Below are 72089 nucleotides of genomic sequence, written 5' to 3'. Positions count from 1 at the left end.
CCTGACTTTAAATAATCCTGTTGCCTGCTGTGACTCACGGGTAGTCCTGGCTTGGGGTTAGGGATAGTTTGCGAGTGCAGGTTACATCCTTCTTTTTTGTTTTGAGTTACAGTGTGTATTTTTCTGCAGGCATTGAAGATAGAAGCTGATGTTCTGGGTTATTGTGTAGAATTTAATGGAGATAAATGCAGAAGAATGAATTCTTAGAATCATAAAAAGGAGGAAGTCCTAGAATACAATGACTACCTAAAGCCTTGAGAACACTAAGCAGTAAAAGCCCGTAAGGTGTCAGCACTTCACAGAAGGAACAGGATATTGGCATGAATCCCAGATGCCTAAAAATAAAATTAAAGGAATTACAAGGTACCAGTTAGATTTCTGCAAGAGTCTTGCATTCACTAATAGCTGTGCAAGAAAAGCTATAATTGCTCATGGAGGATGAAAGCTATCTAACCAGTATGGGGGTTTTGGCTCAAAGACTTAAACTGAGTGGTATAGAAGTTGGTATTTTCCTTGGAAGTAATGGGGGTGGGGAAAGCCTTGGAATTCGTCCACTTAACTGGAGTTTAAAAAACGATCGGTGCCATTCCAGTAAAATTTACCCAAGCAAACTCTTTGTATTTGTAAGAAGTGAGTAAGACAAGATACAAAACTACATGCATTCAGACACACATAATTTTTTTTTAAAAAAATCCTTCACCCACAAAGAAGCAAAAGTGTTGTGGAATCGGTTAATCCGAATATATCAGTTGCACCTGTATGCTGTGGAATTCTGCTCCCTTACCAAGGGCCTCAAATGCTGGCAGTGAGATGCTGAAATCTGTTTGAGAATCTGGGCTTCCATGCTTCAGACTCATAGGAATTAATGGTCTATAATAAAATCGACATTTTCAGGTGGGTGATGTTTAAAGGCATACGTTTCCACCAACTGCAGTGAGAGTATCCAATCTGGGTCTAAGTCAGCTTGTGAAATACAGCAATGCTTCATTCTGGAAGAGGAAGCTTAATGCCTCCTCTTGGGATATCTGCTCAGAATCTGAATGAAGGCAGGTGGCTGGTCTGCATGGGGGGGATATGCTGCTGGGACTACGCTGTATGCAGTAAATGGAGCAGTGGATTAAGCTGGTCCTGGAGTTTTACTTGAAGAGTTGCCTTCACCCTGATATGCTAACTTTTTCCTTTTTTAAAAAAAGTGAGATATGGGAGCACGTGGACTACCTCTAAATACTAAAAGTATGAAAGCCCAAGGATCAATTCCTCGCTGTCAAGCTTTGTAGCATAAAACTGGGTCGTGTCTTCACTATTCAGTGTTGGTTTCTTCTAGGCTGTGTATACACTGTGTAGCACTTGGTTTTTTTTTAATGTCCTTGGGATCTAGACCATTCTAAGGCAGTTGCTTTTATTGTCTTTGCAGTTCAAAGTCTGTGAAATAGAGGACTGTGCTGCAGCACAAGGTGTATTTAGGGCCTAATCCCAAGGCTGGGTTAAATGCTGTGGGGTATGCCACTAGGGCATCTAAGCACGTGTTGGAAAAACCTTACACAGATCAACAAAGGGAAGCACAAAGTTCTCCACCTGGGGAGGAGATAACCCCTTGCCACCAGTACAAGTTGGGGGCTGGCCAACTGGAAAGCATCTTTGCAGAGAAGGAAGGTTAACTATCCTGGACTTTGTTAGGAGGAATGCTGCTAGCAAGTTGAGGGAGGTGTTCCTCCTCTTCTACCTAGCACTGGTGGGACCACAGCTGGAGTGCTGTGTCTAGATCTGGTCTCAACTACAGAGTTGCAAGAAAGGTGGAGCTACTGGAGAGAGTCCACACGCAAAGAAAGCTAAAGAGATTTTCCTTGGGTGATATGACCAATAAGGCCATTAGTGGCTTATGCCACTAGTAGAAGCAATACACAGTGAAAACAACAGTCTTTGAGAAAAATATGTCCATGAATATCCAGCAAAGTGTGGAAGGCTGCTCTGAAGGTGGAATTGCTATGTGTAAAAACCAGGCTGCCAGCCAGGACTGATGCCTCAACCATCTGGAGCAATTTCCTGCTCTCCTGGGTTCATAGTACTGGTTACAAGGCGTCTGGAGACATGTATTGCTGCCATCTCCTATACTGAGCTAGCTTAGTAAATAATCATAGATTTTTGTCACTGAGTGGTGTGATTCTGTCCTGGCAGCTATCTCAGCTCAAAATTCCCACATGACAGATAACATGTTGACAGAGAAGTAACTCAAGACTAAACATTGTCATACTGTGTATACAATGTTTGTACTGAGGTCACTTGGAAATTCAATTGTATAGGACAAGAAAATAATTTCTTATCTAGCTCTATGGAGTCTGTTCACATTAAGGTTTAGCCATGAAATATGACTATGACAATTAAGTTATTCTTAAAGCATTTTAGAAGTATATTGTTGTGTTTAGCAGAGCACTTAACACAAAACTTAATTTTTTTTATTTTGAATTTGTTTTTTTAAGGACATCACTGACAGCTTTAAAAACCTACTACAGCAAGAGTAAGTCTATTATCTGTCGTATGAACATATTTAAGCTTTCCTTCTTTGTGCCATTTCTCTATCTGTAAATATGTTATGCATTATAGAATAGATCAGGATCAACAGATCTCAGTTGATTCCAGCAAGTCATCTTTATCATATATGTTATGGTTATAACAGCAAATGCTTTTTTGTAAAGAACATTCACATTCCAAGAAGAAAGGGGTGGAAAAGTAGTTCTAGGTACTTTTTCAGTTGCCAAACTGACCAATTAACAGATAGATAACAACTTTAAATCCATTAATTTAGAACTTGCTGGATACTTCATAGCAAGCAATATGTACTAAGCATTATTCTCATTTTCTATTTATGAAACTTACATATGTAAGCCTTTTCAGCTTCCTTTGAAGTACTCACATTTCTTTTAAGATTAATTTTTAACAGTTATCTTTTCCTCTTTATTTGTAAGCTGCTCACTATAAAAGACAACTAGTCATATCCATTGCTGGTATCATGGGATATTGATCTGGCTTCTGGAGTGGCTTACTCAGGTTTTTTTCAATACTAGAAAAATTATTAATATTTTAATTTTTTTTAGACTTGAATGATTTAAAATAACAAGAACCAGAAAAGCCAAATCTGTTACTCTCAACATCACTAAAGTCCATGGTATCAAGAGTATGGACAATAAGAAATTACTTGTGCTTGTGGACAGCGGCAAGGTCTACTAGTGTCTTCTGATTGCCTTCTGGTTTAATCAAACTTCACTTGGAACAAATACCATGGGAAGATAAAAGCCATCATTACAGTTGACCTTTGTGTAATTTCATTTCATGGTGACTTTTTATTCCTTCAGTTCTAACTATGCAATTAATAGTAAAAGAGATAAAGGGCAATCGGTTTCCTGCCAATAACCTGGGGGTCAGAATTTGAGACAAATTAGATAATGAACAAAGTCCAAAAGCAGACCCACAGCGGAAATGGAATTTAAGAACTAATAAAAGACATTAATAAAAATATGCACAGGAACTGGAAGTACTTTGGAAAAAAACAGCAGTCTTTCAAATAAAGTTACTGACACTATTAGAAGACATAAATGATAATGTAAGCACGTCTTCTGGGCAACAGTCTGCAGCCTGTTTTTCAAACGTTCATTCTGACTTCAGATGTTCCAGTTTTGGATTATAGTTTTTAGAATCACAATCAAACACCAAGAAAGGAGCATTTCTGTAACAAACCACAGTTAATGTGGTCTTCTATAAAATTGGTAGCTGGATATTACCAAGGTCTATGGCTTGCAGCTACAAGCCCTGTGAGCTTGAGAGTTTCCTTATGTAGGGTAAGCAGAGATAAATACAATTGTTAACTGGAGTGCTAGGAAATAATGACCTCAGTTTTAACTTATACAATGTGGTAATGGAAGAATGTTGGGAAAATACAACCATTTTGGTATTGGGGGGTGTTTTGGAGGGGGCTCTGTGTGTGTTTATTTTTCAGAATATATTCTCTTTTGTGCATTTACCATGATTTACAGTGCAAGGAATAGCTGGTAGCAAACATAGGTGTGTCACTTATTGAGTAAAAATAAACTGACAGATGACAAGGTATATAGGCAAATGTGTTTATATGGCCGTGACAAAATAATCTTAATGGTCAAGTTCTTGGCAACAATGAGCAGCTCCGTTGCCTTCAACGAAAATATATGAGTTTGTTTGACTTGATTTTTGTAACTCTAAAATATGACCACATGTGTGTAAGTTGGGTTTTAGTGGCTTCAGGAAACCTGAATGTACAAAAAGACTAATACTTTTTTTGCATAGCTATCAATTATTCTGTTTGTTACAGCAAACGTAATGGGTCAGAGTAGCATTTGTTTGCAGAGTGATAGGCTATCTGGTCTATTAAATTACCTAGGGCAAGCTGGCGTAAGTCTATTCAGTTCTGCTCTTTTACCAGCAAAGGAGATAGCAGTGGAAAGTACAGTTTTGTCATAATTATGTGACACGGCATTGCTATAAGATAAAGTTCAAACACACCACCAGGGATGAGTCTGATTATCCAAGCCCTAAATCATTTCATTTAGATTCAGTTCAGAGTAAGTCATGTTATCAGATTTCTAACAAATGATAGGATGGGAAGTTTCTCTCCAGTATCTGACACGTGAAGGTCAGCTGTTGTCTTTCTGTTTTATACGTCTATGAAATATTTTAGAGTATGCTGCCATAATCCCGAGTGAAGAGAAGTTGTGCCTGGGCCTAAACCCAGGTCCCTTTTCCTACTGTGAAAAAGGGACAACGTAGAAGGGAGAAGAGACATCTCCGTGCTGTCCTAAGACCTGGCAATCAAGTTTTATTTTGTCTGTATTCTTCACCCACTGCTCATCGATGTCTGCACTAACACTTGCATTTACTGCCCAAGCTGAATGCCACGCACCCTGGGAAACTCAGAACTTAATCAGCAATCAAGCTGTATACCAACTATGTGGAAAGCAATTACATTGTAATAATGCAATATAATAAATTAAGGTGATATTGACTACAATGAATTTGAATAATTTAATAGCACTGAAAACCAGTATCAGCACACACCTATTGAAACATTCATTACAATAAATTGTTTCGGCTATGCACAAAGCCTATCGTTTGGTATGAATGTTAACAGCCTCTATTTCCCAGACAGTTAGACAATGATTAGAAGTGATGATTTCGTATGTAATATGGAAATGATGTTCTTAATGGCAGTGAAGTTTTTACTGCAGTGAAGATGTAGAAAACAGATTTATACTGGCAATTATGAATTACAGTAAAGTATAATGTACAAGACAGTTTCTTTCTAAGTTAATATTGTTAACAAAATTGAATTCAATATTTTTTTGAGGAGTAGCAGTGGTTTTTATAGCCTGTTTCTGTTTGTTTTGCTTTGAAAGTGAATAAATAAATAAAAGCCCCACAGTTGGCTCTAAGACAAAACCAAGCAAAACAGTGATAGTGTGGTTAATTACCTAAACAGAGAGGTTTGTATTCACCTGAGGTCTTTGATAAAAGTTTTGTATTTCTAAGGGTCTTACTGTGTTTGGCTTCAGGCCCTCATCTGTAAAAAGGGAACGGTACAATTTGTTTCCTGTAATTTTTTTTGGATATGAGCTTGTCCTTGTGCAGTACAGCTATGGTGGACTGATGTCAGCTGTTACACTCTAATAAAAAATGTAATAGTGTTTCTTCAAATTTCTTTAAACTTTAGATACAAGCAAAGAAAATGTGTTGTTTTTTTAAAATATTCTAGAAAGGACAAGTCATATTTCCTGGAATGACCTTGTTGTGTCATGACACTTCTGTGAAGTTATTGACACAGAGTTGTACTGGATCATTTTTATATGGTGCTTTCAAGAATTTCTGGTGATATGTGGACAACAGTAGATATTTCCTTCATTAAGCACTTCAGAAAGTTTATCAGAATACTTAATTCCTTGATTTCTTTGTCACTCTTAATGGCCTCATAATTGCAGGTACTATAATGGTCAAAAGGTTGCCCTTTGTTATCCCAGAAGTAGATAAATCTTTAATATTGGTTCAACTCCAACTAGAGTTAAATGAGAAAATCATTATAGCTTCAAACCTAGGCATTGATCCTTGGGCATTTGGGTGATTTATAAGGTTTCCTAGATATGGCTTAGTAAGGCATAGTATCAGACAAATATGTTGTGTATATAAATTTCACTTCTGATATTGACTTATGGAAACCAGCATAATGAAATGCAGTTCAAGATGTGAATCTTAGTTACTTTTTACAGCTGCATGACATGCAGTGCAGAGTTATCAGAACCATTATAAGCTGTGAGTTCCATACGTACCCCAATGAGTGAAAATGGGCACAGCTGATGTTTCTGAAATCCACAGAGAATCTGAGAGTATACAAAAAGAATACTACTTCCGTTATTTTTTAAAAAAGCAAAGCAATTAGTACAATGTGTCTGTCTTGCTGCCTTAGCACTTAGATTATGTTTATAGTTGAACTATGTAGAGATCAGTCTTCACATTCATTTTAAGCACAACTGACAAACTTTTTTATTCCTGTTGTGCTTTGGTATTGTTCAGGATGCAGATGTATAAAGTACAAGCCAAATCTCAAACAGCATAACAGTCTAAATATGTAAGAAAATATTTCAAAAATTAAATTAATGCATAGAAAAATTAGCTGACTTGACATATTTGAACCCTAACCGTCTGGACTCCAGCCTACACTTAAACACAGCACTCTTGTCCTCAGAGCCTTTTTTGGAGGCATTACCATCTGATGATGGTTATGGTATGTTCAGACAAGGCAAGTTAATGCAAGTATGATATGGGGACCTTATGATCCCAAAGTATAAGTTTGCTTCTGGTGTATGTCCCCTGTAACATTCAGAGGTATCTTGGGGAAGATTTATTCATTTCAGACTACATTCTGAACTACAGTATGGAGTACTTCCCACATTTTTATTTTTAATTCTTCAGTTTATTGCTCTTAAGTATTGCAGTGTGTAAATTGACTTTGGAGCTTTGCTATAATGCCAGTACAATAACTAGAAGTTAACAGTATATTAAAAAAAGTATTTAAAATTTTGACGTTGATCTAGACAGTGTGAGATCTGGAGGGTTTTTTTCTGTGTTTTCTGGATTCTAAGGTTTTTGAGGGATGGAAACTATCATTTAAAGCAGAGATTTTGACTTATGTTTAAAAAAGCAGATGTTACTTAAGTGGAGATTCTAAAACATTCCCATGTCAGGGTCTAGAAATGTAAATATGGCAAATGACATAGCTCAAACTAATGCTACACTGATACTACCGTTTGCAGGAGAGGAAGAATGCAAGAATGTCAAAGTGGATCAAAGAGCATCCCACTGTAAAGGAACATTCTTTCAGAAGGATTTGCTGAAGCAAGACAATTAGAAAGATTCTCAGCCTTGTTATGTTGTCTTTTTTGTATCGCAATCGGCCAGTTTCACCTCTCTTTTACTCAATTTTCTGTAGGGACAACCCTTTGGGGAGCAGCACAGGCTGGTGTTACTCTGCAGGGGAAAGTGATTCGATAACAGATCGTGGAGCCGGGCAGAGCAGTGCCCTCACTGACAAGTACGAAGTCCCACAGTGTTGCCTGAGTGAGGCAAATAGCAGACCTGGGCAGAGTAGACAGGTACAGGCAAGATTTCAGAGATCACCAGACAAGTCTCTGGTGACAAGGCAACTCTGAGTTTAAGCCTGGAAGTAGTCCATAGGTAAGGATCAACATGGTATGTAGCACAAGGTCCCAGGTAGCCAAAAGCCAAACCTTCAGGAAGTGGAAGATGCCCTGACACTAAATGATACAGAGTGACACCTGTATGCTGTGTGTGTTTAGTCACTATGTAATAAAAAAGGTTTTTTTTTTCTTGTATTTTAAGAACTCATGTGCAATACTGGTAAAACAGCATTTTTATTAGCAAGTTCACAGCCCTGTTAGCTAGCTAACCTACTATTTCCTTATACCTGACTGCCTAACAAATCTTACTTTTGTATTGCTCTCTCTCTTTTTTTTTTTTCCCTTTGTAATTAATCTTGTAATAGCTGAAGATGACTGAACTGTTGAGAATAACAATTATTGGCAGTGTCAGCCAATATGACATTGCTGTGAAAGAGTAAATGTGTTTGTGCATCATCAAACTGTCATTTTGACAAGGTGATTTGGTCCCCCCTCCCCCCCCAAGAGACACTTAAATGTCATGGTAAGAAAATATACAAAATGTACCTTAAGTAGCTCTGCATGATGGAATTTTCAAATGGAGCCACTTAGAAGACCTACCAAAACTTATAAAAACACTGTAAACTCTTTTCAGGAACCTTGAACTTCCACAATGTTTTTCTATGTAGAAAACATACATATACACATGTACATGTGTCTACATATATATCTACACATACATGTATTAAAAACAACTCAAATAGAGGACACACAGACCTGAAGACAATTTGTTTCCTACTTTAGAGTTTTTTAGATCTCTCTATCACTGAATGATTCCATTATCTTTGTCACCCTTTCAGTCTTCATCTCACTTGTAATTATTTTCATTTTACTAACAATATTTTCATATTTCTGTACTAGAAATTTTATTGCTATAACAATCTCCACTAGTTTTTATGGTGGAAATAACACATGACTCCCATTCCCTTTTTAATTATGTAGTTCTTAAGTATTTTTAAAAAATCTTGCCACAGTAAGAATTATATACAAGTCCATTATTTTGTGTAGCCATTTAAAAAATAGTTTGGTATACATTACACTTTTTTCCTTTTTTATTCCTTTTTTTTTTTTTTCATTAAAAGCAGGGTAAAAGGTACACCTATTAGACGACTTCGGGTAAAGGCAAGAAACAAAAATAAAGTTATGTCCTAGGTAGTAAAAAGCAATCACCTTCTCTGGATTTTTTTAACTTTCCTGTTAGAAAAGTTTTACTTGTCAAAGAAAAATAACTGCACTATGTGCTGATCTCTTTAATATATGTAAGAGGGTTTGGGCTGATCCAGCAATAGCAGGAGTTACTTAAATGAAGAAATAGTATGTTTAATTTTTCATCTGATCTTATAAAATTTTGAGGTCCCTACCAATGCTGACAGTCTGAGTAAAAGGTACTTCAGGACTGGAAGGAAATTGTCAGACAGCACTGTCATCTATCGCTTACTGTAACAGCTGTAGTAGAGAACCTTCCCAAAACCTAGGACGCATTTTTTGTATTATCAGCTATAATTTGACAGAAGTCACAGACATTCTTTGCAGATATGCATGAAATTTTAATCCTGTTGCATTAGAAGTACTCTTTTACCACTTTCAAATTCTCCTGTTTAACAAGATGTGGTGAGTGACATGTATTGGTGCATCAGACTTGCTTCTTGAGTATGTATCTGTGTTACAATATTTAGAACAGACATTAATTTGGATGCCATTTACAATTATTAGAATTCTAGTTATTTTCCTTGGGTTTTTGCATGCCACTGTGCTAGATACAAACCCCAGATACCCAGAAGTTGTAGAATAGCAAACAAGGGCAAACAAGATGTTTTGTCGAGTTGTGTGGGCTAGGAATATACAACAAACAACAGCCGCTATCCTTGTAGCCTAAAGTAGGAAAAAAGTAAGAGCAAACAAACTGAAAGTCATTTGGTCAATGCCACGTAGTTATTAGGTACAAATGAAGTGAGCTGGGGAATTCTGTAGCTGTGTGTCATTCACTCTCTGATATGCAAAATTTGGTGATTAAATGTGGGGGTTTTCAGTGTACATTAGGATAAAACTGAATGGGTATATTTATTAATAACATCCCTATTTTATCAGTTAGAAAATTATTTTGGAAAATTCTGATGTTTTCAGTTCACAGAACAAAGTATTTCACAAATATTCTTTAATACCTGAACCACTCTTTTTATTAAGCATTTACATTGTTTTAGGAATCTGCTCAGTGTTTTAAAACGTACCTGAAAGTGCTCCCCAATAAAAATGTCAGTCAGAACAAGTTATTATTTTCCATTCTGATCTTCTGAATTATGTAGATCATCACAGGTGGTACTGGCATGTGATCTAATAGGTTGTGCTGAAATAGTAGATTTATTGTCTTAAAAGGGGCAGCTATCTCAGAAAGGAAATGAACTTGTTACTCTTCATGCAAGAACCTGATACTCTTGATACAAAAGGCTCACGTTTTAATTTTAGCTAACAAGGTCTGTTTAAAGGTTACTTAAAGCTCTTGTGTAAATATGTTGCTTTATACTGTGGTGACATACTTATGCAATTATAACTGAGCTCAATGGAGGGCTAAATTTGCTGTATTATAGGAGTCATATAAATGGTAAAAGGAACAACATATTGTGCTTTGTTTTTCTGGAATATATCTTGGGGTTTTCAAACAAAAATAAAGATGTCCACAAAAAAGGCAATTTCATATTGAAACTTACTTCAGTAAAACAAGACTCCTCAAGTACAAATAAAGTTAAATAAAGTTAAACTTAGATGTAATTTGATTAACAACTGTCAGATAGGGACAGGAAAAGAAAAGAAAAATTTCTTCATTTGCAGGAAGTACTAAACATATGGACAAAAAGACAATTCCAGTAAATTAGCAGCCTGGTTAATTCGTTAAGAAGTCCTCTCTTGGGTAATTGTTGAAACTGAAAATGTTGACAGCCTATCATTGAAATCTCCATAGGATGCTAATGTGGAGTTGAGGGATTTTTTTTGTTAAGCTGAATGACTCCCTATAGTCAGAGGAAAGAAGAATGTTGGCTGCCACCCTGTAGTTTGCCAGGGAAGTGTTCTTTACCATTATGTTATAAGAATATTAGGATGAAATTTAATTTATAAAAGTCTGTGTTGACATCAGCCTGAGATCTAAGTTTCTGAGCAATGGGATGCTAGAAATCTATAAAGCTTTGTCTTTCAAAAGTAAAATTGGATTCTGTGTCTACTGCCAGCAATAATCACATATATTTTTAGTTTCGTGGGGTTTTTTTTAATGTGTTTGTGAGATAACTACATGATAACAAATGCTGGGATTGTGCAAAATGGGCATGTCTGCAAAGGAGAGATCAGTAATGTGAAATCCAGCTATACTCTCAATACAGCTAATCCAGTTTCTAATTATTGTCATCTATATTAAGCAGCATCTAGCAGCCAAAGACAATGTGGTAGATACTGTGCAACCAAAAAAATGCTACAGGGTTTTTTTTAATATTGCATTATTGATAACTGTCATTGCTGCATACTTCAGGTTTTTGTTCATCTGATTCTTTATATTGTTTCTTATATTATCTTTTGCATTGTAAGTCTGACAGTAAACCACAATGTAGGAGCCAGCTACTTAATTGGAGTCCATTTGAATTTGGAATTGGAGTTGAATTTAAATTTTCAAATCCGTAAGTAGAGTAATTGTCAAAGTTTGATATTTTTCTATAAACAATGCAGCTCCATCTCATAGTGTAATCTTCCATATTATTGATTTTTAATGATCAACTGTTTCCATATTTCTCTTAACTGTAGGTCTACTCAGAAAAAATAACAGTATCCAGTATTGTTGTGCCCCCTCCTTTTTTAACACCTATTAAATGCCTTCAATACCTAGGAAGACACTGTGGATTAAAAACACCCAAACAAATCAGTAAATTTGAATTAAAAATGTATGATTACGTATCATTTAACGTTGCAATTTGAATAGAATTTTTTTGTGTACCTGCATTTACAGGATGATAACGTTTAAAAGACTCTAAAAAACATATTAAGACTTAGTGCTAGGGCTTGGGTGTTTTTTTCCCTGAAGTTATTCAACCCAATGAAAAGCAATCTCCCCAAGAAATCAATACTTCCCTCTGTGCTGATTGAGTTAGCCTCCCAAACATAAAGAGAAGGAAATGAAAACCGCAGACAGCTTACAAATCCAGCTAGGCCCTAAATGAGTCAACGTGTCCATTAAGATGCATTGACTTTCTATCTATTTACATTTATAGGTAAGTACAGATTACAAACAGGAAACCATTTAAACAGATGACACTAATTATGCACCACACTACCATACAGTAAGCTTTTTTTGCATACTACTTCCTGAGACTTCATTTTCGGTATTCTTACTGTGAAACAAATGTAATTGTATCTTAGATGATGTTTGACAAAACTAGTGTGTTACCAGGAAGAGTGCTATTAGTAAACTGAATGTATAATTCAGAGTATAAACTTCAAAAGATTGTATATCCGTATTTCTCTCTATAAGCATGATTATGCAAGCTTTTCCCATCTGTAACTGCTACTAGCTCATGGTTTTAAAACCTGTATACATGGAAAAATCTTAGGGATCTAACTAACTATGTGGAAATTATTTCACAATTTCAATGATAACGTTTTGAAAAAATCTGTGGTCTTTCCTATTCAGTGTGTAGGAGGGCCTTCATTTTACAGCGGTACGCTGGGGACATGGCAGTCCATCTAGTCAGGACTGGTATTCACTATACTTGTCATGCTGCGTCCAAAAACTGAGTCATATGTGTGTCACGTGACGCTAACAAATAGATACATTGCTCTCAGAAGGCCGTGACAGGAGAAGGAAAAAACATCTTAAACAGTTCTGAGCCTCAGCTCTTGACCACGTGCTGGTATTTCTGGTGTCTCTGTACCACTCTCGTACAGATGATTAGGAGAACTGTTTAGTTTTCTTCTCCTGTTACAGCCCTGAGTCATTCTGAACTATAACCAGAACACAGGGGTTTGTTGCCTGACCTGACACAGCTGACATACAGCATTCCCAAACTTAGTGTCAGTCTTAACGCCTGATGTAGGAACTGAGTCTCGTCACATAGCCTGAAGCAGGGTGTGTCCCCTTCTTTTTTAATGAAAGCTGGCTATCCTAGCTGAATGGATAGCAATTAATTGTTACATTCCATGAACTAACCAGTGAAGTGATTTTAAATGGCTTAATTTGAATGGTAAATTATTTAACTGCTAGGAAAAGGAGTAATGAATTGGCAGTCTATATATGCCCAGTTACCATCCAAAATTCAGAATAGCATCTTGTTAATGATTTCCTCATCTCCTTGCTATTTGCATTTAGTAAAGCAGTGAAACACAAGCTGTAATCTAAAATGAGTAGCACATACCCAAGCTGCATGTGCTCTCCTGCCCATTGCTGCACTGAGTCTACTCTGATGTGAAGGAAAGGAAAGAAAACAGGGTGGGAAAAGGCATGCATCTGAGCTGACGTACATGAATAATGTAATGATTTCCCAAGAAAATAACAGAAATAGCAACATTATCTAGTAAATATTGCTAACATGCTAACAAAATACAGTTCTTATTTTGCCTTATAGCTCCTAATATTCTAATCCAATATGTTTTGGATCACTACATGGAATTCATCACAGGAGTAACTTTCATGGATTGCACTTACGTGTTTTGAACTTGAATATCAGGATGTTGCTTTATGGTTCAGAATTCAGTGGTTTAAGTATAGATACATTTTCTCGAAATAATACATCCTAATTTTTATGGGCAAGAAACATTAAGAATTAACAATTGTGATAAAGCCTTAAGAGGGTCAAATCTCTCCTGCATAAAAATTTTACTGAAATATGCTGAGCTTAAAAAACTAAATAGCGGGGGGGGGTGGGGGGTGGGGGGGGTTGGGGGGGGAGGGGGAAGTACCACTTCCTTGAAAGACAAATACAATTTAAACTACATGCCTTGTGTTAGAAATCTTGAACCTATATCATACTTCTACTGAAAAATGTTTTCCGATAACAACTTATACGTTACTGGCTTTGCTATGAGTAGAAACACTATATGAACACCCATAAGCTACTAGCAAACAATCCACCTAAGTCATGCATATAAAAATATTCGAATGATAAAAGCAGCACAGAATTTAAATGGGAGGCAATGTAATGCTCCCTTAACTGCACGCTCTGGATTATCCATTACAGAATGTCCTGTTGGGCAAGGCTGTCAATCAGTACTTAAATGGGGACATTAATTAGCTCAGAATAGCTGCTCATTTTTGGTTGATTATTGTTCCAAATGTTTTATCTTTAGATAAATTATTCATGAATTATTATTGTCATGCTTTTTTTGGTTCTAAGGAATGAGTAATATCTGACAAGTGACCAATCTTATGAGTTTTCTTCATTGATCGTTGAGTGGTGTTTTGTATTCCACCAGCTCATTTCACCTTTTCTTGAAGGAGATGCTGACATATCAGGGCAGGTCATTGTAAATAATCATTACACAGTAAATGCTTTACACTTGACAGCATCAGCTTGAATACCTTACAGGATCACTGTCATCTCACCATGAAATGTGAGGGAAAGGAGATACATTTCTTCTAAAGTACACCTTAAGTGATATATTTTCTTGGATTTCTACTATTACACCTGAAGATCTCTTCTAAAGGGACATTTTGACCTTCCTACTTAAGAAGGGAAAAACATGTTGCAGTTATATACTTAGATCAGTGTGGAACAGGCATGTAATTTCCTTACCTGGTTCACTGGCCAGAAGCAACACGAAGCTTTTGTAACACAGACACAGGTTTTGAATACAACATAGACTAGTATAGTGTCATGGGAACATAGGGAAAGAATGTAAGCAGATCCTGCTTTTAAAAAGTAGTTCTGTTTGGTACACTAGTTAATGCACTAGCATGTGTTAATTAAAGAGATTTTACATTCCCTCATTTAACTAAGTAAAAAAACCCCAAACCACAAAATTCCTCAGAGCTTAGTTTGCTCTAAGCATCTGTACGTGCCATGTGCTCTGGTTAGCTACCTGTCCGTTATGTCTCGGATCATATCCTGCCTTCTAAATGAGCTGTAAACACTTGATTTGTATTCCTTCTTCAGTCCAGAAGCAGCTCACTCTGACCATTACTAAGAACTGGTAATTCTTTGTATGTATACTAATACAAATGGGTTTCCTGTACCAATGTGAAGAGAACGTAAAAATTGTCTTGCTACTGTTTTCTATAAATATGTTTATAAACACATACAGATGGTGATAGATACAAATTGATATAACAAAAGAACCTGGCAGGGAAAATATATTTTCTACATGCTAAACAGCAAATAAAGCTTTCTCGTTAATAATTTGCTCGTAAAGCAAATTAAAAAAAAGGTCTTCCTAGGTATCTTGCAGATTACAATCAAGAACACACGTATGCTGCTCAGAAAAATGTAAGGCAGTATCTTGTTTTTATACACCTTTTCTCCTGAGGTTATTTCTACCAGCTATCTCACTGTATATACATGGGGTAGGAGGCACAGGTAATGATCCTTAGACCATAACAACACACATATAGTACAACTAGGGTTTTGCATGCCTAGTCAATTAGGAACATTAATCCATTAAATTCTCTTCCAAGTAAAGAAATTAAATAAGTACATAATTCCCTTAAGCCAGTCTCACTATGAGGTAATTTTGTCTTCTCTGGAACTGAATAGGGAAATGCAGTAAATACTTGCACAGAGTTAGAAGGTGAGCTGATCAAAAATAATTACTACACATGTGACTTCAATATTTCCTGGCTGTAGGGTACATAGTGAATTATCTGCTTTTCCATAACACTGTGTTCCAAAAACTTAGGTTTAATTTTCTTCCAGCCCATTTGGTTCTAGAATACATGTTTCTAGGCTGGATGGCTATTTTTTTTTTTTTTCAGAAATTCTTCAATATATTTTAGAGCATCCTTTATGGATAAACTTGAACTCATTTTGGAAGCATGCTGCTGTGCTAATGTTACTTTAGCATAATAGTGTGCTAACGTGACTACTATTTATGGATTAGAACTCACTTTTTTTCTGATCAGCTTTGTTGACAGGTGGTAAAGTACTGACCTATTCACTTCCATTCATGTCCTTACTCAAAACATGATTTGCAGAAATTTGTTCAGTGAGAAAACACTAGTTTAGGGATAGGGTTGACTAGAAAATAAGGCTTCCTTTCAAGGAACCTTTCAAGGAAAACTTTGGTGCTCTGATATTTATCTTTTATTAGAACGAAAATGAGTGTTTGACTGTCTTGCTGGGCATAAGGCGCACAGGGTAATTAAGGGTACTCTGTAGACAATAGGAAGATTGCCAGTTAAGGTTTGTGCTCTAGTTGATTCAGCGCGGGACCCTCCATTGGTATCTCAGGTGTAAAGATTTACTAACTGAGAAGTTTTATTTCTTACAAAGTGACTTATTCCAGCTGAACAGAAAGCTTTAGGTGACCAGTTCTAGTGAGTCCGAGAGCAGAAAGGTTTTTAAATTACCACTTTAGCCCCAAGAGCAACTTGTCTCCTTGGCTAGTTTAAAATTGAGAACAACGTGTTTTTCTCCATCAGCCCTGAGCTCACAGCAGAAGAGGTCTGACCTGCATTTATCCCAGTAATACCAAAATGGCCTTTTTTGCTGAAGCTCTTGGCACACAGAGGAATACAATGACTGTCCTTTTGAGGCAGCTTACTTTTAAATAGTGAAAGCTTCTCTTTTTCTCTTTTGCCTTTTATTACCATTTTCTGCATTTTGAAGGGCAAAGCCTCATCTAGGAACGGTTAGACAGGAAAGTGAACTTTCTATCACAATGCAAGTAGTCAAATTCAACAGTTTCCTAGTGTGCCCAGGCATTTCCCCCGTGAAACAATATTTAGAATAGGCCGAGTTTCTTCCAAAATTACTAATAAATGTTATACTTCGGTTGTTTGTTTGGGGTGTTTTTTCAGACAGCTTTCAATAGCAGTAAACAAGTGTTCGTAGAATTAAACATTTCTTTCATGGATGCTGGGCTGTAAATCTCTCTGCAGTCTGTCAGAAAAAACTTCATCAACTGGAAGGTTATATTAACATGTCTTTTTAATCTAGTTTCTCGCCTAGGTACCACTTAATGTTCTGAAGTCTTACTTGGAATTTTTGTAAATAGCCCTGATGCTGGTCTGTTCTTTAGCGTATTCACATTGTGTTCCAAATAGTCTTGTCCAGACGGATTTGAGAAAACCACTAAGGATTCCCTGCATGTAATGCACAGATACACATTATGCAGATTAAGTGGCTGTTACCACCTGGAGGACTTCTTTATTTGAATTTCTGCCTGTTGCAAATGCTTGTGTGATGATGCTATTATTTTTATATTCCTGTAATTTGTATTGGAGCATGTATCTTCCACTCCCAAGTGCCCCCAAATCAAAATTGACGGGAAACCTGAGTTACAAATAGTGGTGGTTTAATGAGTTTCTAGAATAAAGTAGAACAATTCTGGTTTATTGAAGTTCATAGTAGGCAGTACTTACTGGATGATGTAGGCCTATGTGAGCTTGGTTGATTGCCAGTACACAGAAAATGAATTGTGAGATGGAGAACAGGAAGAGGTCAAGTCTGCATGCGAAATTAGTTACTTTAGCTTGTGTTATTCCTTTAAAGTTACCTAAGGAAAGTGAAGCATGGGTCTTCTCTAGTTTCAATGCAGTGTTTGCATCCGTAATGTTAAAGCTTGCTTAAATATAAAGGTCTGGTGTGAATCTCTAACTGTGTCATTCCACACATACTTCAACCAGGGAGTGACAGTTCAGCCTCCAGGGAGGAAAAACTTAGTGACTGCTCTGTGGTTTGAGATGATCAGAGCATCATGATCTGTTAGATAAGTGATGATGGCCTAAGAGAATATGAGAAAGAAACTTGTGAAATTAGGAAAAGGCTGGGCATGAGAAATCAGGTAGGCAAAGCCTGAGAAAGGACTGGATAGGTGACTGACGAATTTCCATCGCTGGGCGTCTGGAGACTCTACGAGCTGAACACACACTTGTAAAAGCTGCACTTGTTTTTGTACATGAACCTGCTCTTACCTTGCTGTTCCTGGTTTGGGAGAAAGAAGGCATATGTAACTTCTTTGCACCACCAGGAATGAAATGTAGCTTGGGGCAGTGAAGGAATGGCTTGACTCCCAAAAGAAAGAAGTGTGCTATAGACAAGCAATAACCTTAAATTAGAGAACTATGTATTTTTTTTATTATTATTTTATTAATAAAGTATTTTTGACCAGGTATGCGTTGCTAGGTGACATGGAACAAATATATTGCCCTGCTTGAACAGGGTAGATACACTTCAGTGGAACGTCAATTCATAAACATCTAGCCTAATATCAGAAAGATGCACAGCATTCTCATCTAGGTCAAGAAACCAAATGAGTTTTTGATTCAGTGGGATGGGATTTCAAATCTGTGTTTTTTTTACATTTACAGGACAGGTGCACTTCTTGAACAAAAACAAGCAGTCACTTGGAACAATCTTGCATTTAGGTCACTGGCAAAGAGGTTGTTCTACACTCAGTTCTAGAAGCAGGTTGCATGTTGTTTTGTGGATAATGCTGCTGCCAGAAACACCAACCCTTATGCTACATTGCCAGAAGTGCTAATTGACTATGAGTATATTTTTCCCCGGATGTAGTGCTAACTTCTGTTACTTACACTTCAGGGAGGTTTTTCGAAAAGTCTTCTCAACATGACCACCTGCTGGTAGTCTATTTAGAATAGTGGAAGTGTCACCTACTTTCAGTCAAGTCCAGCTTTGATGAGGGTAAACAAAATACATGGCAGGAACAGTAAGGTACTGTCAGACTGACATTAAAACTGCAGCGTATTAGCTTTTGTATGGAAATCTTGATGTAATTTCTATTCGAACAATGGATTTGTTTCCCCCAGGAAATGGTATATCCAAAATGTCTTTCATGGACCTTTGCACAGAAGATGAAGTCATATTATGTGCTTTAAAAGCAACCAGCACATTTGCAATTATTTCAAACAGAAAACATTTGGAGAGCCTGCTAAAATACAACTTTTTGTCCTTTGGGATTTAATTTGCTTAGAAACAAAACATTCCTTTGAAGATAAATAGCAAGAGGCACTGATTCTATTAACTGAAACAGCACTTCCAAATTAATTGAAAATTATTTTCTAAAACCACTGTAACACTTGTACCAATTAGAAATATGTCCTGATTGGAAAGTTTCGTGCTTAAGAGTTATAGTTGTATCACACTGACAACTTACTAAATTAACTTTTAATTAAGCTGTTTTATATCAGACTATTTTATATCAAACACAAACGTAGCATTACTTCAAAGAGTTCATGCTGAACGTGAAAATTGTTAACATTTAAATAAAGATGTGCCATATGGTTTGGCAGAAACTGAAATACTCTCAGACATGGGGGCCTTCTGCTTGCAGCTTCAGAATTTGGAGTCCATTATAGTCTGGAAGGAAAAAAAGCTTAAATCTTCAAAGAACATAGAAATTGTCAAATTGATACATTTTGGTTTAATTCATTGAGTAATCCAGTTCTAAGTAACTCTAAGGTACTTCAAATGTTAAAAATAGAGGTGTGAGCGGAGGGGCAGTTGGGTTTGATTATTTATTGTTAACCATGTTTGTCAATAGACCATGAAAGTACAAAATCTGAAAACTTTAGACACAGTTTCTTTATTTTAGAAATGAAGAGGGGGATAAGATGTGTTCTCTGAGAACAGACCATGGTCCATGAGACAATTCTACACACTGGCTTCTGTACTTCTGAATTCCAGCACATTCTTAGGTACTAGTGCAATGATCAATAGCAAAAAGGTGTTCATACAGTTGTGGGCTGGGACTTGAATTTCCCAAATTCAGAGAATTTTAGTCTGTGATTAGAAGATACAAAGTGCTTGACTTCTCAAATGGAGCAATACAGACTATATCTCAGAATCCCTTTAAATCCTTGTGAAATGTACATTAACAGGATGTGCTAGGCCAACTTCCAGGTGACACAAAGTTCTATTTAAAGAGAAAGAAATAATCATGTACATTGAAAACCATCTAAATATGAATGGTGGACATTCAGCATGTGTACTAGATGCTGAAAAGTGTTGCAAGTGCAGTACAAATGTCATAAGCAAACCAGTTTCCTCTGCTTTCTCAAGTCAGATCTCAAGATGCCTCATGCAAGTTAGTAAGCATGGATTTCTCTGGTTTTGTTATAAACAGCCATTTGCTCCCAGGAGGTGCCAGACTGGTTACTTGTGATGGTTGAAACTGTATGTTAGGGATTTCATTCTGCTGCTACTCAAGAGCGTGGTAGAAAATGCAGTGTGGCTCAGTTTGCTAAACTGCCTTCCTACACAAGTATGATATACATACATATATGTGGCTGGGTGTGCTTTGCTTTCATGTGACAGATGGATTGTATAGTCATATTGACAGACACATCTCTGTGCAGCAGTCATGCAAGTGTTATTTTCACTTCCAGATGACTGAAATACAAGTCAGTAAACAAAAACCTTTTTGGTTTTTAAAACAGAAGGTGCTTCCTAATAACTTAGAGTGACTGCATTTTCCAAAAAAAGTTAATGATAAAGTATTTTCATACTAATAGTAAGTTTAATACTAATAGGAAAAGCAGTACTAAAAGTAAGTGTGTTTTCCACAGAATACGTACAGAAGAGGAGAAACGACTTTAAGGAATGTTAGAGACCAACCCCCTGGAGAGCTGGACGTAGGAATCTCAGGGGGGAGTGCTACCATGCATAAACCAAGATCCTCATGTGGCAGACTAGAGGAAGACATATGCAGTCCTTGTTTTGTTTAGTCAAACTTTATTTGGCCACTTGTAATAAATGCAATGCAATCAAACAAATGTAGTTCACGGTCATTTTTATTTTGACCATCTGTCAGTTGTGCTGCTAGGTTTTCTGGGAGTGAAAAGGTGGTTTAATAATTCTCAAAAAAAAGTTGTGTTACAAGTCTGCACTTTACTGTTATTTCTTGTTCTTCTAACGAATTGGTTCAAGTGAGTAGAGCTGTATTTGAATTCTTTGCATTTAAAGATTTTGTTAAATACAGCCACAGTCACGTAACTGTAAGCCTGTCTTCTCAAAATGGGATATAGCAGTGGTGATGATCATGCACACTTAATATCCAGTTCTTCAGAGAGTAACCTATCCTCACAAATGGAGACTTGAGAGGAAACAATGTATTAATTTTTATTTAAATCTTAATAGTGACTAGATTCTTCTAGAAATTGATCCTATAATGTTAAGGACTTTTAATCAGATGTTTCAATATAAAACTATTATAACAGGATCAGTTTCCTGTTTTAAAACTGCTTTCCAGTTTTCCTGTAGCAGAAATGATAAAACTGAAATTAATTATTCTAAGGAAATTTACAATGATTTTTTTTTCCTTTTCTTCTCAAGTATTGTTTTAAGAGCAATTTTGTGTGGTTTTTTTCCCATGCCAGAGCTTAAATTTTTTGGAGCGCATAATTTCCTGCTACAATAAAGAAATAATTTAAAGTCTACAAAACTACAAAAATAAACCACAAGGAGATGCAGAAGCAGGTTATGTGATTAAAAGCATTTAACTTCTGGCAAGTAATATGGCAGACCTGTGACTGACAATAGGGTGGCAGTTGAGGGCTCCCAAAAAGGTGATACTAGTCCTCAAAAATCAAATAACTGTTTAAGGTACAGACTTTTTTTTTTTTTTTTTTTTTTTTTTTAACTTGTGCATGGCTTTGCATTTGCAGGTCTTAGCTGGAGTCTGCAGAGACAGAATTGCCAACATACAAAGATTAAAACCAATTTTCTTGGTGTTTTTGAACTGTCTGGAATTTGGAAGATCTGTAGATCTTATGAGACTCGCTGGTCTTGGGAAGTATGGGCAATTCAGATAAGCTTTGCATAAGCATCAAACATTTTGCTGCACAATGCATATCTTCAGTTTCAAACTCAGATTTTTTTTGAGGCTTCTCTGTCACAACCAAAAGGGAAAGGAGGCAAAGTGCTACTATGGTCAAAAATCTGTACAATCACCAATTACAAGCAGTTTCTCAATGCTCCTAAATAATTCCTGGTAATTGCATCCTGAGGCTACCAAATGAAAGTAGAGAGAAGCTTGGTCTGTATTAATTTAACAAAAGCATCTAAAAATTACCAGCTCTTACCTCTGTGAGTCAGTGGGAGGAAAAGGTAAGATTTTAATTAACTAGATGTGGAATATTGGTCCACTGTGTTTTCTTCCTTGTTTTTGATTGCTTCCTATTTTTAGGATAGTTAAACATACTTAATAATAGTTATTTGAGTATTAATCAATTATTTTGAACATTTTTCCTGACAGCTCTGCTTTGACATTTTGTAATAAGGGGATCTGGTCAAGTTGATGCTTTGTCAGAAGCAAGTGTTGTAATACTTAGTTCTCAGGTAAGCTGCAGTGATGTTATTTTCATTATGCTTTTTTCTTATACAGGCTAAATTCCTGTTAAGCCAAATTATGAAACATTTTCTTTAATTTTTGGTGTGCCTCTCAATTGTAGAGAATGTGCTTAAAAAAACAACAAACAGTATCACAATCTGTTCAGAGTTATTTATCAGCTTAAAAAAAGCAATTTAGAGTTCGGTGATAGTTACGGTAAGATTCTGTAGTGGTTGGGGGTTTTGTTTTCTTTTTACAAAAAGTTTTACTAAATAATACATCAGGTATTTGAACCTCAGGTTGTTTATTGGTACTGAATGCTTTTCCATGAGTCTACTTACTGATGCTATTGCTTCCTTCACAACAGTTTCACTGATGATAATTATGGTGGAATCAAACTGATCAGTAATTTGTCGGCATGTTTTTAGTATTCATTATTCTAAATCATTTTAGACCATACTTCCACGATGGCTGTTTTCCCGTGTGTGCTGTAGAATCACAGTTATGAATGGATAACTCGGGATATAATGCTAGAGGTAAGGTTTTTTTTTCAAAGAGGTCCATACTTAAAGATCATCTGAAATGATATTGAAGCAGATCCCTTTGTTTTATGATGTCCTTATACATATGTCTGTTGTCAAGTTTCACTACATGAAGAGCACACAGCACTTGTTACTTACTTTCATGTTACATGGCTTCAGTAGTTCAAATTTCCATTTAATTTTAACAGAATTTCTTCTGAATTGCTTTTATTTTTTCTAAAGCTGTCACTGTTGCCCTGAGCCTTATTCTTTCTTTGACACTTTGCCTCATATTTTACATACTAGCTTAAACTCATGAAATCCAGGTCAGAAATTAGACTATGGAGTCACAAAGAATCTCTGTCAACAAAAACTTTTATTATTCTGGAACATATTTTGGAGAAAAAGGTCCGATATCTAATCTTCATAGAGTTTATAATTTCTACAGTTCTTTTCTCTGGTTTCTGCATCTCTGAAATTACAAGTGTTAAAGTTGATTTTATTTCTGTAAGATTTTGAAACAAGGATCCAAGGTATTTTTTAATAAGAAGGAACAAACCTTATGCCTTTTGATGTTCTTAAATGCAAATTTACAGTAATTTTCCAGACATTTTACACTGTAATTTTTTCTGTGCAGATTAATTAATGTGTTTCACTAATCTAAATAAAACCTGTTTATCCATGAAAGCAGGCAGTAATATGTGATATATGTATTTATATATAAATATATACATGAAGAACTCATCTGTATGCAACAAGTGTTGTACTGAATATAAGTTCAGTTTTGTTTATAGATATAAGTTTATTATAAAAAAGGAATATTTTGCTTACACTTGCTGTGTGAGAGTAGTTTAAATCTCCACCATACAAACTGCAGTAATGTATGTATTACTTACCATATCAGAGGAGTTACAGCAAAGAGTCAATGTATGAACTGCAGTACTAGTATTAATCCCTTCCTCCCTCTTGCCCTATAAAAAAGGAGAAAACCAAAATGTTTAGATGTGAACTTTAAATAACATAAAGTAAGAACTTTTGGAAGTTGAATTCCTTCACCTTTTTATTCTCCATATCATTATTTATACATTATTATTACGTTAGTCTTTCATCTTTTCTCGAGTAAAATAAATCACCAAAATGCTTCAGTCTTACAAATTTTCAAAATCTTCAATGACCTTTACAGTTGAACCCTTCAAATTTTTGCAACTTTTTCTTCACTGTGAACTTCGGGCACTACTGCAATAGCAATTTACATCATGTTAAGTAAAGGCTCAAGTTAGCTGTTTTATCTCTTAAATATGCAACAAAAGCTTACACTTAGTACCTCCTGCTGCATTGTCGTGTTGTGAACTTAGGCTGATGATTCCCAGGGCTCTTTTTGGTGTTACTTCTTCCCAGTACATTTTCCTATCCCTACAGTTTTCTATCATTATTATTATTATTACTACTACTATTATTATTACTACTACTACTACTGTTATTATTTTTATAATAATTATTATTATTTATAATCATTAATGTTATTATTATTGTTATTGTTGTTATTATTATTTAAAAAGTATACATTTAGCCATTAAGAAAGATTAAGAGATTTTCATTTGTGCCTGGTTTACCAGATAATAAAGATTGTTTTTCGTGATGGTTTTTCCACTGCATTGATCTCTGTCTCAGTCTTTATGTATCTGCAACTATGGTAAGTAATTCTTTCATTTCTTTCTAGTGAGAAAGTCACTGGTCAGAGTATTAGTTTGGCTATAATCAAGATCCAAACTTCAGGAACTTGCTAATTGACATCTGATTAAAAGTAATATTAAAGTCTTTAGGGACCTTAAGGGACTCACGATATCCTGAAGCAAATGTTTTGCTTGAGGTACTTTTCTGTCTCAGTTTGTTTGCTGTATATATTGAGATACCATACCAAGAGACTGGTGTTTACAGTATGACAATGTTAGTGATAGGGGTGTCATTGAGAAAGTTCTATTATAATATAAAAGACAACTGTCAAAGACTGTGCAGCTACTCACTATTGCAGGTTTATTTCATAACCGAATCCCCTTAAATTTAAATGTTTGTATCTACTGTGGGGGTTTTTTTCTGTACATGGTTCTTGCAGATGAAATTTGTAGCAACTGGCTGATATAGGTTACTTATTCCTCTCTAGAAAGTAATCAAAGCTGTTCAGGCTTTGTGGAACACTTTAATAACATTGGAGAAAAAGGCTAACAAATCACATGAAGACTTAATATGCAGCAGTAATAACTGATAAAACACAAGTTATAAAATATTTTGCAAATTCAAAGTTAGTGACTCCTACATTAAGTTACAATAAATATTAAACAGAATTGATTTATTTGAGTTACATTTTCTCATTATTTAATTCTTCTGGAACTGATTTCATCCTATTTCCAGCGTTTCATGAAAATGTGATTATAAATACTGCATATTTATAACCTTTCAGTTAAAATATAATTAAGCTTGAGGAAAAAAACCTCCCCTGCATAGCAAAGAGAGGAACATTAGCAGTGGTAGGAGGAATGTAAAGTATTAGGCAGGTAGCTGTATTCCAGGATCTGAAGGATCATTATGACTGACCTATATTATTTACATCAAGGAGATTTCACCTTAACTCCATTACTTCCTGTTTGGTTAGAGAATTACTTTCTGTTAAACATGAAGTCTACACTCAAATGGTACAAATTATGAACAATATACCACAGCTGTAGTGTTACTCTACCCCGATTTTGTCAGGTTATTATTAGAGTGTTTTTTAAAAGTGCCTTCTTTTGTAAATTCAGTTAGCCTCATGTGCTAACAGTTTAATCAATGTAAAGCTTTTTTTTGGTAGATTAAATAAATTCTACTGAAATAAATCCTTCTCATTTTCTCTTTGTAGGTGATCTCAGATCTCTGTTTTGTCCTCTGAAGGTAGTAATCTATTTACCCTAGCTACAAGCCCTGTCAGAACCTGCTTTACTTAGAACTTAATTGTTCTAAGGACTACTTGAAAAAACTTGAAGGGCCCTGGTAAAAGGTATCTTCAAGAGCTCCTCTATATGTTCATTCCTTTTTTTATCTAACTTTGGCAGCAGATAGCTGTGAGTATGCTGACATTTTTGGAGACGAGTGCAGAGCTTTAAGGTCTACTAGCACAGTTTTCAAGCCAGGATAAATACCTGTAGTAGGGAGAAGTAGTATAGTTATCTTTCCTTCCCATTCTGCTGTGTCATACGGCTGTTCAGGGCTATTCATGTACACAGAGCAGAGCTTTGTATATAATAAAAATGAAAGGTAGGCTGAATAAATAAGGATTGGGGCATCCTAATGATTTATTAATGACACCTTGTTAACTGTCTGTCAGTGAGCCAGTCATTCAGGATAGCTACAGTAGTGTGCACGAAATGTTAATGAAGACATAAAATTTTCTAAACCTTTTGTGACTACTCCTCAAATGTTCTCGTCACACACTCACTAGTAGGTGCACGCTCCCCCTCTTGCAGGCCATGTGAGTTGCAAGCAGCCCCCTCCACTTCTGGAGGTTCCCCTATTTATGCGTATCTTCTGTTGGAGCTTTGTGTACCCCAGCCCCACGTGCACCCCTGCTGCTCCCTGCCAGTCCACATGCTGGTGAGAAAGGCACCACAGTCACATGTGCACACCCAGGTTTGGGTCCCTTGCGCCGCACCCTGCGTTGTCACTCCTCTAGCTGGATGTAGGCTGCTTATGGGTTTCAAGGGGGAGGATGCTCTGCCTGCCCTAATCAGAGCTTGCAGTACTGGTGGGGCGACTTCTGCCAGTGCTAGACCAGGTTCAGATGGCTGCTCTGTTATCCCTTTCTCACTCTAAGATCCCTCCTGACTACTGCAGATTGTTGTGCTTCTAAGTCCATTTTATTGAGTCAAGTCAAGCCGAGGAGAGAAATCACAGGGTTTAAGTTTGCAACTAAGCATGGTTTAATTGCTGAGATAAGAATCTGTATTCTCCTCACTGAGAGCAATTTCATTTGTAAACTATCTGTAGGATGTTAAGCTCTCAAAATCATGTGTCACTAAAACCTTTCACAGCAGAGAGAGCTGCAGTAGCCCTATAGGTGTTTGCCTTAGAAAGTTCAGTTTTACTCACTGTGTGAAAAATTTAAGGAATTAATAGTAGCTGGACATATCAAAGTGTGACTCCATTCCAGAAAATGGCAATAAACCAAGCCACTGGGCTGTAACTGAGCATGGCTTCCAGGGTGCTTCTTTGTAAGGGGGTTGGGGGAGGATGGGAATGGGCTGACTGAAGAATCAGAAAGCATTAGAAATGTTACATGGAATTAAACAAGGAAGGAAGTACTTGCTAAATCACAGTGTCATTACTCAATGGTACTTAATGTCACCCTGGGAAGCAATCTTCCTGCTTTCTTCCCTGGTGTACTAGTAAACAAGACTTGACGATTCCTGAAATTAATTGTTCTTTAGAATGATGACTTGTGCTTATATATATAGCTTTTTGGTCTCTGCCATCCTGTAGCATTGATAATGTGGGGCTGAACCCACAATGTTTCAATAACTGGCTGCATTCTGCTAAATATGTCCTGCCATCTGTATGTTCTGAAAATTGAAGACATCCAGTGAAATAGGAAGTTATAAAAAAAATTATTTCTTCCACTTAAAAAAAGAAATCCAGAAACTTGCACCAGATAATTTCTTTTCCAAAGAATGTAGTCTCATGCCTCAGATGTAGAATGAGAGGTAGAAAGACTCCAAAGGGCATCCTTTGGGCTTAACAGTCTATGCATATAATCAGTTGCAAGATTTTAGGTAATTTAATTAAATGAGAGATGTAACAGGTTAAGTGAAATACCAGGAGAATAGAGAAAGACAACTGTAATGTAAATACATTTCATTTCCAGTAAAAAGTTTAAGAATATTCTAAATGTCACAATTGTATATTCCTTAGAATAAAGACGTAAATACTCATGAGTAGCAAATATTTGTCCAAGGATGTGTTGCTGCAGCAGGTAATTACTGTTAAGTCTTAGCTTAATCTATAGCCATGATGGTTTTGATTGGCAAGCCTCTAAAACATTCCCAATAGAGAGGACTGTCAATCCACTGACATGTCTTGTACTTTTCTTACTCTTTGCAACTCTTTCAGAAGTAATATGAAGCGACTAGAAAATGTGTACGTGTATACTGGAACATGTTCTGTTTGTCACTTTTTCTCTACTATATAACAAGCATTTGAAAAAGGTTATTAATTTTTTGGGGACTGACATGCTTTTTTTTGTCTCTGAAACTATTCCTTTTAACCTGAGAAGACAGAATGGTTTTAGCAGCTTCCTAAAAAATGTCATAACTATTATACTCTCCAGAATGCGATAAATCTAACCAATTTTTTCCTTTTGTGAGAAAACTATGTCTGCCTATGTCTGTTCTTTCTTCTGCAAATCTTGCCGTTTCTCATTTGCCTTTCATTGCTGATGTTACAAAATTGCTTATTAAATTTTTTTCAGAAATAGTTCTGTGTAATAAAAATTCTAGAGTATAATCACAAATAATATTAACAGGGGTGTGGAAAATGCAGAGGTTTTTTTCTGTTCTTTCATATCTACCTTTCTAAAGTGCAGTAAATTGTTGACCTTTACTACTTCAAAAGGCAAATTTGGGTTTAGTATGTACCTTGTATCTTGTTGACTATAGTACATTATGAACCTTACTGGGTAACATAGTCTGGCTTCTTACCAAGAACAAGCTATACCTTACTGCAGTTCGTTGCAATGTCTGACTGCTCTGGAATAGAGGAAAAGTCTCTTGACAGATGTACTGACAAAGCAATAATGAAAAGGTCATACTACATTTCCTGCAGCATTTATCTTGTTTCTTTAGTGGCTGTATACTGAAATCTAGATCCAATTACATCTAATTACAGACACCAATATCTGCAATAAGTTAAGAATCTATTAAACACTTTTATCAAAATTCCTACATGTTATATTTGAAAATTCTGAAGCTCTTAAATAGCATCTCATCAACATTACTATTCAGATCCGGTCTCAAAACTTTTTACCTTTTCTAAAGATCAAGGTCACAGAGCTCAGCAGTTCTTGTTTTATGGAGCCTTGGGGCCATTTTGAACTATTACTACTTCAAGAGTTGTTGATTATGATTGACTACTGGAAAAAAAGCACATCATAGATATTCAGAGCAAGTCTTCCCTGACAGCATTGTCAGTGTATGGAATAAAAAATGCCCAATATTCAGTGTCAATTATGAAAATTCTTGCTTATCAATTATTATATCTTCCCTTGATAAGCCATAAATGTTTGAAGGCTAATTCTAAAAACATTGCATATTTGACTAAGTACACCAATTATGTTTCTTTTGTCATAATGTCCTGATTTTAGAAAGCAAGGTAAAAATAATTGATGCCGAAGAAAATATTCGCTGTGTTGATATACACGAGTAATTTGGAGAAGTTTGGAGCAGGCTATTTTGAAAGGCCATAGAAGTATTTCAGCTGACTTAATGAGGTTTTTTAGACCCATAGGCTGTTAATTACATTGGTAACAATGTCGTCGTTGTGGCACCAGTAAAATAAGGTGCTTTATTGTATGGTTTTTACACTGCTTAAAAATTGACTATTCATTTTGCTTTGTGTCAGACGTTTTCTACATAAGCAATATCAACAATAACATATGTTACATTCCAGCTAGCTCCATAATTTAAAAAGCTTAGACAGAAGATTTGATCTGAAGTTAAGCAGGAGTTAGAAGTCACTAAATTGTTCCCATCATGTTTTTTTCTAAACAGGAAACCTGGATTCTGATTAGTACATTTGGAGAGAAGCTATGCACAATAAATCTTACTTTCCTTCTGCGTTTTGTAATAAGAAGTGAGTCAGAGTACAGTAGTCTACATTTTTTGAACCTTAATTACACCGTTGCAAAAAGTGATTCAAAAATAAATTTGGTAATTATTCAACTAAATGCTTATAATATTCTTTCCCTCTGTTTTGTCTTCTAATGATTAATGTGTGATATACACAACTGGATAACTAATAGAAATTCTTCCTGGGCTCACCTAGCTTTTTTTTTTTTTTTTTCCCAATCCAATCAAAATACATGTACTGAAGGAAAAAAAGACCTTTCAGTCCAACTCTTTCCTCAAAGACCAAGCTATCAGAGCCAATATTCCTCAAAGAAATTACTGTCCTGTATATTCTTATATGTTCAATAATTAATATACTGTACACTTAAGTCCTACCTACTTATATCTAACAAAACCCCTTTTCGTTACTGAAAAAGCATTGCTTTAATAACACAGATGGTAGCACCAGGACTGATGAACTTGACTTTCATTAAGAAGCCCACTGGATTGGAATAGTTCTACAGTCAACAAAAAACAAAACTGGTGAAGAGAAGAAACTGAAATACATGCAGCTTTAATACAGTCTCTTCGTTCTTATTATTGAAAAAGCTTATTTGGTTTATTTCAAATTGCTTTCACTTTTAGTGATGTGTTTTTATAATCTGAATCACTAAGGATGTAACTATAAAAATTATATTCATTACATTTAATTATGAAAAGATACTATGAATTTTAGGTCTGAATGACTCAATGCAAGTGAGCCTTATATTCATATCTATTTTTGCAGGTTTGATCTACTCCTTTGCCTTCCCCACTTCACTTTCTTTCCCAAATACTTTTTTTTCTCTCATGCTGTGTGCATTCCATCTTTGAGCTAAAAAGTAATGTGCACTGTTGGGGGCAGGGAAGGAGGCCTACACACTGGCCTGGATAACAACAGCTGACAAGAAGTGATGTGGGAGTAACTCTGTGTGACTGGAACAGCCAAAAATGTCTGAGAGGATTTGCCCAAACAGTGATGCTGCTGAAGATGATGATGACCATCATCCAGATTGAAGAGCAACCAGGGAATTACAAAAAGACTTTGAAACAGTGAAGAAGTACCTTGAAAAGAATCATGAAAGGTGCATGGAAAGTATGCAACAATCATAAGGGACCTTGGAGTGAGAACAGGATAACAGAGCAGCAGTTTAAATACGTTTTGACACTGGCAGAAGCCACCCCAGCATGTGACTTTTGGGGCACTCACAGGCAGTATGTGTAAATATGGGAACCTGCACCCCTAGAAGTGGGGGAGTCTTACAGCTGTGAGTGTGTGTGTGTGCAGCTAGAAGTTTTTATCATTACTTACAAAAGGACGTTTAGAAATTTGTAGATCTCTATTAACATTGTATCTGTCTTATTGCTGAAATTGTGATCCTCAATGATTGATTCGCTGTTTACCAGTTAATGACACCCTTAATAAATCAATAAACCACTTCAATCCAAATCTCATTTATGCCATCTGGATTTAGTGGGTTTTTTATGCTGGTACATACTGTATCTAGAAACTTTCTTTGACAAAATCAAAGATTACAGTGATTCAATAGTAGACGATTTGAGCCTTGCAGTGCAGTGACATTTTTCCTGTTTGTTAGAAATCGTGAGGGACACCTTGTGGGAGAGGAAAAAAACCCAAAAAGTCATTCTAAAAAACTTTCTCCCTCCTCAGATGTTTTAATTACTTCACTTGTCTTTTCTGAAAGTCATCATTTTTGTCACTGTAACTGTTACAAAGACTAATTCTAGAGGAAGAAGTATAAGGTTGTGAAAATGTTCATTTAAGCTTGAAAGTTTAAATAAATAATAGATAAAGAATAAATAATTATATTTAATTATTTTTTCTCTGCCAGTGCAAAATAGGGACTACATTATCTTGAGCAACCTGGTCTAGTGGAATGCGTCCCTGCTTATGGCAGGGGGGTTGGAACTAGATGATCTTCCTTCCAAGTCAAACCATTCCGTTACTCTTAGTAGAGAAATTGCTTAATCCAGGTCTGTTTTATACAGTTGAAGGTCTAGTCTCGTATATCTCAGTGCTGTTCTGAGTCAGGTCTTTGAAAATCTTCCAGTTCTCCAATACAGGTGTTCATTGTGCTCTACTGATGTATAAACAATTGAAGAAACAAATCATATAATGGTATATAGGCCTACTACCTGTCAAGATGAATTACAAAAAGAGTATGATGGCACCAAAGTGGTAAAGGATTATGACTTTATATGCTGCTAGTGCTGAACCACATTATCTTAGCCAAGAACAAGCGATTATTCAAAGTAAAACACAATTTGCTCTAAATGCGGACTACTTGGGATATATGGGGTGTAAGTCTTCCACTGATGCAAAATGGTTTGGCTCAAAGTTTAAGTTTTCAGAATCAGTGTGACCTTTCCCTTCTCCTGAGTTATCAGCTTGTTCCCATAGCATGGATAATTTTTCCAGGCACTTTAAAAATGAGTCTGTAGAGACAGAAACTGTCTTGAAATTTTACTCTAAGCTTCCCTGCTTTCAACAGTTGCGATTATTTTATCATGTGGGTTTTTGTGTTGTGCTTTCCTACAAATTAGGAGGCGACAATAGGGACTCAGCGGGAAGGGGCTGGGTAGACCGATTCCCTTAGTGATCTGGTCTTGGGTGTGCTTGGCAGGGCTGCTCTGGGAGTCTGGTGATAGGGTGGCCTTGAACTGCTACATACCAGCTACAATGCCATCCAGCTGGCCCCATGACAGAGAGAACCAGGAGAAAAAAACCCAGCATATACTGAAATTAGTTGCCAGAGAAGGATGTGGCGCCTCGTACTGAAGGAGACTTTGGCCATTAATTAGACACTCCCTGGACAGAAGGAATGGTTCCCTTCTGGGGGAAGTGCCACCCTAGCTGCCCCCACTGTATAGATACCGCTGCATATACATTTATGGCAAACTATTCTGTCAAGGGAAGGCCGCTGGCTCAGCAAAGGGACAAGATGTCTGAACTCCCCAATTACCACACTGATTTAGTGTTTAGCTATATGTTAAACATATATGCACACAAAGTTTAGGCCAAGCTGACTCTCTAAAGCTGTTAAAAGTGAAGAACAAAGGGACATCTAATTGAGGGAGTCGTCCTTGGGAAGGGTGGGGAACAAAGAACAGATGGGGAAATAAGCAGAAAGAAGCCTCCGAGTGAGGAAGCTCTGGCCCCAAGAGGAGATGGGCTGATAAAGTCCTTCAATTCACAGAAAGCTGGTTGGAAGTAGGACAGCGTTAATTGTGGCAGTGGGAGATCACAACCTCCAGTTCAGATAGCTCACCCAAGAGAGGGCAAGCCCTGCTTGGGGAGTGCACACAGTTGGTGAAGAACTTCAGCAGTGTTATCTGAAGGTGCACACTGGTTTGCATTAGAAGCCAGAAACTTGTAACTCATCCTGTACGTGAATGGAAATGAATGTGTCAGGCACTGTGAATGTGCAAGTGCCCTGCTGAACATAATGCGTACCCCCGAGCAATTTGTGAGCATGCTCAGAAGACACATTCCTTGTGCTCCCAGTGCTGTAATAAAGAACGCCTGCCTTCTGAAACTTCAAATCCGCTCTTAGAAGGTTTTTCTCCATGACCGACGTTACAGTATCAAGCTGCTGCCATGCCAGAGCTGGGATGTTCCCAAGGGAGATGCCACCTGAGCTGTTGCCATGCAAGAACAGGGACATTTCCCAAGGGAAGTGCTGCTCTGGTGGGGTGGAGACACCTGTGAGGGTGCCGTGCCCTACTGCTGATTGCAGCCCAGAGCAGGGCCAGGGAGTAACAGGCGGTGGAAACGTTTACGCACCTGCCTCAACAGCTACATCTGCTACCACCTGCCACCTTGCCAGAGGCGTTTTCAGACTGGCAGGGAAAACAAGGCAATTTGAGAATGGGCAGGTGGGAGGATTTCTGCAGTACTGATGTGGTTTTAGTTCACTGTTAGTCTGTAATTAGCAAATTTCTTTCTAAATACTGAGGATCACTTGGGGAATTGCTGGATTGGAAGAGAACTACAGTTTTCTGTGTTAGCAATGGAAAAAAGATATATCTAATTTTGCTCCTGCACTTGCAGTATTTTTGAGAATGTATTTGTATGTTATGCTATAAAACATAGATGTCTTTCAGTACTCTTTGTTAACATTAACGTTACAGTTCAGTGTACAAATCCTTGCAGTGTTGGAGTCTTTCTGTATAATAGGGCATTGTAAACTTCACATTTTCACATTACTGTAAGAAAAATACACTTGAATATAAATTAGCTGGCTTTAAACAGTATAGTGCTTAAGTGGCTAAATAAGCTTTATTTAAAGTCACTGTAAAAACATAACAGAAAATACATTAATCTGATTCTGTAAGTGTATTGATTACCACTTGGGGATACATTCACAGAATCTAAGGGCAAACATGTTAAAATATCTAATCTTACCACCAAGTGTCATAATCCATTTAATTTCACCTGATGATCCTTGCATTGCACACATCAGCTGGAATGAAAATACCTCCTGTAGTTGAACTAAATAATCCCTTTGTCAATGTATGGTTCAGGTATCCTAGTAATATATACCAGTTGCACGATTGATACATGAGACAATGCAAATATTATCTCGAAGGAAATGAACTCCTAAGCAAAACCATACTAATAGAAGAATTTACCCTGAGCAGGATTTTGTTGGTTTATGAAGTTATGCTTTTATAAAATAATACTATAATGGCTTGTCTATTGTTTCTATTTTTTTAAATTGGATGGTTAAAATTGAAAGCAATTGGGTTGACTGTACAAGAAAAAGCCCCCAGATTTGTAAAGTGATTCCCCACTCAGGTAAGAAAGTTGTATAGAATAAATTTATCATTTAGAGTTAGCGTTATACTGTCTAGAACAATATTATACAGCAACAGTTCAAGTACTTCACCACAGTAAAGGGAACTCTTTGGGGACAAATATGCATATCATGAAATCTATGAAATTTTGATGTCCCCAGAGCCACAGTGGATTTGAGATGGGGCTAGCCACAGATGTCTAATCTGTATTAACATTCACTGAACACAGAAACAGCTTTAGTTCCAAAACCAAATGGTAATAAATTGTTCATACTGCAGCTGTGACTCTAAGTGATATCTACAAACAGAGCAGCCTCTCATTAAGGGTAATATCTATTAGAGCTTACACTACATTTAGAATAATTGATACAGTAGTTCTATTCCACTGCTGTAGGTATGTATGTGGACTGAGTATCTTTGATCTTTTGCAGTGATTTAAATGGTTGTGCTGACTTCAGAGAAGTTGAAGTTTGAAAGGGATTGAGGCTTATTAATAATAGTATTTAAAATATTTTAATGGAACTCAGATTGACTGTTGTATTTTTATAACCCTTTCATCTCTTAACATACGGAAGGGGGACTACAAGTCAGTCTTCCCGTTCAGATGTTGTAAGTGATCAAAGCAGTTTCAAATGGGTCCTTCCCTGCGCCCCCAGCTTCATCATGTGAATGAATTCTGAGTAAAGGCATGGAAGAAAAATTTGAAGTACACTTGTATTTCATTCTAATGCTTCCTGAGTAGAATATTTATGTGGTATGCTTATTTGTATGTTATCCCTTTTTTCATGTCATGTGACAGTTTACTGTATTGTCTTCAAATAGAGGTTTTTAGCAAAAGGAGCTCTTTGTGTCCTCAGATATTATTAGCTATATCAGGTTATGGTGCCAATTGGATTTTAAATAAACTAGATTACAATGGAAGCACCTGTGACATTCATGTGAACACTGCATGAATTCTTAATCATTGCAGGTTATAGTGAATACTAAATGAAATATTAAGATAAATGTAACTATATTCCATCTTTGCGATCAGGGCAGCTGTGTGAGTAGAAAAGTAAGTATGCCCTTGATAAAAACTGTAGGAGAACTTGCAGAATCACAATGCAGCATCTGTGTTGAAGGAAGAGATAGACAAGCACATTCACTACACAACTGGGGGGGAAACTGGAAGCATGCAGGCATGCTGCTGGCATATTTTGTGTGCGTGTCTGTACCGAGTAGAATGAGATATGGAATATCATGCTAAGATTTAAACTTGCTAGCCTGAAAAGAGTTGATCAAGACCAGAGAGCTTGTGTTATCATTTATTTGTACATTGAAAGTACACCATCATGGCCGGGCACAGAGAAAAAAACCGAGAACTATTAGTCTTTCCTGGTTTTAGAATTAAGTTGCTAATGAATTTGTTCTGGACAGCATTTGTGGGAGAAAAAAGAGTGGAAGACTATAGGTAAGTGGGTCAAGGCGCTAGGTGGGGAAGCGGAAATATAAGCAGTATTAGCATTACATGGTACCAAGGGTGTGGAATTCTGGGTCTACTGGAAAGCTTAGAGAATTCCTGTTAATTTATTTTATTCTTGGTGTTTGTTTCATAAACCAAAGTTACAAAGTGGTGTAACTGAGAAGCCTTCTGCTGCAGGGTACATTGGACTAGGCTCATGGGTGAAATCCCACTCTGCTGATGCATTGTCCTTTTCCAAGGAAGTGGGACAAAAAAGATAAAAACATTTTCACTGAAGAAAACCACTGAAACTGTAAAACTATTGTCTTGCTGTTAGCGTATTTTTCTGCTTATTTTATAATCTCTCATAAGCTTTCCTCTACACACAATAAAGAAACCTAACGTGCAAGGAGACACTGACCTCTGTTTCATTTTTGTAAGAGAAACTTCTTCACATTTTTAAGTGATTTCAGCAACTTGTAGTGTTTGGTGATTGTAGTATTTAGAACTGCTAAGGTTCTTTTTATTTGAAATGACCATTTGTGCAGAGTTCTGTGTATTCCAGCTCATCAAAGGAATTTCTCAGTAATGTATGTTGTACCTAAACCTTTGAAGACATAGTGCATAATTATTAGATTGGCTTTGTGTACACATTTCATTCTTCGTTCAATCACCTTTATGTTATACTAAACTATTAGTCATGAAAAAGATGTGCTGTACTTTCAGATTTGGGAGGGGTACTGTTTCTGAGGAGAAATTTGGGACTTTCACTTTTTTTTTTTTTTGAAAAAGAAGAAGAAGAAGAAGGAAAGTTTCTTTTTAATGCTTGCTTTACGATCTGATTCAAAGCTGTAGTTGAAATACAGCAACTCAAACATATGTCTGAAATATCCTTGGGTCATCTAATAAGCCGACTTTCCCCCCTTTTTTTGAGGAGGTCAGAATGTCAGCTTTCCTTATGACTGTGAAAAGAAAATTAATGATACTTACCGAGTGTACCTAACTGATCAATATTGCAACAAATTTAATACTGTATTTATCAAGATAAGCATGCAGTGTTAATAGTAGCAAGTGTTACACACTTTCATCTATTGCATGGGTAGGAATGAGAAATTAACATACTGCTGTGCTTTGTGACTTTTTCAGATAAAACATATTACAGTTAAAGAATGCCCACAGCTACTTTAAATTGTTAGAGCTCCATTGGCTTTGACAGAACTCATGTTTTATAGGTTTTATATCTCAAAACCTGTAACATCTAATTGGCAAGCTCTTCCTAATACAGCCTGCAAAACACAGATCACATTTATGTTTATTCTTTTGAAATGGATTAAAGAGAGACTTGAAGTTCTTATTGGAAACAGATCTTCGTTAGAAGAAAACTGTTTTAACTGTATATTTTATAGATTTTAGTGTTTTATATCAGCATAGAATTGTATTCTTAACACAGAAATTTCAATCCTGCTGCAAGTTTCCAAAAGTGGAGTTGGTGGTGTATTAAAAGATGTCACAAAGATTCATGACAGCATTTGCTTAACCAGTTATTGTATATACTTTATGCAATGAATCAGAAGGGAAAATTTCTGTATATTATTGCAGTTCTTACTCATGTTTTTTGAGGAAACTTGAAACTGAGCACTTAAATTTATAGATTATTTTAGATTCATAGCATACTGATTGGTGGAGGAAGTTTTGTGCCTTTAATAAATTGACTTTATGTAGAGCAGGGGTCCTCAAACTATGGCCCACAGGCCAGATACAGCCCCCCAGGGTCCTCAATCCAGCCCCCAGTATTTACAGAAACCCACCACCCTCTGGGGAGGGGGAGGGCGGAACCAAGAAGCCACAGATGACTGCCCTGTTTAAAAAGTTTGAGGACCCCTGATGTAGAGGAATGAAGGCAGTGGGTTGATTAGCATTGATAATACACAGCTGTGGCCTTGCCTCGAAGGCTGTGGGTTGATTGACATGGATGATGTGCAGCTGTAGCTTGTTCCTGCCAAGTAGTTAAATAGCACTGGGGGGGGGGGGGGGTGTTGTGTTTATTGTTATTTTGTTTTTGTTGGGTGGTGGATGGTGGTGGATGTTGGTGGTGGACTAAGGAGGAGTGGTGTGGTCTGGTTTCTAGTCACTGAAGAAGATGAAAGAAGGAGATGACAACAGTGATGACAGCATGGACAGTAGACTGACTGATAGTAAAACCCTTGTTGCAGCCTACTAGCCTGTCTGTGCTGCGACAACTTTATGCATTAGTCTGCTCTTAGCCAGTTACACTGCTATACTAAGGCTTATTAGTAATTTTCTGAGGTGGTTTTGACTTGTTATTAAAGGCCGCCTCTGTTAGGTATTTAATTCTACTAGCTTGAATTTATATTCCTAGTCCCTGTAGAGTGGACTGTAGAATGTGAATATTGTGTGAATAAATGTATAACATATATGCTAAATATAATGATTAGGATTTTCCAGAGTATTACATTTTTTTCCTCCTTGATTTTTGAAAGGATTTTATTTAGAAGTGCAGAAGATTTATTCTCTGAGAATTGTTTCCTTCAGGAATCTTTATCCAACAGTTTTTAAACCATTGACCAAAATGTACGGAGTCAGCTTGTACCTAATGTTGTATATCTGAATGTAACAAAGTAGCAGTAACCTTGCAGGTTCCAGTAGGAATGTTCTTGATAACGAAGATAGCTGGTGACTCTTTGTTACTTGGTTTTGTGTTTAATCTGCATTATCAGACCTGTCAATAGTACAACTTAAGTTGTAATATTGCAAATAAACTTTTTTCTAAAAAAAAAAAAAAATAGCATAAAAATAAATTAAACTTTAAAATTATTTGCAAGTTTATGTAAATGACTAGCTTAAAAAAGAGCTTTATGTAATCGGACATGTTCACCACTGAAGCCCAACATTAAGTGTTCTCTGCAAATCTCATTATATGTAGCTTATGAGACTGTAATTCATACTAATTTATATGTAGATAGCCATCTAAATGCCAAAACATTTTTATTCAGCAAATTCCTTTATGCTTTTGAGTTGGTATTGGGGATAAAATGCAAAAGAAAACTTCATAGCGGGAGAATGAGAGACGTTCAAACTCTCATGAACATTTTTTGACTGTTCTTTGCAGATGTTCTTTCAATTTGTCTGTTTTCAGGATGTTCTGTATAAATAAGTAAAGTTTTGTTGGTTCTTTTAATATCTCTATTTTAACATGACTATACAATGTAAAATATGTATAGTTTAACAACTTGGTTCTGAATTTAGTTGGGCTTTCCAAAGAGATTATTCAGTTATTTCAGAAATTTTGGTTAAAATATGTTGTCTAGTCTCTTCTCCTAATCCTGTGCTGTAAAAGCATCTATACAACCTTGCATTATTTCAAAAGCGTACTTAAGACGTGAACATAAGAAAAAATGAACCTGAAGTAGATCCCCTGATATCTTTGATCCCTTTGCAATCAAAGCTATAAATTGAAACACTGAGAGTGGACTCCAGATAAAAAGGAGGAAGAAGTAAGATAAAGGACAGAATTCTTATGTAAAAAAAGGTACAGTATACTTCTATGTTGAAGTCAGTCATTATTATTTGTACAAATAATACAAAAATGCAGAGGGAATCTACGATAAACTCTTTGGTATTTTCAAATTACTTTATAAGATTCTAGCTACTTTCTTTGTTCTGCACAATTACAAAAACTGTTGTAAAATGCAAACAGAAAATGTCTCGAGAAATGTTTGTCAAAACAAGGATAGATTATGTTAGACTGATATAATCTGTTTTAAAACTTTCATTTTCAAATAATTTTTCTAAAGTTTGAACATACAGTGCTTAACCTAGTTGTATTACTAGCTGTGACTAATAAAAAAGCAAAAATAATTCCATGTGAGAATGTGATAGCATATGAAATAAAAATCTACAGTATCTTCTACTAGTTATTTATAATTAGCTTAAGTCATATATTTAGACAGACCATGACAGACAAAAGGAGAGGGACAGTGGGCTGAAAGTAAAAATTTGTGAATTTTAAACCTCAAGTTTGTAGATACTTGCACACTGACTTTTTTTTTTCATATTTCTGGTTTGTCAAGTAAAAAAATAACACTAACATTTTCACTATTCATAGAATTCCAGATGTTTTGGCCTAAAGTGTCAGGACATGAAAAACAAACAAATATCCCAAAGTGTTTGGAATTTCTTTCTGTAACCCTTCAAAAAAAGAGTAAGTACATGTCTCCTGATCATTGGTAGACTTATTTTTGTGTTTATATAAGGCATTGCTGTTTGAAGTCTTCCATTTCCCTTTTTCTATTACCTTGAGTGACTCAGATAATTTTTTTCCAGATTACCAGTAAACATTTTTTTTTATTTCCTGTGTGATTGATTAAAATTTCTGTTATGCTTTGCACTGGAAAAGTGAAATAATAAAATGGAAAAGGTTAATTTGGCCTAGTAGAAATATTTAGCTTCCAATAAAGGAAGAAGTTGCTGGCAATTTAAAATGACATTCCTGGACCTAATAGGAGACAAATATTTATGAATAATTAATTACATCAATTCACTATATGCAGCATAATTCTTGAATAAATATGTTATTCTTATGCTAAGACTATTTAGCAGTTGCTTAAGTAATTTTTGTGGTTCTTTGAGTATTTCTGGGCTAAAGAATTGCAGTTCTATTGATTATTTCTGCTGCATTTGACAGCAAATATATGCAGAATTGTCTGTTACTTATATTGAGATTTTGTGTGTGGTTTTCCTAATATGCACACATCAATTTGCATACAAACTAAACATCTGCATTTCAGTTTTTCCCAACTATAAGGAACTGTCTTTTTGAAAAAAGTTCTTTTAATTTCTTTTTTTACACTACTCTTGGTTGGCTTTTTTATAACTTGAAAAAGAAACAAACAAAAACAACCCTTGGTAATTTCAATAACATATCTCTTGAAGGGATCTAATTTTTAGCTACTAAATCATCCTGTAATAGATGGCAGATGTTGACCTATAAAATCTACGTTACAACAATTTCTTTATAAAATTGCAGGCATAAAAACACCTGCTGCTGCAATGTCACTTTCAAAAACTTAGTTAGATGCCATGTAAGCTAGGACCTGAAGATTGCTCTTGTTTGGACATTGTGAAGATGCAGTTGTTACTATACCTGCTCTAGTTATGTCTAAATCTAATTAAAAAAACATGGCTAATTTCTGTTCCTATTCTTTTATCTACATATCTATTACAACATTCATCAGCAAGTGTGCTGTTTTGTTTGTGTACATTAAGTAGTCAAGTTAATGTTTTTATATAAATGCAAATTAGAAAATTCAATTATTGGATCCTCAAACTTTTTCTGAAGTTTCATGTGTCGTTTTCTGAAGAAGGTATTTCCATATGTTAGGGGTGGTATGTGAAAAAATTTGAAATATTTTAACAGATACAGTAGCATCTCCAACCCTAACTTGAGTAAATACATAATAAGAGGGAAAATCTTTGAGTAAATATGGTGCCAAATGTAGCTACTGAAAAGCAGAAGTTGCAGGAAGTTTAGCTGTTAAATGTCTTTGTGAAAATTGCTAAACTAAACCTTATATTTATGACATATTTATTTTTTAAAGTGTATGGGTTTTTTCTGTCACTTTCTAAAAGGATGAATTACTGTCTTTCAGGACATAGTGAGAGCATGGTTATAAATCAATCCATTTCTTTCACATTTAAAGCAGGCCAGAGGGAGAAAAGACCAGCTGGGTGAATGTGTCAGCTCAGCTTAATTCCCAGGCTTCTGCTTCTTTCCGTTGCAAGCAATATATGTTACAGGAAGTACGTGAGGAAGCTTATTCTGCTGTTGCAAAGAATAGCTCTACCCTCCAAAAAATAATCCTAATAAAATACTTCAGGTTACATCCTAGAAGGGATATAGTTCTTTTATAGGGAAGTACTAAAAGACTGTGTAAACATTATCTTTGTTTTCTAAAAACTGGAATTGTTGTTGAGGATAGCAGCAGCTGCTGGCTTAAACTTTGTGGAAGAAAAAAATTTCTTCAGCTTAAACTGCATTTCACTATTTCAACTTTCTGCTCATTTTACTGTGTAAAAATAATTATTTGGTCAATAGTATTTATGATTCATATGATGACTTGCTCCTTTATCCTATCCATGGATATTGTATAGGTAATGTTCTTCTCTACTAGCCTCCTCTCACGTTATTTAAATTATTAAGTTTAATTTAGAGCAAATTGCTCTGGACCTTGGCTATTCAAGTTTTGGATATCTCCAACTGTGAATACTCAGCAACCTCTGATCAACCTGTCCTATTGTAGATCACACACATGCTAACATTTTGGCTTTTTCCTTCCTTAAACCAAGCTGGAATACCCCATGTTTCAACCTGTTCCCATTGTTTCTTGTCTCTCCATTCTTTGGACTACTAAGAGGTCTACCTCTGTCTCTTCTCTGTAGACAGCATTAAGACCTCTCCTTTATCTGCCTTTTCTTGAGGCTGAACAAATTTTTCTCAGTTCTTCCATGTGCGTTATATGTCCCACGGTCTATTGTAAAAGCCTGTCACAATTTTTATTCTAAAAGAAGCATGTCAGATAGGAAAATTACTTCAAGGTCAGCAGCTTTTGGTAAATAGCGTCTGCTTCTTATCTCCCACTTGTGGAGAACACTAAAAATGCTCAAACAAGTAAATAGGATCTGGAGCCTTGTGTAGGAAACAAGACCGTTCTGGTGTGTAGATTGGTGGCCTCTGCATTCCTAGCACCATATTGTCGGTGGACAAACTGGTGGTTTGTGGGATGCTCTTGTAGTATCATCACTTGAAAATATGGGAAAATTTCTGAGTAGCAATAAAATTGCTAGTTTTTCATCTGAAACTAAAATACATACTCTTTATTATTGCTTTAAACCCAAACTCTTCAGCAGAATAGGCAAGGTTGGATTCTACTATTACAAGGATGAGGAAAAAAGGGAAAACTAACAGGGAGGAAATGGAGGGTTTGGGTACAATCTGTCCCTGGAGAGCCATGGAGAAGGAAGATACCTGGAAAGCTATAGTTGCAGAATAAGTTAGCTTAGAAATAGAAACAGTAACCACTGCTGCAAACAGAAAAATGACTGCCCTCTTCATCATTCCCTCCCATAATAACAAATCCTGACACTTACTGTGGAAGCAACAGCTATAAACTGCAGGCAACAGGCTGCAGCCCTTCCGTTGTGCTGCTCAGCCTATTCTAGACTATCTATTTTGCCTGTGCCTTGTCAAATCTTCGTTATTCCTTTTGATGCTGTTCTGTTTGCTCACAAATTCTAATTTTCCATGTCACAGCAGAGTTCAAAGAGGAAAAAAGTTTGAAGCTGATTGGAAAGAAACACTTTGAAGTACACAGCATACACAAAAAGCAAGCCACTTTCACATCTTTCCCTTGGTCTCACTCCCAATACTTTTTCTGATTCCTTTGCTTTCTGCTCTGCATTTGTGTCCACTCTTGTCATGCAGTTTCACTCACAAAAGGATACTCTGCAAGCAATGTTCTAACACCTGTGTCCTCGGAAAAGCCTACATGGCCTCACAAGTCTGCTCATACTCTGCCACTCTAATAGTTTTCTTTTTCGTGTTGCTACTGTCACAATTGCTTGTCATGAAAGAACATAGGTTCTGAGTCTACCGCCTGCTTTTTTACTTGTTAACATAATGGGGTTCCGTTCAAAACCAGATTGATCTCATTTTTTAAATGTTAGTAAGTCGGAGTAATGACTTTGTAAAATGTGTTATGCAAAGATATGGTTGGATCCATCAAGTTGAGTTTTTTTTCAAGTAGTCTGCAAGCTGTTTGTATGGGAGTGTTTGGCTTGTCTCCCATCGCACAAGATGTAGGTAGACTTTTGAATCACAGTGTACAAAATCAAGGGCACTCCTTTAACTTTTTATTATGTCTTTTCATATGTGATTAATTTGCCTTATGGTATGCTTTCCAGGATAACAGGTTAAATTTGCTTCCGAAAAGAAGGAAGATCTTTCGTTTTTCTGACTAGAAGAATTTCTACTTTGAAACAAATATATTTTTTCGGGGGGGAGGGATGTATTTCAGCAGTTTGGAAACAGCATTTATATCATGCCCACCTTGTGTGGAATGTAGCTGGCCAAAATACAGTATCCTTGTGTACTTGCCTTTCTGTGTAGCAATTGTGACTGCTAATAGATGATGCTTGAACTACGTGAGCATCCATGTCTTCCTTGTTGCCCTTCCAAAACTGTTATACTTGAGCATCATGGTTTGGCTAAAAAAGTCTAAGAGAAAACAAGAGATACATTTTTCTTGACTGAAGGAGCTGTAAAATAACAGACAAAAACATGAACTCAATTGTGATCAGAATGTTCTTCTTGACAGTTGTTTGATAGTGCTTTCCTGCCAGATGTGGATGATTGGGTATTTTGCTGGTTTTGTTTTCCTCTTCTGTCATATTTACCATCAAGATAGAATTCCTTAGACCTTGTAAAATGTGAGAGATGGCTTTTCTATGACAATTCTTATATAGCTTGCCATGACAGTCTTCGATTTACTTGAGAAATAGCCTATAATAATAGCTGCTGTAAAAGACTGCTCTGAAGTAGGTAGAAGAACTATCAAGGAAAAGGTGAAAAAGACTCTTTCCGATTTCAAGCTGATTAAATAAGGTTTACTTTCAGATTGCAGTTTCATCTCCAGCTGGCCTACAGGTAAACCTTTACTAAGTCTTAGGAAAATGACAAGATTGTGTCAATTTCAGTGCAGGAGACAACCTATTTGCTCCTGGGTAGCTGCTCATGGACCAAATCAGAGTGTTGATAGAAAAACTGTAGAGAAGAAAAATGTTTACCCTTTTTTCCATCAGTTCTATCTCTGAGTACAAACAAGCAGGACAGTAGTAAGAATGATTGAAAACCAGCAATGAAATCCCTCACACATAATTATATACTTTTGTGAAATTCTACTAGTTAAAACTTAGTAGAATGATATAATTTCATTCTTAACGTGTATCCAAAAATCAATAATAGGGCAATACCTAGGTATAGATCTGAGAGATTCCTTTGTGCTATATTTAACAAATAACTTAATACTTGAAATATTAGTGCTAGTTGAGTTATAACTCTGTGGATCAGTCTTCATAGTTTTTGCTTACTTTCATGTAACTGTTTATAGTGTAAACATGTTGCTACCTGAGTAGCTCTTCTGAAGCCCTGAAGTCAGACATGAGGAAAATTTGTCCATTTTACATTAAATGGTGTAGATTTCTAGTGCTGTCTTAAGATCTCAGACGTATTTGCAGGACCTAAAGAATAATATTTCAAAATACTACTTAGAAGTAATCCTTTACAGGCAAAATACAGAAATTTTGTTCCAGTTTTGTGCTCTATAATGGCAAGTGATCAGCATCTAGGGAGAATAACTTAAATCAGAAAGTGTTTCTAGAGTTACCCTTATATCTTAATATACCAAGCTGCCTGACTGCATACCTCAGAGCTTGTTCTGCAAAGTGGTGTCAAGGAACTGCATCCAGCCCCCTTGGGAATTTCTGCCAAATCTGGGTAGTCTGGTTAATTCCAGTGGAAACACTACACCTCTCAGAAATGTGTTACTAGCAATAGTATCTGGTATAGCTGATCATACTATAGCCTTTTACAAATAAATCACGTACATGAATTTTCTTTGCCTCTCCTTAGTTTAAACAAGAGATGCCAGGAGATCAACACTGAACAAGAAAATGAGGCTACAAATTTTCACCTTTGTTAACCACACAAGAAGTTCTGTCATTGAAGGTGAGAGAAGGAATTGGAGAAGAAAAGGCAGATTAGGTAAAAGAATTAGTTGTCCTACTGCCTGCACAAACACCCTTTCTCTCAGAAAATTGATAAACACAGTCTCTGAGCCAAAACTTTTCCCAAGGTTACCTATTTCATATATACAGGTTATTCAGAATCAACTTATTACTGAATTTACTGTACTACTTGAGGGTTTTTGGTTGGTTGATACATATTTCTTTTTCTCTCTCTTTGCTACATTGAGTCTGAAATGCAATTAAACATTATATCTCAGGAAATATTTTCCAAAAGTATTTAGCAGGTAATATCTAAGAATACGTAAGTTTCAGGCAATCATTAACTGTTCCAGACAGTTCCCAAATGAAAATTTGCATTAGAAAGAAAAGATCCAATCATAAAATGTGTGTAATCCAATTATAAATACTTTGTGAATCTTGAGTTCATGAACTGTTTGCCATATTTACTAGTGAGCCTAATTAAAAAGATCCCTGGAGCAAAAAAAATTAGGGATGATACCTGTTAGAACACTCTACAGTGGCCGAAAAAGTATTAAAAAAGCTCTAATCCAGTCTCTAATTCTGGAAATAGTCCTGACTTTTAGGAGGTACTGTTCCAGAAGAAAAGTAGTTGCACAATTATGTACCCAGTCTTTATTTTCCAAAAGTCTGGAGTTACTGCGATTCATGACTCTACGCTAGATTTCAAACGACAGTAATTTTTGGCTGTCTTGATTTAGCACAGTCAGATGGGTGACTCCATAATCTGTGGCTCTTTACTTTTCTAGCCCTTTATGATTAGTAGTTCTTCCCTATCAACATATTACTGTGTAAGCTCCTTTTCAGCACTTCTTGATGGGTTTGAATTTTTTTTTAGCCAAATAATTAATCTTCCAAGTCTGATACTTCTGCTTCTGTTTAGCCCAAATCTCTGCTGATATTGTCTCTTATATACTCGTAGGCTTGTATCAGTTTATCTCAAAATTAAAGAAAAGCATTTTGCCTGTAGACTCTACCCTACTCCATGCTTATCACATTACTCCCTTTTCAAAATTCTAGAGGAGTTCTGAGAACTAACAAGAGGGGCATAATTCAACTATATGTTTTGCATTTAAAGTATTCTGCTAAGGAAGTTAACCCAATAGTTAAGTACTTGGAAACTAATTAACAAATAGTCTACTACCATATTTAGTACATCTTACAGACATTGAGAGCACCATCTGAGATGTTTACTTGAACTGTTTGACAAGTATTTAGGCCTGCTTCATTTCAGTATCTGCGATGTCAGATTTTTACTGACACCTCTTTGCTACTTAGTCTGTTCTGTTGAGTAGCCTTCTGTCTCTAGATATGTCTCCAATGCAATAGTAAAGTTACTTTTTTTGGGGGGGTGGAGGGGGGTGGAGTGGTAGTGTGCCAAAATCTATGTATTATGAACAGCAAGCAATGATGACATGATGTCATCTTTCTGCACCAACTTGTCTGAAATGTCTGGTACTCCACAGTGGGAGCTGAGATAAAAGTTTCATTGCTACACTTGCTGAATTTGGAAGAATTTCTTAAAAACTGCATATGCCACACTTGGTGTAAGTATCCTCATTTTCTTTTACCAGTAGGGTGTCTTCTGATTTGTAATGTTTCAAAGTGTCTTTGAATTGGAGTAATAAGGTTAAGAAAAGATTTTTTTTTTTTATTAACAGAATGAGAGTTTTCTGAAATGTGCATGGATCAGCTTGTACTGTGTAATGGATAGCTTGGTTTTTTTGTAACACAACGTATCGTTATTTTGAAAAAATATTTATTTTTTCTTCTGGTAGTCTACATCACTTGTAGATGCTCTTCTGAAGTGGCATTAACAAGACATGCTTCTTTCATGTGCCTCTATCCTCTTGACATTAGTCTTAGAGTATATAAATAACATTTTGACATTACTGACTTGCATATTATGCTGGTTTTGGCTGAAGTAAAGTTAATTTTCTTCATAGCTACTATGGGACTATGTTTTGCATTTGTGTTGGAAACAGTGTTGGTAATTAAGGGATGTTTTAGTTAGTGCTGAGCAGTGCTTACACAGAGCCAAGGGCTTTTCTGCTTCTCCCACCCCCCCACCAGCAAAAAGGCTGGAGATGCACCAGAAGTTGGGAGGGGACACAGCTGGAACAGCTGGCCAGAGGTGTATACCATATAAAGGCAATTTAATATTCTCTTATTACTGAACAGAATGCTGCAAAAATATCTAGTTTCATAAGTACAGAACCACAGATATTACAATTTTTCACTTTTTGTTCTCTTGCTTTACATATTACGTAATATGTAAAATGTTTAAAATGCCTCTTCATAAGCAGAATGAATTCTACTGCGGGCTAACAGAATTAAACTTGAGCTTTACAGCAACACATAGATATTTAAAAAATAAAAGGAAAGCTAAGCTTTAAAAGACTTCCAGTGGAAGTCTACTACATGCTTCTGTGCATATGGAAGACTTTGTCCATTAAAATTATCTGATTTCCCTCTGAAAGATGACATAAGATTGAGGTCATCTGGGTGATGCTGAAAAATTGTACAGTGTCTGCTGTTCTTTGGACTTGTTTTATTACTCTGATGCATTGGCAAAGAATTATGCACTTTGAGTTCTGCATTTTGGTGGAAATCACTGTCACTGAATAGCCTGAACTAGAGGGGAAAAAAGAAAACTTCCCCTTATCTATCCAGTTGCCAGAACCAACTTTCTGACTGAACAAAATATAAATATGATGGTATAAAATTAACATGTGCAGGAAATACTTCAATACAGACTTTTGGTTTTACATCACAACTGAGTTACATGTTCCTTTAAAATGAGAAAAAATGTGCCATTACAATAACTTTTGCTTTGTAAAATTTATGCCTTTGAAACCATTCTTGTAACAGATGGTTGTGTGTCTAAACTCTCAATTTTTTTCATTGTTTTCGACCTGCGGTTCAACCACAACTAGAATTTTTATAATAAAAAAAATCAGAAGGTATTTTTGTTAACTCAGTTAGTGGCAGTTCTTGTCACTAAGCAGTGAGTCTATCTTGTTCCAGTTTTCTTACTGGGAGAAAATTATGACTATACTTATGTTTCTATCTGACCTAGATCCTGGATAGTCTGTGGCTTTTTGCTTCCAGTTCCAGGGAAGGAGAGTGTTTCAGTAGTAAGCTGTCAGAGTCAGAGCTGAGATCACTATGTGTGATATCACCAAGAAGTTAGACTTGAGTTGCTTTAAGTATAGGATCCCAAGAATAACTACTAAATGTTTCAAAACCAGGAATGCAGTTTCATTTCTAATGTTAGGCTAGGGAAGTTAGGAATAGAAAATGGTTATCTATAGCTTAGAAATTACCCAAGGCAGGGTTGAATATAGATTTAGGCAAAGAAAAAAAGTATTTTCTCTAAAGACTTCATTGTTGTGGGAAAAAATATTGGATTATTTTCTGACTCTTGTAACTTTATCATCTCACTGTATCTGAAGAAGCCGTGGTGTCTGCAGTCTCGCTAATTTAAGTTTCTTACTTACTCTTATCAATCCTATCATACTTCAGGAAAGGAAAAAAAGATTTGTGGTAAATGATGTACTCATTAAAAGGACATATTGCAAAGCTGCTGTTTAATTTGTTAGTCCAAATATATTTAGGGTTAAAGGAATGAACTAAAAGACCCAAGGGTTTATAGCTTTGTATATATCTCGCAGTCCAACCACCACCAAGTTATTGGAAGTAAATACTTGATATGTGATATATTGATATTTTGATATATTGATAAATAACTGTCTTTCAGCAGTTAGCCAGATAATTTGTATCCTGTTTTGAGTTACCTTTTTGTTTCTGGTGGGTTGTTTTGCGTTTTTTGATTATTCTTTTTCTTTAAATGATAGGGCATTCAGTTTGGTAAACTGGTCCATGTGATTTATGGGTTTGCAGAGTAAGCTCTTGTTTGGTGTACTATAAGCTTGATTTTTGTAAAACAAGACTGAATACTGCACTCATGAGTTTGTGGTATTGCTACTCCTTTTCTATTCACTTTACATGTAGTCTAGAATAATACTGGGAGAAGAAAAGCTTTTAATTTCACTGTGCTAAATGAAAGTGGATTATTGGGTTTTTTACTGACTAAGTTAGAAAATAAATCTACAGAATTAAATATCTAAAGAGTTGGTACGTTTCTGAAATGTATTTTAATTCTTCTGAATATATATTTTAATCTTACCTGGCTTCTGAAAAAGACTAGAGGCATGTTGGGGGTATTTCCTGCATTTATTGCAGTCTTGTTCCAATGTACATGCTTACAGAAACTTGCAGATTAATTAATCTTAGGTAAAAATGTTTGTATAAAACTTGTTTTTTCCTGAAAATGCTGCTTGAGCAAGCAAACAGTTAATCCCTTTGGGTAACAATGTGTGTTTCAACAGATCTGATAAGAAAACTGTGTCAACAGAGATAATTGAATAGCTAAATGGCAGAAGTAATATACTTTTAAAGACATATACAAATTGCTGTGCTGTAGACTTGGGCATTCATGCAAGCTGCTGTCAAAACTACTTTGGCAATGAGAAATGCTTTTAGAAATGGTAAAGCTTGCCATTTATGAAGAGGTCGATTATGAAGAAAAAACTTCTATAGTATGAAGAAGAAACTTTGAATAAATAATGCTCATTATTAGTCAGTAGAATCGGGTGAAGTTGAGTAGCATCATTCAACTAAAATACTCAATACTCAGAGTGCAGTATTTGGAGTTCAATGTTTAGTGTTCAGGAGACAGCTGTATCTGTCTGCATTTTGGCGAAGTTGAATACTTGGATAAGTATTATTTACAGGTTACAGTAAAAGCACCTTCTGTTAGCACATATGCTGATAGTTCTTTATAATACTAGCCTGTGGAGCACATAAAGACCTGAATGCATACGAATTGCTACTATTCTCTAATGTGCAAATTGCCGCTAATCTTTAATGTGATATTTCCTGTGCCGTATCTACCAATGTTATGTTCAAACACATGAATCTCAATGTGAGCTAAACTTGAGAAACTAATGTAGGTCTCTTCTTAACAACTGGCTTCAGTTCATTGCCTTTCTGCAGTACCCTGTGGTCTTGCAGTTTGTGTCAGTATGGCAATATGGGTTTCAAGCTTTAAATAACTAAATCCTAAAGGTTAGATTTGCTATTACTGAATAGTAACACCCTTCCATTAAATTGAGAAAACATATTTTTTTTTTTTATAGAAGGAATTTTCATACCATCCGAGCTTGCTCAAGTAGCTTTATCAAAGTCACAAAAAGTTTGAGAGACCTGAAAGTAAACTTCCAGTTAGTCTATGACTATGTCCAGGGACACAATGAGATTACTGTAAGGTTGAGACAAGAAGTAAATGAACCCTTACTATTTAGACATAGTGTAGGTATTTCTGACTGATAAATGTTTACATAAAATTTTGCATTTAAATGTTTTTCTTGATAGTTTTGTGGTATTTTTCTTTAACAGGGCATTAGTCAATCACAGCAAGAAGTTTTACATGTGTCTTAGGGAATGCAACTTCTGTTCTCATGGTCATTATAAATTAAATATTAGATCTGGCAAGAGTAACTCATCTTTACTGAGGGGGAAAACCTAATCTAAGTTGTTGTGTATTTTTAATAAAGTGTGAAAGCTGAAACAAGTTTATAAATTATACACCAAAGTAGTGCATGGCTGTGTGGGGTGAATATTACTCTATATGATATGTCATGTGAGAAGCACTTAAAATTTTTTATTTTAGTTATGGAAAGCCATTTTTGTACCATCCAGGTTTTTCTGGATTTGTTTCCCTTTCTAAGTCTATACAAAATAGATGTGGTACACTTTATAGCTTAATGTAGTGGCTTTACTCATCTTTTTAAGCACTAAATTAGCCCTTTTAATTACCATCTTCCAGAAATATATCTGTAATGTTCTTCACCTCAAAATATAAATACTCTGGAACTACTTATTACTATAATCTCTATCATAATTTTCTGATCTTGTAGCATAGCTGGAAAAAATGCATGAAACAAATTGTAAACCTTTTGAAAATACTTTTCTGTAGAGGTGACTAGTAAATACCATATTCTTGATATGCAGATAATTCCTAAATATGAACAGAGCAATACAGTAGACAGCATTTCAAAATTAATTTTCCCATAAATTATTAGATTTGTTATCATTTGAAGTGTAATTTTTTCCCTGGGTATTTATCACATTATTTTTCACAAGGCTTAAATACTTGTATTTTTATTTATTAACATATATTAATCCACTAATACGGTTATACCAGTGGACAAATTGAATAGCATACACGAGTCTTCTCTAGAACAAGGCTTATGCTCAAGTATTTTGAAAAAACACGTTGGTGAAAGCTTATACTTATGTGTTGTCATGAAATTATCTTACTTCTGGGTTTTGTTTGATTTCTGAAATACTAAATGTATCAGTTTTATATAAGACATCTATGAGCGTGTTCAAATGATACCCAGCATGTACTTGTAAGACACCAGCTGTGTATTTTTATACATACTTGGCTTTAATGTTCAAAGATTTCTTTCTAGTGAACATAAGTCATCTTTGTCACCTGTTCTATGATTGGCTTAGTAGCCAATGTAGCCTTCCTAGGTTATGTTTCTCTGAGAACCAGGTTAGCATCAGTGACTGTACCTTGCAGGGTATACTGTCAGCAGATGATGTGCACTGTTGAAATTCCAGTAACTTTTCAATAGTGGACAACAGAAATTACTCATGAAGAGTTTGCTATTTAACCCTCAAGAGTAGAGCTGAACTTGAGGAAGTCGGACTCACTGGAGTGGAAAGTAGTTCTTGCTACTAGGAAATAATGTGCTACCCTTGTTCTGCAGATGCATTTCCTTACAGGTTGTCCCCTGCCCATGGTCTGATCTGTTCCTTTTTTTCACTACAGAAAATCATACTAGCAGGGAGATTTTAAGCACCAGGAATGCATCTTTACCCAGATGTATGTGAGACATGAGTAGAAGGAAGTCCTGCTCTTGTTTACACACACATGCATGTGCACATGCAAGCACACAGATTGCTGATTTCATCTAAAGGCATATGTCTTTTTTGAGACAACATATGTTCTGAATTAAAATTCATCTACTGAGTGATTTAATGTAACTGCAAACCAGAGTACAGAAATTGTCTATTTTCCAGCTAGAAAGTTCTAGCTGGAAATTTGACAGCAGGAAAAATAGGATCTAGGTTTTTAAGTTCTGTGAATATGTGAATAAATAATTTTAACTAAAATGGTCTTAGTTGTAAGAGGAACTCAGAATGGTTTGTATTTATTATTACCATTTAACTCACAGGAAAAACAGGAGGAAATTGTGTTGTGAGGTTTAACTACTCTAGAAAAAAAATTTTGCTGATACTCTTTCATCATGAATGGACATGGGATGAGGGATCTGGACAGGCTGGGCAGATGGGCTGATGGCAGTTGTATGAGGCTGAACCTGGCTGGGGGCCAGGCCCTGCCTGTTGTGGGTCACACCAGCCCCAGGCAGCTGCAGGTGGGGGCAGGAGGCTGGGAAGGGTCGGGGGGGGGGTGGGTGGGGGGGTGGGGGGGGCTTGCTGATGACCAGCTGGGCATGAGCCCCCCAGTGTGCCCAGGTGGCCAAGGAGGCTGACAGCATCCTAGCTTGTGTCCAAAACAATATGGCCAGCAGGGCCAGGGCAGGGACTGTCCCCCTGTGCTTGGCACCCTGGGTTCAGCTTTGGGCCCCTCACTGCAGGAGGGACACGGAGGGGCTGGAGCGTAGGGAGGGTTCAGCCTGGAGGGGGGGAGGGGGGGTGCGGGGGCTGATTGCTCCCTACAGCTGCCTGGTGCAGGGGGGAGTTGTTCCCTGCTCCCAGGTAAGAAGTGACAGGGCAAAAAGAAACGGCCTTAAGTTGTGCCAGGGGAGGTTTAGGCTGGATGTTGGGAAGAATTTCTTGAACTGAAAGGGTGGTCAAGCATTGGAAGAGGCTGCCCAGGGAGGTGGGTGAGTCACCATCCCTGGAGGTGTTTAAAAATGCATAAATGTGGCCCTGTAGAGACGTGGTTTAGTGGTGGACTTGACAGTCCTGGGTTAACGATAGGACTTGATGATCTTAAAGGTCTTTTCCAACCTAAATGATTCTATGACCTTGATTTTATTTTAATGCTGGTTGTATGCATTTCATTGAAAATGTTTAGAATTTATGCATTAAAAATTGGTTATATTAAACTTAGTTTAACTTGGCAAATAAAAAAAAAACCAACTGTTTATGAGAAAAAAAGTTCACTTGGAGAACTCATTGAAATATTTCCAGACTTTTAAAATTAATTGTTAATTGACCCTGCTCAGGGGCTTTTCTAATAAAAAGGCAGCATTTGAAAAAAAAGTAAAGATATGTATCAATTACCTAACCATAAAAAATGAGGGGACGTAATGTTACCTTGAATTGTTTCACAACAGTTTCATGTCTTAGACTTCAGTGATTTTGATCCGTAATGTAGGAGTTATAATAGTAAACTTTCTGTTGCTGAAGGATACAGTCAGTCAAAGCTACTAAAATAAACACTAGGGTTTATAGCTAGAATGGAGTGGGAGCATGCTGAGTGCTTAAACAGTACAGAGTTCCACAGTGAAATGCATCTTACAGGCATTATGAATCAATTTGTGTAATGGAAAACAAACTACAGGGAGTTGCTATTTGGAATGTATGTATTTTTATTCTTTTGTTGCTGTCTTTACAAACATAACGGGAAAGTCAAAGGAATGCATTCTATCAAGTAAACACACTGGAGACCTGTAGGGCAGTCATAAAGGTGTTTAAATTACCCCCTCAAATGTATGTGACTAATAGAAATAAGTTGGAAAATGTTGTACTTATTCCATAAATACTTAAACCAAACCTACGTTCTGATGCATCAATATGGCCTTTGTTTGTGATCCTAATGTCATGAATGTCAGTGAACTGGCAAAACTATTGCCATACTCTATTTCTGGCTTCACTCTTTGACATAATCTGTGCTCTTTACTTCTCAGCTTTGCCATCAGTCTGCAATGTGTGGCCCAACTGAATTTTCTTCAGAACTTACAATATTCAGATGCTTGGTATTACTGCTGCATTCTTATTTATGTCATGTGAAAGAGTTATGTACAAACAGGGACTTTATTTCACCTACTGACTTCCATTTTTCAAGAGAATTTCTAGCTATTGCTATAAAATTTACATGCAAAATACATATCTGTAGATTATAATTTCTCTTTCTCAAGGAGAAATAAACTACTGCATTATGGTAGCTGACTATATAAGCTACTGCAAGGTGACAGGAGACAAAATGCACAACTAAGTGAGAAATTCATGGAGGAACAGGAGGAATGAAATCTTAGGGATGAAAACGGCAATTTCAGGTGTAGTTCTTGGAAATAGTTATGAGTGTCTCTAAAATAGTGTAGTAAAATTCCACAAGTTAAAGATTAATTGTGAGCTTAATTTGAAATCACTCGTTAGGTATTCAGAATGCCTGTGTTACAGTTTAAAACAAGTCTGTCCATGTTCTATCATTTTAGACTTGAGGTCCAAAGTAGTATCATGTAGGGAATATTTTTCTCTCAGTGTTTCAGAACTGATAATATTTAATTCTGGTAAGACTTTTTGTCTTTATTACAAATCACGTGGTAACATGTGAGTTTCAATGCTATGATCTTGACTGCGCTGTAATCCTGACTGAGTGATGTCTTCGAGAAGACTGGTACTATCGTCTGGTCACATGCTTTCAAAATACGTAGTGCAGCTGTTCAGCACTGGAAATATCTTCCTTATTCCAAAGGCCTACCAGAACCAGCAATAATTGCAAGTTTTGTCAAAGTGAAAGAGCAGATTCTCATTATATATTCAGTCACTCATGTTTAAAAAATAGAAATTGAGAAAATACTCTATTATGCTACAAAATAGACATGATAGCAACCACGGATAACTTGTTGCAATGGACACCTGGATAAAACCACATCTTAAACTGTATGACTGTCTTTTAAAAAAAAAAAAAGTGCAGCGTAACAAAAACTACTCTTGCCAGGACCTTTTTACCCTGGGAAGGAAGTCAATATAGACAATATACCAAGCGCTGATGAGGATCACTCACTTAACCCTAACTCGCACTTCATTTTCAATTACTGTCACTCCCTAGAAACTGAAGGGTAAGATGTCAATACTAAGTTGGTTTCCCTGTGTACCAAGCTCTCTGTATGCAGCCTGAAGGAAGGTTTGGGGTTGTTTTTTGGTGGTGGCTTCTTTTGTTTTGTGGTGTGTTTTGTTTTTTTTTTTTATAATTGCATGAGAAAATTACATTGTAACAACTGCAGATTTCCTGGGAAAGGTAAGAGTGAGAGAGTTGCTTCCTTGGCCAGATTTAGAGCAGGGATTTGCTTCTGATTTTCCCCTTCCCTGGGTGAGTGTTTCTAAAACAACTGCCTGACTATCCTGTGATTGCTTTCTTTTTGGTTTGCTGAACCAGAAAGTTGGTCTTCAGTGTTTTATTTTTGGTGGTCTGTATCAGTTTCAACAAGAAGTTTCCATTTCAATGAATTAATCTTTTCTGTATTTAAAAAATATTTTGTAAATAAATAAAGCTGTGGCTTTCACATGATGTTTTCAGATCTGTTGGTGGGGCTTTCTTTGGGTTTTTTTGTTTGTTTGTTTTTGTTTTATTCAATGTCTCTGAAATTTCTTCAGCTAGCAGACATGGTTTAGATTTGCTTTGTAAGGCTTTTAACTACCACTTGCCTAACCCAAACCGTTTAATAAAACGGTATTTCTGAAGCTAGTAGCAGTGTTTAGGTAAGGAAAGCTGTAAGAGAACAATGCAGTTTTAACAAAATGATTTGAGAACTGTGCTGAAGGCAAAGAAATTGAGGGCAATGAAGTCAGTCACAGAGGTGAAAAGGGGGGGCTGTATGCCTGAGGTTTATGTATTTCCATGTGAAATGCTTTGGAATACAGGTTTTTTGATACATTGTAGCTTGAAACTACCAACACATGTATGACAGTGGTAGGGTCATTAGATGCTAGGAAAAGCATGTTCGTGTACTTAAGTACAAAATGTTCCAAGTTGGGACCCTAAAGGTGAGCCGTGTTTTTATAGATTTATGTGTTCAATGTGGAAACCTTTCATCTCAGCATAATAAGTAGTTATATAATATTATTATACTTAATAATTTGTGCTATTCAACTCTTACAAGCCCAGAAGATTATGTCCAAACATGAAAGTGGAGGACAAGCTATAGTTTGGAAAACAGCAGTAGTCCTGTGTACTGTAACTGAACAGCTGGCTATGGATGTGGGTGGGTTGTTCTCATTCTCTCTTTCTCCCCCTTGCCCCATTCTTAGTCTCATTTATCTGGAAGCAGAAATTATATTAAATTACTGCTGGATTCTGTGTTCTTTTTATCTTCCAGTGCTATGTACTCTGTTAATGCTTTTGAAAATAGCAAATGTATGTTACTGTATTTCAGTGAAAGAATATTTGACATTTTTCAAAATGCAGAGGATTACTATTTGACTTTTTCCTAGGAAGGCCCTGTCTTGTGTAACATCTGCAGAGGCCAGCTGAATCTACTTTTGTCAAAACAGGAAATCTAGTGGTATAGAATGATCCCCCAAATTCTTCAGAGTTTATAAGGAGCCCTAAATTCTTTACAAAGCCATAACGTCAGTAGATGGTGTACACATGAATGCAGCACAGGTAGTTTACAGCCCTCTGGAAACAGAATTACTTTTTAAGGCCAACCCAGTTGCAATGGAAGAGCTGAGATATAGAAAGGTACATGGACAAAATATTAGTGAACGTTCTGGAGTGGTTTACCCTCTGGGCTCCCAGTCTTTCCCTTTCCACCTCACCAATGCACCCTTCTCCACGGTGCTGAATAGCAGCCCTATAATGGCTTGATGAGTAATAATTGTCTGGCAATCAGGGATTCCAGCTGATAGAAGGAAGATGTAGTACTGAGAGATTACATTTTTGGACATGTATAAACAACAAGGTTTGTGATGTCACTGAGAAGTTTGATAGTTTGGTTGCTAAGCAAACTAAAAGATCTAAAAGAACTTAGCAAGGGATAATCTTAAATGGCTGTAGCAAGCATGGGTACCAGCTTTATTTTCAAATAGCACAGCAGTCATGAAAGCAAAATTTAGCTTGTTATCTGGTAGGTAAAGATGGCATAGCAGTCTTTAGAATTTTCTGTGTTCCTGTCTCTGAGGCAAAACCCTGTGCCAAGATGGAATTTCAGTGATATTTGAGAAAATATTGTAATGAACAGGAATACAGCTTTATCAGGAACTCAGGAAACTGTCATGTAGGTGAGGGATGTAAATTCCATGTAAATAAATGAAAAGAAAATACTTAAATGTGTTTAAAGCAAGTTCTGGGTGAAGGTGCTTGGACAAAATAGCACACTGTACATGAGGCTCTACAATTTCAGGATTAAGTTCTAAATCCTCTGTATTCTAGGAAAAAAGTAGAGGACACAGGTAATAAGTAAACCAATAAAAGAGTAGGAAATAGCAAAGAACATTTTTACAGTTTCAGTTATGAAAGGGACATGTAAATAGACCAGCATATGTGTACTTCTGCGTGAGTGCTACATACTTAGACTATTGTCCTTGAATGACTGAATTAAATTGGGTACATTTAAATGAGCACAGTGATAAAATAGTAATCTTGATAGGAATGTTTGATATAATAATTCCAAAGTAGACATTTCATTTTAACCTTGTGGTGTATTTTACAGTTCATGACTAGCATGACATATTAAAACATAGTCAGATAAGATAGTTAAGGTAACTGTTTCAGTAGTACTATAGAATCTCTATGGATTTAAGTGGATTTAAATCCAAATACAGAGAGAATTGCATCAGGTCTGTACTTTCTACCATGTAATGATGATGTGACAAAAAACATGAAACACAAGAGTAAGAAGGTTGCAAAGTACAGTAATAACGGGAGGCTTCAGTTAACTTCATAAATCTTGGATAAATGTCATATCAGGACAGAATGCTTCCTTCTGTCATACCTAAAATTCAAGTCAGTGCTTTTTGGAGCAATCGGTCAGAAAAAATCTTCAAGAGGAGATGTAGCACTCAATTTAGATCTGATTTAAGATGTACTAGAGATCATAACAGACTTAAATTTAACATCTTTATATAAAAAAAACAACCAGGTAACTTCATTCCTAGAGAATTTTTAAGACAAGAAACTGTTTAAAGGAAAATGAAAAGTAACAGATAAAACATTAACCTGGTTAACCAGCTTGATGATTCCAGACTGTAAAGGGGTTGTTTACAGTCAATGCATTTGATGTTATATTGGAGTTAACGTAGAACACAATTAACAAAAAATGCTAGAGGAGTGACAGAGCAGAAAAATTTATCCAGCAGGTTAATCGGGAGAATAAAGATCTTTACCTTAAAAGTTTACAGTGGAAATAATTTCTGGAAAATAAGAACAGAAAACAGCGTCAATTCCAGCAAGTTCTAAACAAAGCCTTAACAGACTAATGGAAGAGATTTTGAGGATGAACTTGTTAAAATCATAAAAAATTGTAACTAGTTTTTCAAACATCAGGTGCTCTGCTAGAAATTTGCATTGCACACATGAGTTATAACATAAAATATGTAAAGATATAACCTGTTATAGCATATATGAAAACACAACAAGTTACATATTATGTGTTATACTAGATATGTTATATACAGCTATATATAACACAGTAACATGTGTTATATGTTCTACATATGAAAGTATATACATTATATATATAGTATGTGGCATATATATCTCGTATATGTTCTATATTGTGTGGTTTAATGCTAATGAAAACAAATTAGAAACCTGTGACAAGTGAACATAATATTCTATGCCTTTGCAAGTGAACATAATATTCTATGCGTTCTTTTGATTGAACAATGTTGACCCATCAAGGGCTTTGCTTCAAGTTCAAATCTCATCTTTATTTTTTAAAGTAATGTCTATGTTAATAATTTCAATGAGTACAAACAGACAGACCCCACTTCTAAAGGATAATCCAGATTTTTTCATTGTGTTTGCTATAGGATTTTATAGCCGAAGCTAAAGAAGGTCCCATTTAATACTAGTAAGCTGTTCAAAGGCATCAATTTGGATACTGATATGTGCCTGTGTGTAAATCAGTGAAAGGCTTTGTCTGATCTTCAAGGTATTTTTATTCTCCTTTTCCCAAGGAATTAATTACATTTATTATTACATTTATTATTAAATTAATCATTTTTTTATTACTTAGCTCTTCTGTGTGACTGACTTACACAATATGGTTGGCAGTATTCTGAAAAGAAACAAAAATATTTCACTGGTATTGTAGGTAGAAGTACTGGTTAGTTTGTATAAGATAATTTAATAGAAAATGTATGATGAAACTAAAGCAGAATAATATTTTGAGGCAGAGTACATGAAATCTAAACTAGTTACTCAGAGAACATTAATGATCTGTATTTCATCCCACAGATTTTTTTAAAGCACAATGCCTGCTGTCTTATACTGACATTAACAGGAAATTATTCTAATATTGTAGTAAAATACTTCTTTATGATAAAATCTTCCTTATTTTAAAATACTATTTTTATGATCTGTTGTGACTGCCAGTGTCTTGAGCACATACTGAAATCTTTTTTTTAAAAAAAAAAAAAAGACTTGTAGCTGTGTTTGTAAGTGTATATGTGCAAAAAGCAAGAAAAGACCTTAAAAATGACCCTATTTGGCAGCATGTGAAAGATGCAGAGGTATTCCCAAAAGGTATTTTATGGAGATGCTTTAAAACAGAAAATATTGGCGGCTTTCCACTGTATATTGTTAGGGGTATCTCCACCTTTAATTTCTTGGAGTTATATTTTTGAGCTCCATTTGAAGGCCATAGAAAATAATGCAGAGCTGAATTCTGATTGTTCACTTCTTAATTGAAAGATACATTAAATGTTAAAATCTGATTTATCCTGGTTTCTTGGAGGATCTGTACAACAGCTCACATTTTATTTTGGGGGTTAGCTCAGTCTTCTGTATTACGTGTTGTCTTCAGTATTCATTGGATTTTTTCATTAGTGAAAGTTTAATCAAAGTAAGAATAACTTATTTTCCAGGACCAAAACTCGTAGATTATTATGATAATTCCAGTTTAGAATTCTGGCATAATTTCTTTTTGTCATGATAGAGGAGTGAAATCAGACTGATTTAGTTTTATTTTGTCATAAAGCTTTGCCACGAATGGCAGCTACCCATTCTGTGGTCCTCAGCTGGAATAGAGAGAATGTTGCATGCAGAAGCTGCTGCACACATTGGTGTACAGACACTTCAGATGAACATACACTTCTGACAGTTTCCCCCAAAATGTAAGAGAACTTCCCACATAATCCACTTGGGACTCCTGTTTTTGTCAGCTTCAGCTTTATTTTCCGGGCATTCTTTGAGTATTATTCTTTGCCGGTCCTGATAAAAGTGTAGGCGGCCAATCTTTTAACACTTAGTCCCCACAACATACTTCTGAATTAATAGATTGCAATCATTTTTTAAGTGATGTATCTCATTTTGACATCTCCTGAAACAGTTCCTGAGTTCCCAAAGGGGAGTAACAACACTGTATCTGTAGCACATCACAGAACTGTTGTGCAGTACATGATTGAGGAGGCAGTAACTGAATTTATGCAAGCCTTAATATTTTGCAAGGCTCTCCCCATCTTATCCTGTGTTAACGCAGTTTGGGATCTGATTGTAGTATTATGTGTGTTCTGTGTCTCTAGCACACATGGAAATCAAAGGAAAGCTACCATAGCTGCTTCTTGATCAGAATGTTATCTAGCAAACGTCACATTTTCCCTATAGTTGTTTTGAACATCTGTGTAGAAAACATTTTCTTGAATATGAATGGTAGAGAATGCTAAGCTTGCCATAGTACATAAATTACTTGTCGCTTGATTATTGTAGTGCAAGTTTTTAATACTATACCCATTCTTCCTTGTGGCTGGAGAGCAAGCAGAGTCTCTGATACCAATCCTAGCACAAATTCTTTCAGAAGACACACAGATACAGCACATTCAAATTAAGAAGTAAATGGCCTGATTATACTTCTCCCACTTGCTAATGTTTGTGATTTTTTTTTTTACTGTAACTGTAAAGACATGCTAAATATATTACTGTGAAGCGTGTATTTAAAAAGTTTCTGCTAGTAGTAGGAAACTGTGCAGACGGACATAAATCATTAATTTAGCAAATTACAATAAGTAAATGCAAATATATTTAGAAGCATTATTTTTTAAGAGGAAAAAAACAACAGTTTGCACTCTATAAAACTCTTATATTCAAATAAAAGTATTTTGAGCTTTTTTCCATTCTCTGTTATGTTGCATAAACATATTGTCAATGGGGTGCAAATAAAACTGAAAGTAACAGGCATACACAGTAATAGGCAGATAATATTTATGGTAATGGGAGAGATTGCTTGGAACTTCTCCAGAAGCTGCTGTAGGCTTCAGTTGCTGATTTTTTTAAAAAAAAGACTATTAGTGAATGTTTTTTCACTCGTCAACCACAAAGAGCAGCTTTTTTTTTTCAATGTATTGTTAAGATTTTTGGAGTGTTGCATTCAATAGCAACAAATAGAAGTAAATTGCTTGAAAAGACTTGAGCCAAATGTGAGATCAGAATGAAGAAACTTAAGAATTTTTATCTTGGAGAATGATTTATGAGGTAACATTAAGAAGATAAATATGTGCAATCTGACTAAGTGATATCTGAGATGGAGCAACAAGCTGAGCACAAGGGTGAACACTTGCATGAAGATGAAATATATTCACAAGAAATGTAATGGCATAATGAAGCAACAATAGGCAGCAGAATTTTAGGCTGGCTATCATTATATTTCTTAGCACATCTGTTCGATAGAATAAAAAATTGATGGCTTGATTTAGCAATCTCAGGGAGTTCAAGTTGGCAAAGTAATGACCTGCCTTTGATGGTAGTTGAATATTGGATGAATTCACTAATTCATTCCAGAAGGGGGGGGGGGGGGGGGGGGAGGTGTTCAGTTTTTACTGCTATATTTCTTCCCAAATTTTTCAAAAAAACCCACCTGTTGTATATTCTCCCCTATGAACCCAGTATTTTCCAAAATTATTGGTACAATAAAAATAAATTTGAATAATTTGAAAATTAGTACTTAACTGCTGTTCTAAAATTAGGAAGTGTTCTATAAAATTATTGGTTCCTATTCCTTTAGAGTGAAGACTTGTGGCTACAGGAAGCAGTGATAGCAAATCATCTTCATTCTTCAAAAGATATAACACTGTAGATTTTTATAGCCTATTTCCTGCACAAGCCTGATAAGCCCAAAAAAAGACTAATCCATTTGCACACTGAGAATTGTGAGAAAGCTAAAAAAATTATTATTAAATCAGGAAGTAATTTGGACAGAAACTTACTTGGCATTTCTGTATATACGTGTATTTTCTCTCATTAAAATTAAATGGGTACAAAAAAGGTTTTGGCTTATTTGCCTTTATGCAGTTTTCCAGTGAGATTGAGAACTCTGGAGAATCTCATTCTCCAAATGCTTATTTTTGTAGTCGGCTTTCTTTTATTTAATTATGCTTAGCCATATCCTCAAAAAGCCATTGCAAAGTTTAAGTCACTGCATATGCTGAGAGATACCAGAATGGAAATTTGCATAGGTATGTAACTTATTATTGTACAGTAAGTTGTAGATTCCAGCTAAATGGTGTTTGGTGATCAGCTGCCATGTTTTTTTCCCCAAGAAGTGTAATGGGAATCCATAAATACCCTCTGCTCTCTAGTTAAATCTGTCTTCCCTTCCTGCCCTGTCCCCCCCTGCCCCCAGACAGTTTTGGAAGGTTTGTTTCCAGCCTTTAGCATTCTATTTATAAACTTCCACAGTTACCAAGTTTTGTAACAAGGGTCATCTTTGAGGAATAGTTTTTCTATTTCTTAGTAATTCTAAGTATTTCTTAGCCTGTACTTATTCCATTTACAGCTCTAGTTTAATAACCATTAAGGTCAATTACACAATTGTTACTGATTCCATGAGGTTTTGGAGGAAATCTTGAGACTGATGAATAAGCACCCTTGCTTAAGACAACATTTAAACATACATTTTTGACTTGTACAGTCAGTCAAACTTGGGAACAGTCTTTAAGCACTGAAGAAGGAAGAACTTACGTGTGTAAGAGTGTTTTGAACAAGAACTTGGCAATGATTAAGTGTTTTTTGAACAAGAACCTAATGATGTGGCTTTCATACCTTGGCTACAACTTCACCGTGTGCTTTACTGTTTATGTAGAAGCTCTGTTTTCCTTGGCCCATTGCTATGGCACATTCTTTAGAGACCCTGTGCTGTTACAAATGAGTACATAGCACACAAAAGAAATACTTCTGGTTATTTAGGAAGAAGACAATTGTGTGCCTTCAGATTTATATTTAGATTAAGAAGGTTCAAGAAGGGGGAATAAACTTCTGCTTTTGTCTTCCTGCAGAAATCTCATCTCTAAGAGTGGATGAGTTTTTTAGGATATGATCTGAGACAGAGTTTAATTTCTAGCATTCTGTCATACAGCTTTCTTAGTATTCTTCTTGGCAATACAGTTAGCCCATATTAAAGTAATTTCAGTATCACACTAACAAAGGTCAGTTTCCTTGGGTTTTTTCCTTCTTGTTGTAGACCCTAAGTACTCACTTGCTGTCAGTTGTAGTTTAACTGTTCCGCTACCTTTTGTCATTTATGTAAGAACAATTGGTATTTAAATTTGTTATTGTAATTATTTTGGAAAACAGTCAGGAATCGGGTTCATTGCCAGATTCATAATTAGGTCAAAGACACTTCATTTAGTGCATTTACACTATGGAGCTGGCATGCACTGGTGAGGAAGTATTGGGAAGAGTTGCTCATAATTTATTCTACATTTTATTTTCAGCGTAAAATACTAAACCAATTGAACCATAAGCCTTAGGTGAATAGATTTCCCTACTTGTGGTGTTTACTGCTTGGATAAATTAGGTGTACATAATAACCAGCTGTCGACCTCCAGATGTAATACAGTCAAGCTGCATAAATTCTGCAGACTCAGGCACTATGACTTTCCCTGATGTAGGACTTCGTGGGCTGCTGTAAATAATTTCATACTGTGTAACCTAATTTCATGCCAGCTTTGTTTTTATTTTTATTTTTTCTAGTAATTTAATGAAATGCGTGTTTCAGTAGCAAAGTTTGATTGCAGTGAAACTGCCAGAGCTCTATTTCTTGAGAACATCGAGACAGAAGAAACCAGGGAACTTGATGTTTCAACTTCAGTGCTTTCAAAGAATGACAGAAAATTAATGAGTGAAGAGTCCTCACTTCTAATGAAATGCTTAGCTGTAATGCAAATATTACAGTACCAGTAATATAATCTGGGGTTTTCTCCCTTCTTTTTTTTTGTTGCTCAGGTTAATCATGGAGTTAAGGTCTTTAAGAGCCTGAGCTGCTCACTAATTTCAGTGAAACTGATGAATAAATTGAATAGTATAACTGACCATCAAAACAGTTTGTATTCTCTAATGGGAAAGTTTCAAAATCCTATTAAATGTTTGAAGTCTGATGGGTAGGAAGGAGAGAGGATGAGAGAAACATGGCAGAAAAACCTTTAACTCCTTGGCGCCTTGTAAGAAAGCAAAATGAGAAAATGAGCAACATAATTTATCAGATCTTTGGACTGCTACATTTTTTATTTTATAAAAATTTATCAAAGAATTATCATAGTATGAGAGAGAAAACACCTTTAGACATGTAGATCTTCCCAATTTAGGCATATCTGGTTGCACTTCATCCATGAAATGGGGAAAAAAATGTTGCAAACATACATCAAATGAGTTTGAATGTCTTCTAATGGTTTACTAGTGAAAACAAGATCACCAGCTCAAATCCACTAAATAAAATGAAAGATAAATTGCAGCAGCTAGGTGTACATAAATAGCGTAACAGCAACTTGAAAACAGGCAAAACATAAAATATTTTTAAACTGTCGTTAAAGAGCAGTCCCAGATCACACAATCATTTGAGAGAAAATATGATGTGTATGGGCTGTTTGCAGGAAACCACCTGTAGAGTAAGTTACTGGGAACTGACAGCTGTAGTGGGATTAAGATTTGGGTTCAGGAGTCACTGGAATATAAGCAAGTTATTTGAATACTTCAATTAGGTTATTTACAAACTCACCTTTTCATATTTGGGGATAGCTTTGCTTTAGTGTGTTAACCTGGATTTAATGGAATGTGAAAATGTTACTCAATAAAGGGAAGTGGCATGAAACTTTGGGAACTAAGCAACAGAGTGGTTATCTCAAGTCTCACAGCTTGTGTTGAACTTCATGTTACTATGCTCAGTTTTATCAGTAGCTGAGACAAAGCTTCATGATCTACAGTTCTGCCTTTGACAATAGTTGAGACAGCTGAATCTGTTTTATTCCAATTCAAAAAATAACCTAATGAAAGCTGCAAACATTTTTTGAAGTAAAATGCAGAGTTAAATTCATGATATTAATAAAAATGTTATTTTGTTGATCAACATTTAATTAAATTTTTAGCCACCTATGATAGGTACATGACAAATCAAGGTTAATTTTGCATACTCTGGTTTAAGTCAATTTTTGTTCACTTGCAGGTTTTCATTTATCAGAGAAGTAAGAGCTCTGTGATGAAATATATAAATTAAAGTTTGGAAGAATTGATTCCAAAGATTACTATTGCTGTTTTCTTCATGTGGTAGCAATAACTTACAATAGGAATTACTAACCAATGTTATTTTAGATAACTTTTTTGATTTACACTAAAACAGAAATATAGCTCTATAAAGAAAAAATACTACGAAGACCTCAGTCCTTTATGTTATTTCATTTGTTTGCAGGAGTAATTCCAGCAGAAAATCTAAGTCAAACTACTCTAGATAAAACTCACTATTTCTATTCTAACTAAGATAAATCAGAGTCTACAAGTCAATGGGTACTTCCAAACCAGTTATGGATTTGATTAGCCTTCCTCTGTTTATGAGAGCATGATATAATATAGTTTTCTAAGTCCATGTGTGTGTTCCCTGTTTTCAAGTACTTGTACATGTACTTTGAGACTCCGCTATGCTGAAATGAAAGTACAGTATCACTTCATATAATGTACTAGAAAAAAAAATGTAGAATTTGGGGGAAATACAATGTCGACTTTTATGAAACCAATGCCTCTTAATTTTATTTTATATAGCAGTGTAAAAAAAACCCAAACAACCCAAAAGGCTAAAAGCAGGCAAAAAATCCCTATTGTGTACAGGTTTGGACATAAGCAGTTTTGCTGACAGGTACAGAATCCATTATTCAGGTTCAGTTTATATATAATTTTGAAGAAAACATTTTCAATCTATATGAAGTGTAAGAATGAGGAAATTCAAGTGACTTTTTTCACAGGGGATCTACTAAGCCTGTCAAGGGAGGAGGTTTCAGACACTGCAGGATACAGTGGGCAAGAGTCATAGCACAAATCTGGCAGCCTACGCTTTGTGTAGAGAAACAGTGTGACTGTAGGAAGGGACGGTGCCAGCTAGCCCGGCTTCACCAGGGGTGGGAAGAAATTTCTAGAGACTGGAACGGGCTAGACAGAATTTGCTGCCATCGAAAAAATAATTTCATTAGGTGGAAAATGCTTGTGTCCTCACAAATTAAGATATAGTAGGCAGGAGAAAATTTGTGTGCTGATGTCTTTGGTTCCATCTTTTGTAGGTGTTCTGCGTTCTTTATATTGAAAACATTTCTAGTTTTTATTTAAATAAAAATAAACTTCTGCATTAAAAAAACCCTTAGATATTTTGATGGATTTTACTTTAGAGAGAAGATTTAGGTACTTCCACTGCAAGACTGTGGGCATTTCAAGGTTTGATCAGAAAGAGTTAGGTACTTAGCTTGATAACACTTTTTTTGTCTATCCCCTTACCTTTCTACACCTTTAAGTGCCTCATAACTTTTATGAAGCTATCCATTGGAAGATTTAGAAAGTATACCAGACTACTAAAAGCTGACATGCAATATTCCCATTTCTTACTCTCTATTTCACATGCTAGGCAGCTTGATACCAGTCTTGTCAATTTTTCACCACTCTGCTTTAGTGTAGCTCTTTTTCCCACACATAAATTTCACAGGTTGATGTAAAGGTGCCTTCCATCAACTTTAATTCAAAAGCAAGTTCTCTGAATTCTGAACAGGTCAAAAACCCCTTAGTATGTCATGAATGAGTTTGTATCTTTGCTCTGGCAGAGTATTTTTTGGTTTTGGTGTCACCCCTCACCACCACCACCCCCCCATTCCCCCATCTCCACTTCTTCTGTGAACTCATTTTTCAGATGTTATTGTTCATGTGGTGAGTAATTAATTTTCAGGATCTTCATATCTTTCAGACATGAAGTAGGCTTTTTTAGACCTGACTTTTCATCTAGGAATGTAGTTTTAAGTGCTTCTCTCCCTTCCTCCACTCTAATGAATCTCTCCAAGCTTTTGGTTTCTCACTCACTTACAAACAAGGTTTGTCTTATATAAAACATATTTTTGTCTTAAGTTCTGCTTAGGCTTTACTTTAAAACATAATTTAAGTACCTTTATTAAAAAAATAATTACCATATGACCTAACTGACTTTGTAAAAGGCTGCCAAAGACATTTATTCTCAACTTGTGCTGCAAAGTTTCTTTTACTTATTAAAATCAGATTAAATATTACTTAAAGGTGAAAATGGTCATGCTGAATCTATGATTCTTTTTCTAAATAATCAAGTTAAGATCAAAATGTGTTCATCCATCTTCATGTCTTAGCTTCTTTAAATTTATTTCTGTTTTTCAGATCTTTCCATAGTCTTTGTTATGGAGGTAAATAAGGAATTAATTTCTGATTTTTAGCAGTGCTTGCTATAATATGTTGTAATGCCTCCTGGTTCACAGAGGAAGGGACTTGCTTATATGAGTCTAATTTCTCTCAAATGTTTAATTTAACACATTATCCTTTGTATATTGCTCTGAGTCTTTCTGTAGAGCTCATGTTCAAGCCTGACCTTTCAGCACTATGAAGAAAGACAAGAGTATAAATTCCAAAGCGTTGTCAATCAGCGTGATACTAAAATATTACAGAGATGAAAATATTGTATGCATTTCAGAAATCCCTTCAAAATACTGTAACCTGTGTTTTTATTGTAAATGCAGTTGATTTCACCTACCTGTAGCCATGTGCTTGCTCTATTGCAGAAGTGAAGCAGTATTATTCTTTTCTGTGTAAGTCTGTGCAGAATGTACAGTATGAACTGTGTGAATTCTGAGACATTTGAGCTCAAAAACAAAGACGAACCAATGCTAGAAGAACGTAACCAGAGTGCTGTATAAGGATTAATTCTTTGTATAGGCTCAAAATTTGTTGATACCTTCCATATAATTTAATGCTTTATGGAATTTAAACATTTGTCTGCAAATCTTTCATCAAATCTGACATAAAAATGCATTAATTAAGAATGCTTAACAGAATTAAGTCCACTGGGGGAGGGGGTGTGGAAATCAGATGTGGCTTACATCACTGTCTTATTCCTTTTACTTCGACTTAAATGTCATGACAGGCAGTTGGGTTAAGTTTACTTCATCACACTACACTAGTAGTAAGTGCCAGTTAAGTGGAAGGACTGTTTTGCCAAAGTTTGCTATAAAAATAACAATAAAAATAAAGTTTCTGCTGTAAATCCTTCATAGCAGGAATCTAGATAAGCATCAAAATTTCACTATACCTATGCAATGTTTGTTAAAACATTTTAATCTGCTTTAATTCAATAAGCACACATCTAATTATATTCTTCTGCTGTTTTCCTTGTGCCAGCACAGATACTCATCTGTCTCTACAATGAGTCAGTACAGGAATGTAAACCAGTAGAAAATGACCTTCTGAAAAACTGCTGATGAGCAGATCAAGCAGAATAACTTTCTTCTGGTTTAACTCTGTCTTCTGGATATTCACCACGATATCACACAAAGTACATTGGGCAAGGGTTAAGGGCTAGAGCATGTAACTTTATGGACATAGAGATCTGTAGCTTGACTCAGTATCTAACAGCATGAAGGAATGTAAGGTGTGAAGGACACTTGCTTATCAAAACATCAAACTGCTGAATGGAAAATTCATCTAAAGTAATACTATGAGGAAAATCCATATTTTACCCATTTCCTAAATTCGTATACACACATACACATAAAAATACGCAATTATACATAGAAAGAAAAAAGCTGGTTCTGTGTTTCATAATAAATTTTTCGTTAGATTAGACTCATATCCTATAAGTGAGAGTTACTTCTTAATAATGCTAAGGTTTGTGGACAGTAAGGCAAGGGTTGGTGGTTGAATAGTTTGAGCTTCTTTGTTACCTTGAAAATGCCATGATATTTAAACTTGGCCTTCAATACTACCAACAACACTGGGCAAAGGAGTTACATTTAAAACACTGCTAAGCTTCTGACTCACTCCAGAAAGAGGCCATCATCACTCTAAAAGAAAATGAACAAGGCATAAAAAAAAATGTACAAATCGGGGTATTTTAGAAGGAGGAAGATGAAATGGAGGTGGAAGTAAATGTACTGGCCATCATTGGATGGACCATATTTTTTAGCATTACTGAGAGCTAATATATGATGCAAATTGGTAATTATTCAAATGTTTATAGTGTGAGGGAGAAATACAAACAAAATATTATTTCTGTTTAATTCTGTAGATGTGCCAGGAATGTCAGGGCCAACAGAGCTATGTGATTTTGATGCAGAAATTAGTTTCAAAGATACTAAATTGTGTGTTTCTACAGGATTTTGTTGCATAATTTATATGGGGATTTTGCAGATTAAATTGTAGATATATGTTTGAGGGTTGCACATTAGTATCTGTTGCATAATTTCTCACTACATAGGTGATTTCTATTATATTAGTCATTATTTTAGAAAAGCCCAATGAGAAAATTTTAATAATTAGCATAGCCCTACTTATTCCAACTACTGCTTGTAATCAGAATAGGCAGGAAAGTTATTCCCAGGCAGAGTTAATATACGGTTTGATTGTCAAGCAGAACAGCCAGTGCTTCTTTATGCGAAGTTTAAATAAATAATGAATGCCAAGAATGGGAAGAAGATTCCATCGTGACATAACTGACTTAAACTAATAACTTGCACTTTGGGCTGATGACAACACTAATGTTCTGATCCACTATAAATCTGCAATTACTCTGTAACACTACACATGGATTGTATTAGACAAGGATGGACTTTGTTTTCCAAACAGATTTAGCTGCTCTGCTGAAGTTCTCGGGAGATTTCTTCCAACAATATTGGTTTCCAAGAGAAAACCATAAAGCATTGTCCATGTTTTCAATGTAGAACTGTTTTGTCTCTTCAACACAGTAGCAGCCAAGATTTACGACAGTAGAATAGTGTTGCAATGCTATTGGTTAAACTACCCCTTCCACACACCGAAGTCTTAAAGCAAGAGTACTTACCATGGTAGGGCATGATGAATGATAGGTAACAGCCCATATTTCATACAGTATTTTAAACTTGAGTGCTCAGAATGCAAGACAAATCATCTGTGGTTAGCACCGGCTTTGGTTTCTGGGGCATTTAGATCAGACTTGCAGAGAATCAGGATCTTCTGATGGCAGGTTCTGGCTCTATAATTGGAGGAGAGGAGACAACTGTGACCATTGATTCTGCAAACTTGGACAGATTTTCTTGACACCTTGAACCTCCTACTCTGGCTGTGCGTGTACAACATAACCAAAACATTAATTGGACCAAACAGTAGGCATTTCCATCCTCTTTGCATATGATCCTCAGTACTGAAAAGTGTTAGGTATACTCTGTTTCTTGCAGCAGCAGCAGTTAGTATCTGAAATGTAAAATAGCTGCTTGTCATATGAAACTATTGAACTGACGAATAAATCATGGCTTTGTATATCTCCATCTATATAAACAGACAGCCACTTCACATATCCATGTATTTCTATTACAGAACTAGAACAGAAGATCATGCTGGTAAATAATAATACTGAGGAAGTGAAGAAGTCTATTTGACACATCACAAAGTCCTGTCATACACCTTCTCCCTTAAAGCACAGAAAGGATTATCTCCCCACAACAGATACTTTCCAGGAAAGTATTACCTCAATTTGGCAACTGAATTATTCTCTGGTTTGTAACAGTGAGCTGCACATATCAGAAAAGATGAGTGGGTTGACAGTGTTTTGTATGTGGTATTTTATAATTATTATAT

General features: G+C 35.9%; 1 long non-coding RNA gene across 2 annotated transcripts; it reads left to right on the top strand.

Moving 5' to 3' along the window:
• The first annotated feature begins 22151 nt into the window (after positions 1-22151).
• On the top strand, positions 22152-31392 carry LOC119155826. Of its 2 annotated transcripts, none has more exons than XR_005106856.1 (4): positions 22152-22237; positions 22683-22765; positions 24367-24443; positions 30386-31392. It is a non-coding gene; the product is annotated as an uncharacterized LOC119155826 (long non-coding RNA). The 2 variants fall into 2 exon arrangements; XR_005106857.1 differs by lacking the exon at positions 30386-31392 and adding an exon at positions 25644-25930.
• Positions 31393-72089: the final 40697 nt, after the last annotated feature.

Source organism: Falco rusticolus, chromosome 11 (genome assembly GCF_015220075.1).
Source record: "Falco rusticolus isolate bFalRus1 chromosome 11, bFalRus1.pri, whole genome shotgun sequence".
NCBI lineage: Eukaryota > Metazoa > Chordata > Aves > Falconiformes > Falconidae > Falco > Falco rusticolus.
This window is presented reverse-complemented; position numbering and strand designations above follow the sequence as displayed.